Here is a 72,089-nt window from a genome sequence, read left to right on the forward strand (position 1 = left end):
TGAAATGTGAGACTCAAAGCGCATGCAAAACCACATCTTGAAAACAAGGATGCAACCGAGTATTAAAGATGTGGTTAGGAACGATTATGAATTTCCACAGGATTCACTGGGTTTGCAAATATAGTTATTTTTAAACCCTAAATATTCACAGAAGTGGAAACGAAACCACAGATTGTAATTCAATATAGTTTCATGCAGCAGAATGGCTTTACTGCATCTGAAATATGTCTGTGTGTCTTTCTCAGTGTTTGTTTTTGTGCATTGGATCAACATGTTTTCACATGAATTTAAATTAATGTGCAAATGCACAGAAAGAACAAAGTTGCTGAGGTTCAAAATAAATATGTGACCCTGGACGACAAAAATAGTCTTTGCAAATAACCAAAAATACATTGCATGGGTCAAAATGATCAAATTTTCTTTTATGCCAAAAATCATTAGGATAAATTCAGGGTAAAATTAGAGTACATTTTCTACCGTAAATATATCAAAAGTTAATTTTTGAGTATCAGTATGCATTGCTTTATTTGGACAACTTTAAAGGGAATTTTCTCAATATTTTATATTTTATTTAGTTTTGCACCCTCAGATTCCAGATTTTCAAATAGTTGTATCTCAGCCAAATATTGTCCTATCCTAACAAACCATACATCAATGGAAAGCTGATTTATTGAAATCTCAATTTAAAAACTTATGACTGGTTTTGTGTTCCAAGGTCAAAAATTTATGAATTCATCTTGGTTTAATGAAAACTGCACTGATGTGGGACCAAAATGTACTTTTCTGATGATGAACATTTGAACTGAAGCCAAAAAACAAGTCAGTATTTCATTTTAAACATTAGATCTGAGCTCAACGCTGCTCTCTGGAGGAATTGCATCTCCATGCTTTTTTTAGTGTCTTCATCTGATTTGGGTGAACATCATTTTAAATTCATTGCAAGTACTGTTTTTTTTTTCTTGTACAGTGGAAAAAAAGTTATTTGATGCACCTTTACCTTGCTGATGAAAATGGCATTTGTTTGTTAACACTATTTGTTTAAAGCATGTCTATGTTGCACTATATGGACTATGCACAGACATTTGTTAAAATACTGCTTTGTAGATGCATTTACAACTGCACAAAGCTTGTGGCTTTGGTTCTGTGTAAATCAGTAGCTGTGTTTTAATTGTCCTTTAAATTGCACAAATTGAAATAGAAACGCAAAAATATGCAAAAACTCCCATATATCGCAAAAAAAAAAGTTTACACTTGCATGAGGTGGTTTTTCAGGCAATTCAAAAAAGGAGTATTTCACAAGACAGCAATGGAAACTTTTTTTTTTTTTCACATTTACAGGTCACATTCGATTAAATATAGCCAAAATCCCACAAAAATCCATTGCCATGACTTATCGCAAGAGGAAAAAAATTACGTTTCAGTCGCATAACATCACTTATTGGAAATGCCGTCATTTTGCAATACTTTTTATTCGTCATTTATAAAATAGCGCCAAAGTTTTGCGCAAATCTGTAATGGGAACGCAGCTAGTGATGATGTTTAAAGGAATAGTTGACCCAAAAATGAAAATTTCCTGAAAATTTTCTTACCCTTCTCACAATCTTATAAATAAAGGTTCTTCACGATGCCATAGAAGAACCTTTTTTTTTTTTTTTTATAAATGGTTCCATAAAGAAGCTTTAACATCTGAAGAACCTTTCTGTTTCACAAAAAGAAGCTTCTTCAGGTTATAAAAAGGTTAGAAAGAGATGGTTCTTTAACGGAATGGTTCTTTGTGGAACCAAAAATGGCTCTTGAAGAACCTTTTAAAGAACCTTTATTATTAAGAGTGTAGATTATCCCAGATATATAGCTGAGTTTGTTTATTCATCAGATTTGTAGAAATGTGTCATTCCATCACTTGCTCACCACAGGAGTGAATGGGTGCCGTCAGAATGAGAGTCCAAACAGCTGATAAAAACATCACAGTAATCCACAAATAATCCTCGAATCCATCAGTTAACATCTTGAGAAGACAAAAGATGAAACAAATCCATCATTAAGACGTTTTTAACTAAAATACGAGTCTATAATTTATAATAGCACTTCCTTCAGTGAAAAAGTGTGTCTGGTCTGAATTTAGGAGAAAAATCTGCACAGATCGAGCTCAGTTTACAAGCCAAAACAGCTCTAAACAAATATGTGGCTAGATTTTAATGTGAGAGACAACAGGAGATGGACTTTTACACTGGATTATGAACTCGTATTTTAGTTAAAAATGTCTTATGATGGATTCGTTTCAGTTTTTGTCTTCTCAAGATGTTAACTGATGGACTGGGGTGGGTTATTGTGGATTATTGTGATGTTTTTATCAGCTGTTTGGACTCTCATTCTGACGGCACCCATTCACTGCAAATGATCCATTGGTGAGACAGTGATGGAATGACTAATTTTTACAAATCTGATGAAAAAACTAACCGGAATCAGGATATCCAAGATTAGGATGAGTTTGTTTCTTCATCAGATTTGGAGAAATGCGTCATTTCATCACTGTCTCACCAACGGATCCTCTGGAGTGAATGGGTGCCGTCAGAATGAGAGTCTAAACAGCTGATAAACATCACAATAATCCACAAGTAATCCACACCACTCCAGTCCATCAGTTAACATCTTGAGAAGACAAAAGCTGAAACAAATCCATCATTAAGTCATTCTTAACTTCAAGTCGTTAGCCTTCTGGTTTTGGCCTTGATCTGTGCAGATTTCTCTCCTGATTCAGACAAAACCACTTTTTCACTGGAGGAAGCGTTATTATGGATTATAGACTCGTATTTTAGTTTAAAACGTCTTGATGGATTTGTTTCAGCTTTTGTCTTCTCAAGATGTTAACTGATGGACTGGAGTGGTGTGGATTATTGTGATGTTTTTATCAGCTGTTTGGACTCTCATTCTGACGGCACCCATTCACTCCTTTGGTGAGCAGGTGATGGAATGACACATTTCTCCAAATCTGATGAAGAAACAAACTCAATTTAGCTTTTTGGGGGAACTATTCTTTTAAGTTACATGTTGACAATCTTGTTTTCCATGAAAGAATAATTTCAAGTGTGTAATGCATTGCTTTCTGATTATGATTCCTGTGCAAATACAGTGCATCTGAAATGACCAAAAAACACAGTAATTCACCTGTTTACTTAAAAAATCTGCTGCTTGTTAAATGGTCTGATATTCATAAAAGTATAAGAGGCTCTTAGTCTCGATTTCTTCATCTCTGTGTGTCTGTGTGAGTAAATGCACTTTTCAGTGACGGTCTGTGATCTCTTGACTTCATTCCAGTGGTTTAATCTGTGTGTGTCTCATCAGTGACTCAGTGTTTCTCCATCAGGTCAGAGTATTGATCATACTTGCAGATCGATGCAGATGCTGCTCGACTCTGGTGTCTCATCCTTCCTGTGTGCTGAACTCACGCGGCTCCGATCCTCCCAAAGCTGCCTCAGTGCGGTCAGGGGTCAAGAGGTCACATGAGTTACAGAAGTTTTTTGACAGTCACGTTCACAATAAACCAACTAAACTCGCTGGAGTCACTGATATCACGATTGTTAGTGCAGTGACGTCACATCTGGAGCTACAAAGGTACTTTTTAGTTTTTGTTTTGTTATTATAGCAGCAGTCATCTGTCTGTGGTTGGTGGTTAGTTTATTATATTACACAATGAGAGGAAAATACACAAGGCTGTTCAGATATAACCACATATAAACATTTGATTTAGAAATTCACGTATTGTTTCTCACACTTCTTTGTGGTTTGAGCTGTCTCTGAACTTTTGTTTCAGAATCACTGTCTGGATTACATTACGTACACTGATGCTCAAAAGTTTGGGATCAGTAAGATTTTTTAAGATTAAAAAAAAGTCGCTTATGCTCATCAAAAATTAAATATACAGGAAAAATGATAAAATATTATTGCAATTTAAAATAACAGGTTTTATTTTAAAATACTTTCAAATATAATTTATTTCTGTGATGTAAAGCTGAATTTAGCATCATAACTCCAGTATTCAGTGTCACATGATTTGCTGCATTCATTTGATCAAAAATACAGTAAAAATGTGAAATATGTTTACTATTTAAAAAAAACTGCTTTCTATTTGAAGATATTTTAAAATGTAATTTATTTCTGTCATCAAAGCTGAATTGTCAGCATCATTACTCCAGTCTTCAGCGTCACATGATCCTTCAGAAATCATTATAATATGCTGATTATTATGTTTATGATCAATGTTGGAAAGTTTAAGGCTGCTTAATATTTTTTTGGAACTTGTGATACTTTTTAGGATTCTTTGATGAATAAAAAGTTACCAACAACAGCATTTATTCAAAATATTTTCTAACAATATAAGTCTTTACTATCATTTTTAATTAATTTAACACATCCTTGCTGAATAGAATTATTAAAGAGAAGAAATGACTGACCCTAACTTTAAACTTTTTTTTATTTTAAATAAATGCTGTTCTCTTTAATGATTTATTGATAAAAGAATCCTGAAAAACAGGTTTGACAGGTATCACAGGTTCCAAAAAAGTCCAACATTGATAATAAATCAGCATATTAGAATGATTTCTGAAGGATCATGTGACGCTGAATACTAGAATAATGATGCTGAAAATTCAGCTTTGCATCAGAGAAATAAATTACGTTTTAAAGTATATTAAAATAGAAAACCACTATTTTAAATTGCATTAACATTTTGCAATATTACAGTTTTTTCCTGTATTTTTAATCAAATAAACACAGCCTTGATGAGCAGAAAAGTCCATTTGAAAAGCATTACAAATTACTGATCCCAAACTTTTGAGCGGCAGTGTATATTATTTTGATTTCCACACTGAAGCTTGAATGTTGAAAGCAAAATATTCCCACATTCAGATCAAAACAAAACTGTGTTTAAACCTTTTACTTATTAAATGTCATTTGAACACATACATAGACTACCGTTCAAAAGTTTTAAAATAAAGTCTCTTCTGCTCACCAAGGCTGCATTTATTTGATTAAAAATACAGTAAAAATGTGAAATATTATTACAATGTAAAATAGCTGTTTTCTATGCAAATATCTGTTTAAATGTAATTTATTTCTGTGATCAAACCTGAATTTTCAGCATCATTACTGCAGTCTTCAGTGTCACACGATCCTTCAGAAATCATTTTAATATGCTGATTTGCTGCATTTATTTGATCAAATATACAGTAAAATGTTAAATATTATTATAGTTTCAACTAGCTGTGTTCCATGTAAATATCTGTTAAACTTTAATTTATTTCTATGATGCAAAGCTGAATTTTCAGCATCATTACTCCAGTCTTTAGTGCTACATGATCCTTCAGAAATCAATCCAATATGCCGATTTGCTGCTTAAGAAACATTCTGATTATTATCAGTGTTGAAAACAGTTGTGCTGCTTCGTATTATTGTTGAAACCGTGATGCATTTTAATTTTCAGGATTCAAAGATGAAAACAAAGTTCAAAAGAACAGCATTTATTTGAAATAGAAATCATTGGTAACATTATGAATGTCTGTAATTTTTTAACAATTTAATGCATGCTTGTTGAATAAAAAAATTTGGAACAGTAATGTGCAACATAATTATGAATTCTCACAGTGCATGTGTGTTTATTATCATTTCAGACAGTGTTGAGTGCATCTCCTGACGCTGCTGTAATGGATGAACATCACTGACAAACATCATCAGCTGTAATGGACAAAAGCTCCTTCCATCAGAAACACCAGGAGTAATTCACCTCCTACCAGTCGATGTGAAATCAGCTGTCTGGTCTGGTCACGTCTTGCCACTATTTTATTCACATCATGGAAATCATCCATGTGAATATCATTCCTCTGGTTTTGATTGACAGCTGCATTAGTTGTGGTTTTTGTGGTTTTGTTTCCTCTTTCAGATTTATCGTCAAGAGTTTTGTCTGAAGAAGTAATTTTTCTCAGGTCAAATTGTGGTTCTGATTTGTTAAAACAAAGCTGACATCTCTCTCAGGCGGTGTAAGTGAGTGTTTGTAATGAGACGTGTTCTGTGTGTTTTCTTTGAAGAGCTGCTGCTGCTGTATAACGATGATTAATGAACTCATGTTGCCCTTCACATCTTACCCTCTGATCTGTCAATCATCAGACTCCTGTCTGTGGGGGCGGAGTCTCGGCTGGCCTGATCAAAGCTCATTGGATCGGAGGAGACGTGAGTGACAGATGAAGGGAGGAGCAAACGCAGGTATGAAGTCGGTTCACAGCTGGTATTTATTCACATCCTTCATCTGTGATGTGTTTACAAGTGACTTTAGCAAGAAAACATGTGAACAGTTGTGATTTACATGCATTTCTGCATTAGTCGGTCATAATTTAAGCTCCTGTCACAACAAAAAAAGTGTGCCTATACTTTTTCCTCATCTTGTGCATGTTTGCATTTTTATTTTATTATATTATATCATTTTTATTTGCCAGAAAACAAAACATACGTTACCCTGGACTACAAAACCAGTCATAAGGGTTGATTTTTTAAAAATTAACGTTTATACATTATCTGAAAGCTGAATAAATAAGTTTTCTGTTGATTTATGATTGTTAGGATAGGAAAATCTGAAATCTGAGGGTGCAAAAAATAATCAAAATATTGAGAAAATCGCCTTTAAAGTTGTCCAAATGAAGTTCTTAGCAATGCATGTTATTATGCAAAAAATAAGTTTTGATATATTTATGGCAAATTTAATATCTTCATGGAACACGATCTTATTGATATAATTGAAAATTTTATATATATATATATAAAGAGAGAGAGAGAGAGAAGGAATAACATGCACAATAATAAACATATGTTCACATGTAATAGAAAATAAATGAATGCATTCAAAATTTATGTGTGTGTATTAACATATTTATAAGTTTTAAAACAAATATTTAAAAATAAAAATGAAACAAAATAATGGGATTTTAGTTGAAAATGTATAAATACATTAAATATTAAAATCAATTATTAATACATTAAAGTCAAGTAGAGAGAGAGAGAGAGAGAGAGAGAAATAAATTGATGCATGTGTGTGTATTTTTACTTTTTTTTAATAACATTAAAAATTATGCCACTTTTAATAGAAAATATATATTATATATTAAATATATATCTATATTTGACCCTGGACCGCAAAACATAAGGGTCAATTTAATTGAAATTGGTACATGGTTTGTTAGGATTGGACAATATTTGGCTGAGATACAACTATTTAAAAATCTGGAATCCAAGGATGCAAAAATCATGCAAAATACTGAGAAGATCACCTTTACAGTTGTGCAAATGAAGTTCTTAGCAATGCATATTTCTAATTAAAAAATAAGGAAATGTACACCTTTACTTGATATGCTAGTCATTTTTGGCATAAAATCGATATTTTGGACCCATACAATGTAATTTTGGCCATTGCTACAAATATACCTGTGCTACTTAAGACTGGTTTTGTTGGGGAAAAAAAATCATATTGAAAAATAATCAGTGTGAGAAACGTAATCACAAAAATTAGCCTGGGGGAAATTAAATAAATAAATAAATAGAGTGTAAGAGATTCGTAATAATAATAACAAAAACATTACAAAATGTCTGCTAAAGAAAATCAGCATGTTCTTACCAGAGCCTTACCAGGTTTTTCCATCACTTATTTAATTAGTAGAATAAATCTGATTATGTGTAGATGTTTTATGAAGTGCTTTGAGTATTTGACAGTGTTTTTCCTCTTTTATCCAGAGCTGATGTTATCCTGGACCTACAAATGATGATTAATTCATAATTAAAAACACTGATGATCTGAAAATGTTTGAAGAAATGACGGTAAAGTACCAGCGCAGGTGAGAAAAACACTGAATGTCCTCTCACTGGTATTAATGCTTCACATTTTATTGCAACCAATATTATTTATTTATTAAATGTAATTTTGTGTTTTTAGTCCACAAAACCAGTCATAAGGGTCAGTTATTTTAATCTGAAAGCTAAATAAATACTTTTTAATTAAAAAAAAAATGATTTCCATTATTCTTTTGAGCTGTTTTTTAGTGAATCAAAAACATTCATTTGTAACCAGTGTAGTCTAATTCACAAATAAATGACTCGTATAAACTGGTTCTTTTTATTGAATTTAGTTAAACATGCAGCACGACCTGTGTTCTCTGATTGTGGAATGAATGATTCTTATGAGTTTGTTCTTTTTAGTTAATCAAAAACATAAAGCACAACCAGTGTTGTCTGATTCAGCTAATGATAATTCTTATATTTATTTTGACCTGATATAACCCATATGAACCATTGATCATTGTTTTTTTTTTTTTTTTTTTTTTCTTTCATTAATGTAATATTTGACCCTGGACCACAAAATCTGAAAGCTGAATAAATAAGATTACCATTGACGTATGGTTTGTTAGGATAGGACAATATTTGGCTGAGATATAACTGTTTGAAAATATGTAATCTGAGGGTGCAAAAAAAAAAAAAAAAAAAAATAAATAAAGAAGAAGAATCAAAATATTAAGAAAATCACCTTTAAAGTTGTCCAAATGAAGTTCTTAGCAATGCATATTACTAATAAAAAATTAAGTTTTGATATATTTACATTAAAATATCTTCATGGAACATGATCTTTACTTAATATCCTAATGATTTTTGGCATAAAAGAAAAATTGATAATTTTGACCCATGCAATGTATTTTTGGCTATTGCTACAAATATAAATAATAATAAATCTGTGCTACTTAAGACTGTTTTTGTGATCCAGGGTCACAAGTAAATAAATATGTTGCTTCTATTTGTTCATTTTATATTTTATCTTGTTTTAGTAAATACATTTCTTTCAAATTCACTGTCTTTCTTAATGATTATTCAATCTTTCACCAAAAAATATTAAATATGTTACAGAGTTCAGTAATGATTGTGACTGACCATCGGCATATGATTATGGTCATACTCATATACATCACATCACAGCTTTCACTTCCTGTTTTCGAGACCACACATAAACATAAACACACATGTGATTGACACAACATTTGGGTTTACCCACAATCCTCCTGTTGTTTGACAAAACAAGACTGATAAATCTTCCACTGCACCAGTTTATGCATGTAATGATGTGCATGTTTGCATTCGCTAAGGAACTAAACTGACTAAATGTAGATGTTATAGCGCCTCCTATTGATCACTGATGATACAGCAATGTGATTGAGCTGTTTTCCATTATGATATGTGACCCTGGACCAGAAAAAATTAGGACAATATTTGTCCGAGATGCAATTATTTGAAATCTGCAATCTGAGGGATCAAATCTAGAGGGCACTCCAATATGGACTCTATGTTATATGTTGTCTCAACCAACCATGTTTCACTCTTGTCTGTGTACCGACTCCAACTGTTACAATCTTTAGTTAATATCCTAATGATTTTTGGCATAAAAGAAAAATAGATCAGGACCCATGCAATGTATTTTTGGCTATTGCTACAAATATATCCGTACTAATTTATTTAACTTTATTGCATTTTCAGTAAAAAAAATTTTTACATCAAATTAAATGTAAAAATTAAGTTTGAAATTATGTTTTTATTTGTAGGTAATTGATTAATATGGTTAGTGGAAATTAATACATTCAGGTTCAGTGAGAAATTCAATTTAAGTTTAATTAAGTTAAGAATGCAGTTGAATTGATGAAATGTAATTAAGTTTAAAAAATTACTTAAATTGGTAAAAACCTAAAAATTTTAAGTTGATCCGACTTTTCGCTTATGCAGTTGAATTAAGTTAGTCTAATGTAAATATATTAAGACTGAATGAACTACAACTATGTAAGTGTGATTGACCTAGGAAAATTAAGTTGATAAAATGTAATAAATTAAGTTGAAAAACTGTAAAAAAAATTACTTAAATTGGTAAAAACCTAAAAATTTTAAGTTGATCCAACTGTTCGCTCATGCAGTTGACTTAAGTTAGTCTAATGTAAATATATTAAGATTCAATGAACTACAACTATGTAAGTGTGATTGACCTAGGAAAATTAAGTTGATAAAATGTAATAAATTAAGTTGAAAAAACTGTAAAAAAAATAAAATACTTAAATTGGTAAAAAACCTAAAAAATTTAAGTTGATCCAACTGTTCGCTTATGCAGTTGAATTAAGTTAGTCTAATGGAAATATATTAAGATTGAATGAACTACAATTATGTGACCTAGGAAAATTAGGTTGATAAAATGTAATAAATTAAGTTGATAAAACTGTAAAAAATTTTTTTACTTAAATTGGTAAAAGACATAATTTTAAGTTGATCCAACTGTTTGCTTATGCAGTTGAATTTAGTTAGTCTAATGTAAATAATTAGGATGGAATGAACTACAATTATGTAAGTGTGGTTGACCTAGGAAAATTAAGTTGATAAAATGTAATAAATCAAGTTGAAAAAAATGTAAAAAAAAAAAAAAAAATACTTAAATTGGAAAAAAAAAAAAAATTAAGTTGGTCCAACTGTTCGCTTATGCAGTTGAATTAAGTTAGTCTAATGTAAATATTAGAATTGAATGAACTACAATTATATAAGTGTGATTGACCTAAGAAATTAAGTTGATTAAAATGTAATAAATTAAGTTAAAAAAGGTAAAATTGAATTGAAGTTGATCCAACTGTTGACTTTTTACAGTGTGGTTTTGCGCTCCAGGGTCATATATTGTTAATATTTTCTAATATTAAATTTTTATTGTTTGACTATAAATCAGCTTCTAAAAGTAAGTCTCACAGATGCTCAGTATTTGGATTTAGAAATCCAAAATGAAGCGGAACATGTAACATTTTCAGATTTGCATCTGTTCACATTTATCCATCCGCTTTACAGATGATTTCAACTGATTCTCACCGGTTTGTGCTCATAAACGTGTCTCGTTAAAGACTGCGGCTTCATTTGTAGCTTGTGGTCCAATTTGTTTGCTACCCATCTGCATTCCTCCATTTCCATTAACTTGATGAACTCACACTGAGAGCCAGAGCGGGTTGTCAACAATAGTTTTTTTCTTTTAATAGTAAACAGAGAAAGTTACTGAACACACATTTCTGATCTGTGCTCAATTTAGTGGCGATACTTAATTTTTACGAACAAAAGCTTGTATGCAATGCAAGTCGCTTTGGATAAAAGCAGTTTATGTGTATCTGTGGGATTTTTTTTTTCATCAATGGTTGAGGAGTAATTCATGTCTAGAACACAGATATTTAGTATTTAGTGTTTGAGGGCTAATTAATACATGCACTAGAGAACAAAACACTGTTTAACACTATAAAACGAATTAATTCTCCCCTTTAGAATGCATTTAATTCTGGAAGATCACAGACTGTTGCCGATGAGTTCATTCTGTCCCGCTGTGACTTTAACACACATATCCAGTAACTTCTCTGTAAATTCTTCAGAAGTACATTTGTGGCCCTGTAAACCTTTTTATAGGTGTTTAATGAATTTTGTGTGAATTTTTGTGCTTAACTCCCTCCAGACTGAGACTCGACTCTCAACTGACTTTCAATGCAGATTTGTGCAAATACTAAATAGCATTTTATTTAGCATTTCACATTAAACGCATCATTAAATGAAACTAAATCAAATTGCAACATTTCATTTATGCAATAAATAACAACTATAACTACAGAAATAAAATAATAATGAGGGTTACATACATTAATCCAAAGCATATGATATTAGTTTATAGGATTTACACCATGAAAGAGTCTTACATGCAATAGAATTATTATAGTTTCTTAAATAGTTCACATACATATCAAAATCTTTCCTGAAAATAAAAAAGTAAGGAGTTTTCTTTTTGGAGGTTATACAGAAGTTTGGATCTAAGTATTTTTTAACATAATTAGAAAAGTCGACCCAAAACACTTATATACATATCTCCCCCCCCCCCCCCAAATTTTTTTTGATTATTTCTTCAGACCGAAGACAAAAAGAGCAATTGGAGGAAATACTATTATTAAATTTAGCAAGTTTGTAATTTATCGGATAGCAATTATAGATCATTTTAATAGAGGCTTCAACAACTTTATTAGATAAAGTCAAACTCTTCCCATTCTATGTTGTTCCAAAAACTCACACAAGCAGGTAAAGAAATCTGAGACCTATTAATGATTAAATGAATGTCTTTGTTTGACATTGTATTGAAAAGTCTTTGGTCAACAAATAAGTTATTGTTGTCAATAAATTGCAACAACATGCTGTGATTTTAGAAAAAAATATTTGCACAGGTTTTGTACAAGGTGCTTAAAGTGCTTGAAGTAAGCCTACTTGAATTTGACTTTTTAACTATTTAAGGCCTGGAAAACCCTTTATAAACAGCAATATTCCTGAAGAGGTACTTGAAAAGTACTTGAATTATTGAGCAGAGCTCATTTGCAATTAAAGGGCCCATGCCATAAAATGAGCTAATATTTAAAAGTATATAGAGTGTATATATATAAGTATATTAGAGACTTTTCATTAAGACCCTAAAGAATCATATGAACTTATGGAAAATGGGCATCCGATGACCCCTTTAATGCAAGATTCAACAATTCAGAAAACATAATACTTTTTTCGCTTATATCAGTGAATGTGATCAAATTAGTGAGCTAATCCAGTACTGACAGTGTCGTGTAAACATGGCTGAAGACGCGAAAAGAGACAAAATTTGAAATCCGAATCATTTAGGAGAGAGTCATTTACACTGGATCCGCACCAATTGATTCAAATTCGTGACTTAGAGCGTTCATTTTAAGTAAATCACTAGCAAAAACCAGATCAAATTAAAAGAGCCATTCATTTTTTAATTTTGACATCGCTTGTAATGAGTTTAAAAAGCACACAAGTGATGGGTGAAATGGAGCTTTTTGAAACTTTGAATCAGTTAAACATTGCGTCGCAAAATGATTCACTGTTTCGAATCGCTCCAATTGGACAGCGAATCATTTGATTCAGAACGGGAGTTCAAAGCGGGTATCACTTGATTTCGGAGCACGTTCGTGAATAATTTGATTCAGAATGGGACTCGCGTATCACGAATCGTTTAGATTTTTTATTTTTTTTATTTTTTTTTTTAATTAAAGCTTAACACTGACTTTATTTCCAGGCAGGTTCACTGCAAAAAAAGATTCTCTTCCTCATTGTTTTTGTCTTGTTTTCCAGTACAAATATCTAAACATCCTTAAATCAAGATACATTTACTTGACATTAAGTTACATTTTCTGAAAAAGGTATTAACATTTTTAGTTTTTGTCATCTGTGTAAATGTACAGTATTAACCCTTTTTCTTTTGTTTGTATGTTTTTTGTGTGTTTTGTTAACCTGGCAACACATCCTTTAATCCAAAAAAACAGCATGGTTACTATAACCACAAATTAACCATGGTTTTCACACACTAACCAAAGCTAAACCCTGGTATTTGTAGTAAAACTGTGGTTATACAAAAACATAGCTACTACACTTTTACTATAGTAAAACCACAGTTAATTTTTATAAGGAATTTGTACTTCTTTCTGTATTTTTGTCCTTCCATAGCAAACCATCATTTCAGATCAGGACTCCGCTCCCTTGCTCTGAAATCCCGATCTGAACTAAATGATTTGCGAATTGAACTCCTGTTCTGAATCAAATGATTTGCGATATGCAAAGTTCCAATCTAAATCAAATGATTCGCGACACGTGAAGATCCGATTTTAGTCAAATGATTTGTGAACTCGCTCTGAAATTCAGATCTACTCGTTTCGTGATACGCGAGTCCCATTCTGAATCAAATTATTCACAAACATGCTCCGAAATCAAGTGATACCCGCTTTGAACTCCCGTTCTGAATCAAATGATTCGCTGTCCAATTGGAGCGATTCGAAACAGTGAATCATTTTGCGACACAATGTTTAACTGATTCAAAGTTTCAAAAAGCTCCATTTCACCCATCACTTGTGTGCTTTTTAAACTCATTACAAACCATGTTGAAATTCGAAAATGAATGGCTCTTTTAATTTGATCTGTTTTTTGCTAGTGATCCGCTTCAAATGAACGCTCTATACGCTCTACACTGTATATACTGTGTGTATATATATATATATATATATATATATATAATTTTTTTTTTTTTTTTTTTTTTTTTTTTAAGTATGGGTTTTTTTATGGGTTTAAAGAAATAATAAAAAAAAACTCTTGGTCAAAATGGTCAACTGCAGTGAATTAGGCATCTTTCAGACAGTTTCCATCTCAGTTATCCAAAGATTATACAATATTATGTTAAAAAATATCAAACATTTTTAAATTGCTCTAATATGGATATATGCATTGTTCATTGATCTTTGAAATGATTCTCAATGCAAAAACTGATTTTTTTTACTCAGTTTTTTGTCTTGTTTTCCAGTACAAATATCTAAACACTCTTAAATCAAGATGCATTGACTTAAAATGACAAGATTTTAAGTCTTGTTTGCGACAAAAGAAAAAAAAATTGAGTTTGTGCTTAAAACACAAGCAAATATCTGCCAATGGGAAAAATAAAAATGAACTTTATTTAAAAGAACAACAAACAGATATTTGTTATTGATTTGAAAATTTATACTTAATATCTTCATTTTTGCATTTTGCTTCTCTTCTAAATTATTTAAGAATGTTAATAAAGGGGGGAAATACTGAGAAAATCAGTTTCTGTTGTGAAAATACATTCATATAACAAATTCTCATCTTCAAATGTGCTTTTCCAAAACTTCTTGACTCAATAACAAGAATATGCAACAATAGAGTTAAAAAAAATCATGTCTTATTTGTCATATGGATTATAAATAGAGCGTTTTCCAGTAATGATCATGTCAGTGTTGTTCGGGCTTGAGTGGGATTCTCATCTGTCATCATGCTGACAAACAGAAGAAACCCTTCAGACGGGGAACGTGGGAACAGTTCAGACCGGGTTTGTGTGGTTTGCAGTAATGAACCAAAGCTGCTGTTTCTACATCCATGACTCTCTGTGGCCGTTCAATAACATGGCTTCATGTATTTTACGAATAATGTTCTACCGGTGGGAACGAGTGAGTTTGGTGTGGGTGTTTTTTGAGGTTTGGTTTGGTTGGCATTGGCTGGTTTCTTTTAGAAATGTGTTTTCATTGAGCTAAAGCCAGACAGCCATCAGGAGATGTTTAAGCTCATTGTTCAGTAGGACAATAACATGCTTCTCTCTTAAACTCACATCTGACGACATTACAACTGTACTCACTTAAACATACAGAACAATATAACTTGTAAACAAGCCTTTTTAAAATGAAAATCTCTATTAAACTCAGTTACTAATAGAGACAGCATTTCTGAATTGGATCTCTGTGCATTTCTCTAAAAGGTTGATATTTTTACAATGTGCATATTCATCTAGACTACAAACTAATCATATCTTGATGTTTAATTAACTTGCTTGAAATTTAATTTAGAAAATGCTCCAAGGTTTTGATCAACCTCAGACTTTAGGAAACGTTGTGATATTAAATAGCTGATTTATTTACCAGCATTAACTACCATTAGTGCACAAAAATTGAGGGTTTTTTTTAGTCAAAAACAATTCATTTGTGACCCTGGACCACAAAAAAATACCAAAAATTCATTGTATAGGTCAAAATTAATATTTTTCTTTTATGCCAAAAATATTAGTATATTAATTAAAGATAATTTTGCATGAATATATTTTGTAAATTTCCTACCGTAAATATATATAAACTTATTTTTTTATTATTAATATGCATTGCTAAGAACTTCATTTGGACAACTTTAAAGGTGATTTTCTCAATATTTGGGTTTTTTGCACCCTCAGATTACAGATTTTCTAATAGTTGTGTCTCATAACAAACCATACATCAATGGAAATCTTATTTATGTAGCTTTCAGATTTTGTGAAAACCAATGATCAATGGGTCATATGGCTTATATCATGTCGAAATAACTATGAGCAAAACTAAATATTGTTTATTTGTTTGTTTGCTTAGTAATGCATTTAAATTTTAATCTTAGTATGGGCTGTTCTATTTTTTTATTTTATGTTTTTATTAAATTACTAATGCATTAGTGCATTTAATGTGACAATTTATTCATAGTCGACGGACTTTTTAATATTCTTAGTTAAATTTTGAATCGATTTCAGACCTAAACACTAAATAAACTTAGAGACGAATTAAATGTGAGCTACTGAATTATTAATGAAGGTTTGACAGCGTTAAGGTGTGAGAAAGAGGAGGAGCTTCATCTGTATTTTCTGTCTTGAAGTGAGGGATCGGTGCGCGTTCATTCAGGGAGCGCGTGCGCACGCACACATCTGAGAGTTCGCTGGATTTACTTTGTGAGATGACAGACTGAATTTGACATTTTTAAATTCGATTAAGTTTTGCACTCTTTTTAGAGATTCTTGTGAGTCCGGAGTGAAATGACGCGCCTCCTGCGCGCACCTTTTGGCGTTTTGTGCGTGTTTCTGTGGACGTGCGGCGTGAACGCGTCTGGAGACTCTTCAGAGTGAGTGTTTGTGCATCTGTCTGAATTTATTATGAGCATCTGCTGTTTTACTGCTAACACTTCACTTCAAATACAGTTCATTGTTTTAATAATGTTAAAAAAAATAGGACTTTTGATTAAGCCTAGTAAATTAAGAAATTAACTAAGATAAATAAATGCTGTATATTTATGCGTTGTTCATGTTAACGCATTAACAGATGTTAAATGAAACCTTATTTAAAAAGTGTTGCCGTTTTACTGATCCAAGTTGATTAAAGCGAAATGACTCGATGCTTAAGTTCAAGTTTTATTTCATTATTATGAGAGACAGTAATACTCGCAAAAATGCTTTGATGGATTTAATACTAACACTCTTGACACCTGTGAAAGTCTTTCTGTCATTAATGCCTAAAACAGCTCTTATGATTCTTTTCTAAATAATCAGATTTTTTTGTATCATTGTTATTTTTGTTGTATCGAGTAAATACAATGCTACATTTCACAAGTTCACTACAGATGTCAGTTTTGTAATCTATACTTAAAGGAATAGTTCACCCAAAAATGACAATGTGCTGAAAATGTACTCTTCCTCAGAACACCTAAGATGTAGATGAGTTTGTTTCTTCATCAGGTTTGTAGAAATGTGTCTCACCAATGGATCCTCTGCAGTGCATGGGTGCCGTCAGAATGAGAGTCCAAACAGCTGATAAAAACATCACATTAATCCACAAGTAATCCACACCACTCCAGTCCATCAGTTAACATCTTGAGAAGACAAAATCTGAAACAATCCATCATGAAGGCGTTTTTAACTAAAATACAAGTCCATAATCCATAATAACACTTCCTCCAATGAAAAAAGTCCATCTCCTGTCATCTCTCACATCAAAATCAATGTTTAGAGCTGTTTTGGCTTGCAAACGGTGCTTGATATGTGCAGATTTCTCTCCTGATTCAGACCAGACCACTTTTTCACTGGAGGAAGCGTTATTATGGATTATGGACTTGTATTTTAGTTAAAAACGTAGTGATGGATTTGTTTTCAACTTTTGTCTTCTCAAGATGTTAACTGATGGACTGGAGTGGTGTGGATTACTTGTGGATTATTGTGATGTTTATCAGCTGTTTGGACTCATTCTGACGGCACCCATTCACTGTAATGGATCCATTGGTGAGACAGTGATGGAATGATGCATTTCTCCAAATCTGATGAAGAAACTAACTCATCTACATCTTGTATGGCTGGAAGATAAGCACATTTTCAGCACATTTTAATTTTTGGGTCAATTTGACAAGTAACAAGTAAATTTGCTAAAAAGTGCTCACCCTCATGTCATCCAAGATTAGGATGAGTTTGTTTCTTCATCAGATTTGGAGAAATGCATCATTCCATCACTGTCTCACCAATGGATCCATTACAGTGAATGGGTGCCGTCAGAATGAGAGTCCAAACAGCTGATAAACATCACAATAATCCACACCACTCCAGTCCATCAGTTAACATCTTGAGAAGACAAAAGTGGAAACAATCCATCATGAAGGCATTTTTAACTAAAATACAAAAAGTCCATAATAACACTTCCTCCAATGAAAAAGTCCATCTCCTGTTGTCGCTCACATCAAAATCCAGCCACATATTTGTTTAGAGCTGTTTTGGCTTGTAAACGGTGCTTGATCTGTGCAGATTTCTCTCCTGATTCAGACCACTTTTTCACTGGAGGAAGCGTTATTATGGATTATGGACTTGTATTTTAGTTAAAAATGTCGTAATGATGGATTTGTTTTCAACTTTTGTCTTCTCAGTATGTTAACTGATGGACTGGAGTGGTGTGGATTACTTGTGGATTATTGTGATGTTTATCAGCTGTTTGGACTCATTCTGACGGCACCCATTCACTGTAATGGATCCATTGGTGAGACAGTGATGGAATGATGCATTTCTCCAAATCTGATGAAGAAACTAACTCATCTACATCTTGTATGGCTGGAAGATAAGCACATTTTCAGCACATTTTAATTTTTGGGTCAATTTGACAAGTAACAAGTAAATTTGCTAAAAAGTGCTCACCCTCATGTCATCCAAGATTAGGATGAGTTTGTTTCTTCATCAGATTTGGAGAAATGCATCATTCCATCACTGTCTCACCAATGGATCCATTACAGTGAATGGGTGCCGTCAGAATGAGAGTCCAAACAGCTGATAAAAACATCACAATAATCCACACCACTCCAGTCCATCAGTTAACATCTTGAGTAGACAAAAGTGGAAACAATCCATCATGAAGGCATTTTTAACTAAAATACAAAAAGTCCATAATAACACTTCCCCCAATGAAAAAGTCCATCTCCTGTTGTCGCTCACATCAAAATCCAGCCACATATTTGTTTAGAGCTGTTTTGGCTTGTAAACGGTGCTTGATCTGTGCAGATGTCTCTCCTGATTCAGACCAGACCACTTTTTCACTGGAGGAAGCGTTATTATGGATTATGGACTTGTATTTTAGTTAAAAATGTCGTAATGATGGATTTGTTTTCAACTTTTGTCTTCTCAAGATGTTAACTGATGGACTGGAGTGGTGTGGATTACTTGTGGATTATTTTATTATTTTATGTTTATCAGCTGTTTGGACTCTCATTCTGACGGCACCCATTCACTGCAATGGATGCACTGGTGAGACAGTGATGGAATGACACATTTCTACATCTTGAATGGCCTGAGAATGACCACATTTTCAACTAATTTTAATTTTTGGGTGAACCATTACCGTACTTTAAGGTATTTCTTCAGTACTTTCTGAGGATAACATCTCTGTCTGTGTCTTGCTCAGTGAGGACTGTCCAGAGAATAAGATCCTGACTGTGGAGTATCCGTGTATGAGAGCTGGAGGTCAGAGAGGTCACTGTCTCAGGTAGACATCTAAAAATTAAAATGTATTGTATTAACAACTTATTCATCTGTTAAAGCTGTTTTATGGTTGAATTGAGTTTCGTAATTGATCAACTTTGCAACAGTAACAATTTGAAACAATGTGTAATGTATAAAGTGCGATAGAAATACGTGTGACTTGACTTAAAGAAAGAAAATAGTGTTTGATGTTTGTAGTGAATGTGATTGGGAATCTCAGCGGTTTTCCAGTTCATGGAACCCTGACTTGAATTTGAACTTTCAGCGTGTGGTTAACAGTCCGTAACCAGTCCAAGCACTACTAGTGAGCGTGAGAGCGTTAGTCAGCCGTTTGTGACGTGAATACAGTAAGTGTGTTTGGCTTTATGGATGATCAGAGACTGGAGTGTCATGTGACCTTCATCATGTGAGCTCTCAGGCACAAAGAAATTAAAGGGACATTTCTGAGAGTCATATAACGTTTAGTACGTTTGTACTGAATTACAACGACTGCAGAATTTCTGAGTGTGAAACTTGGGATGTGGTCATTAAAACCGTCAGTAAATACATCAGTGCTTTTGCATTTGGTCTCATAACTTTTGGTGTTCCCTCCAAATGTTTTGAATACTTTTGCAAATAAGCAGAAAGTTTTTGTGTGGGGGAAATACAGCTGAAATGCAGTTGTTCCTCTCATATTGTCTCTTTAGGTTGTCCATAGTGCTGCAGAAAAAAAATATTGCCTTGTTTTCCAATGAAAATATTTAAAAATGCTTAAAAACAGGATAAATTAACTTGAGAATCAGCAATGCATATGATTTTGTGTTTTAAGGATTTTGAGATATTTTAATTGCAAAGCAAGCCAAGACAAAAACATTAAGAAACATTAAGAATTTAGACTTTTTTTGCAGTGAGATATACACTTCCACTCAAAATTTGGGATCCGCTTAAAAGTTTTTAATCATTTTTTTAAAGAATTCTTATTTGCTCGTCAAGGCTGCTTTTACTTGATCAAAAATGAAAAAAAAAAAAAGTAATATTGTGTAATATTATTACAGTTTAAAATAATGGGGGTTTATATTAATATATTTTAAGATACAATTTATTACAGTGATGCAACGCTGAATTTTTATTAGCCATTACTTTGATTTTTGGAGAATCATGTGACATGCTGATTAATTATTGTAATTATCAATGTAAAGAGTTTGCAGGAGGTAATTCAGGAAGCTGAAGTTTAAAAGTTTGAAGAGTAGCCGCCAAACCAGCGCTAGACATTTAGGCATGTCTTAGGTGTTGTTTTCAACTTATTAAGAAATAAAAAAAGTTAAAAACACAAGACAGAAACAGAGACCACTACATAAACTGGAACACAAAAAAATGATGTTCTGCTACTTAAGGCTCACACATTCTTTAGAAATTGTCAAAAAAAATCCAATCTGTCCTGTTTATATGCTACATTGCAAAAAATGCTTTTCTTACTTAGATTTTTTGTCTTGTTTCCAGCCAAAATATCGTCAAATTCTCAAATAATGAAGGATTTTCTGAACAAGCAAAAATTATTGTCTTGTTTTTGGAAAATAAGTCAAAATTAAGTACGTTTTTGCGTTTTTACGCTTCATTCCCGTTGGGGAATAGGGGTGTGTTAGATCTGTATAAACTGAGGCTGTAGGCTGCTAGCAGGAGATCTGACTGTAAGGAAATGCAGAAAGCGGCTGGTGATCACAGCTACTTTATAGGATCTGCTGGCTTTTAAAAGGTGTGACTGAACAACCAACGCTTTGACAAACTCTTCATGTCTGACTGAGATGCTCTGAATTCTTAGGATGAACGTCTGCACACTGATAGTATGATAAATATTGATACTAAATTTCCTCAGAAATCAATACAATTTTAATCTTGAGCTGCAAAAATTATGGAAAAAATAGTCACTCATAAAGTGTTTTTTCAGACTAGTGAAAAGAAAACACCCAAAGACACTGTTAAGTGTTTCTTTTATAGCACTTTATCTATTTGTGTCAATAGATTTCAATTACAATACATATTTTTAAAGGCAGTTTTCTCAAAATGAGTTTTTCTCCTACACTGAGTCATAAATCTCCACTTCAGTAGCACTTACACACACCACACTTTACATTTTTATTCCTGTCTATATCCTGAAGGTTTTTACAGAGGGATTTGTTCATATTTAATTTGCTTGATTTTATACATTTTAATCTGCAAAAAAATGTAAAAAAAAAAAATAATAATAAAATAATAATAATAAATAAATACATTGTTTTCTGTGTGAAAAACAACATTTGACTCTAATATGTCAAAAAAATTAAACGAGAATTTTGAAACAAACTTCCTCCAGTGTTTAGATTTTTGTACTAGAAATGTATGCAAATTAGCGCATATTTCATTAAATAATGGCTCATTTGCATATTTAAACCTAACATTTAAAACAAAAAATGTTTGCAATTATCAATGTAATCTATCAACTGGGTAAGTAAGGTCATAACTATTAGTTAATTTTTTTACTCTATTCACCTGCGGTGTCTCGCCTTAGTTTGTTTTTTCCCACTGGAAACAAGTACAATTATTTGAGAGTGGGGTATGTAAAATATTCTTAAAACCAGAGTATTTTACTTACCCCACTGGCAGATAATGTTACTCATTTTAAGCAAAATGCACTTAATTTAGTTTTTTCCACCCTGGAAACAAGGGTCATTTATTTAATTGAGATTCATACATCATCTGAAAGCTGAAAAAATAAGCTTTTGTTAGGATAGGACAATATTTGGCTGCTATACAACTATTTGAGAATCTGGAATCTGAGCGTGCAAAAAAAATCCAAATATTGAGAAAATCGCTTTTAAAGTTGTCCAAATGAAGTTCCTAGCAATGCATTACTAATTACTAATCAAAAATAGGTTTTGATATATTGACGGTAGAAAATGTACAAAATATCTTCATGGAACATGATCTTTACTTAATATCCTAATGATTTTTGGCAATTTTTACGAACAATACCTGTGCTACTTGTGACTGGTTTTGTGCTCCAGGGTCACAAATTGTGTAATTAATCTAGTAGTTTAATTTTCTGATAAAATTGCTATTTTTCATAGGTTTGCTTGTTTGTAGGGCCGCACAGTTTTGCCAAAAATTGGTGTAATTATATATCAATATGACAATAAAATAGTTCTAATTCTAAATTAAATATTTTTTTATTTAAAATATATATTATCTATTATATACCTATTAAATTCCATATTAATTATTTAAAAAATAAACAAAAAAGTAAGATAAAAAATGAGAATTTGAGAAAAAAAAATTTTATTTTACAGAACAGCTGTAAAATTACAAAATTAATGTCTGAATTTCTTCATTTCAAATGTTAAATCACTGAGCTTTTGTTCTGGTGGAGGAGCGCCAATATCTTCTGCTTCTACGTGTTTATATTTCTAATGTTAAAATAAAAGAACCAGATCATGAGCATGTAAATGATGCATGTGTTTTATATGTTGTTTCATGTATGTTTATTTACATAAATCACAGGTTTTGTGATTTGATAATTGCAGCAGGCCATATTGTGACTTCAATTTTATTTCTATTATTCAGAAATGTTATAATACAGCTCAGAAAGCTGGATTGAGATCTGATTGAGCCATGTGTGTTATTCTGTGCAAATGAAGAGCAGATTAGTGTGTGTGTGTGTGTGTGTGTGTGTGTGTGTTGAGAGAGGTCACACTCTTAGGAGCTGCAGAGGTCAGCAGGTCAAAGGTCATAGGAAGTGATCTGACATGTTCATGACACAAGCGTCCAGAAGTGTGTGTTTTATTACAGTGATTTGTGTTGGTCTGAAGTAGTAGAATGACTTTGTTGTTGTTGGGTTGTATGTGAACATGTACACTGTAGAATTAAACCATTGTATGAGTTGTGAATGGAGAGATGAAGTGTGGGAAAACAGAAATACAACAGAGGAGGAGGATGATGACAGGAGAGAAAGAATGATGGATGGAGTGAGGAAGAGAGGAAAGAGCGTCTCTAGAGTCTGACCGCTGGACGAGTGTTGAAAAAATAAACAATCAGACCACTGACACTCACTTTTCACTTTCACAACGCCATCATATGAAGTCTGTTTTAATGCAATCTGATTGTTTTAACTCCTCTTGGATTTCTTACTATTCCATTAATTCAGATGAAATGTTGTGAAGTAGTGAGGCCAGATTTAATTTGAGATTTTTTTAATCCAAAAATTAACATTATAAAACTTGTTTGAGCATTTTGATTTTATTTATTAATTTATATAAATTTTTAATGAATACATACATGGTTGACCTGTGAAACTCGTGATGCGATTGAACCCAAATGTGTTTTTTCAGACAGAATGTGGGACTAAAGACCTGGGCCAGTATTTACAAAACATTTTATCTTGGCCCTAAGAGTTCTCCTAAACAGCAGTCAGAGTTTTCTCTTAAAACCTATTAACAAAGCTGCTGAGACACTTTTACTAAGCAATAGAAAGAAGTCTTAAGCTAAGAGTCAGGGTGGAGTTGACCTCATTGCTATGGATGATGTCAGCATGCTCATTAACTATGCACACTGTGATTGGCTGATAGGGGAGGAGTCTCTGTGAGAGATTTAAATTTTGTAGAGCGTTGCCATATTCAAATAAATAAAAAAAAATGTTGCCACATTTAAATAAAGATTTTAAAATGCAGGCCAAGTGTCACTAATTAATCAAGTGTATGTTCAGCTGATTGTCAGCCTTTTACATGCGTGCTTCTCATAAACAATTAGCAGATATGCATATAAACAGCCTTTTAATTAACAGAATAGAATAATCGTGGCTGATAGTAAGACATGTAAACGTAAAAGAAAACCAAACTGGACACAAGAACAGCTGTGACTTCTAGCCCAACTTGTTAATAAAAACAAGGATAGGATCAAAGGAAAATTTGGAGTTGGGATAACTTCCAAAACCCAAAAAAATCGGCAAGTTTTGAGCTACTATTGGGCCTTAAGATATTTTGTGAATGCGGGCCTTGGTGGACAAACCATTATATTTGCAATTGCATTTAGTGCAGCTAGTAGTGCAGTTTTTTTATATCATATCATCATTTTGTATGATTTCAATTTTCTTTCAATAGTTTGTTCCCTTAGGCACTCTTGTTTGGTTTTTCATGATCATTTTCTATGCTTTCTCTGACCTTCAGAAATAATTGATGTGTGTCTGCAGGAGGAAATGCTGTGAAGGCTTCAGGTTTGTGATGGGTCAGTGTGTGCCAGAAAGTAGGTAAAACCTTCAGCTCATTTCTAATATTGTCAAACAACAAATCATTAAGCATCTCTAAATAGCTTTTTTATTTTTTGCATGATGAGCCTGTTTTAGATGCCTTAATATTTTTGAAAGAAATCTCTTTTGCTCATCGAGGCTGCATTTATTTGATCGAAAATACAGTAGAAATTATGAAATATTATTACAATTTAATATAGCCGTTTTCTTTGTGAATATCTGTTAAATTGTAATTTATTTCTGTGCTCAAGAATTTTCTGCATCATTACTCCAGTCTTCAGTGTCACATGATTTTTCAGAAATCCTTCTAATATGCTGATTTGCTGCTTAGAAGTTTTAGATATTATTATTTATTTTATTCAGCAAGGACACATTTAATTGATCAAAGACACACTGCAAAAAATGCTTTGCTTACGTAGATTTTTTTGTTTCCAGCCAAAGTATCTAAAAATTCTTAAATCAAGTAGGACCTTCTAGAAAGTAAAAATAATTAGTAACACTTTACAATAAGGTTCATTAGTTAAACATTAGTTAATGTAACATGAACTAACCATGAGCAATACATTTGTTATTTACTAATCTTCATTAACGTTAGTTAACGAAAATACATGTTAGTTCACACTGCATTAACTAATGTTAACAAGATTTTAATAACGTATTAGTAAAAGTTGAAATTAACATTAACAAAGATTAATAAATGCTCTATAAGTGCAGTTCATTATTAGTTCATGTTAGCTAATGTGGTTAACTAATGTTAACTAAAGAACCTTATTGTAAAGTGTTACCAAATAATGATATTTTTTGAAAAAATAAGTCAGCTTATTTTATTTTGCTTATTTTAAGCAAAAACTCACTTAATTTTGACTTGTTTTTTTCTACTTTTTAACATGTCTAGAAAATCCTTTTTGATTTAAGAATCTTTAAATATTTTGGCTGGAAACAAGAAAAGCATTTAATTAAACAAAAATAGTAACTGAGAAGCAAATCCGTATCAATCAATACAGAAGAGACCTCTTTCAAAAACATTAAAAGTTAATTATTTCAAACTTTTGACTGCTAGTGTCAAATACAACACTAGTGCACTCAAAAGTAATCATTTGCAAGTCAACATGTGCTCATCCTCATGTTATTCCAAATCTTTCTTTCCTTAATGAAAAGCAGCATGTTTTATTTATTTTTAAAGAATTATCTTATTTTAGAGAGTATTGAATTAAACTAAAAAAAATATATATATATATGCATGCATGTTTTTTCGGTCAGTATTTTTGGTCTATTATCTTGAAAAACAAGTATAAGCAACACATACGTGACCCTGAAGCACAAAACCAGTCCTAAGTAGCACGGGTATATTTCACTGCAAAAAATGATTTTCTTACTTAGTTTTTTTTTTTTTTTTGTCTTGTTTCCGGCCGAAATATAAAAAAAATCCGAAATCAAGGAGTAAAATTTATTTTATTGTTTTCAGAAAAAACAAGCTAAAATTAAGTGCTTTTGCTTAGAACAAGCAAAATAATCTGCCAATGGGGTAAGCAAAAGATTTCAAACCGCAAACATTTTTCGGTAACACTTTACAATAAGGTTCATTAGTTAACATTAGTTAACCACATTAGTTAACATGAACTAATAATGAACTGCACTTATACAGCATTTATTAATCTGTGTTAATGTTAATTTCAACATTTACTAATACATTGTTAAAATTTTGTTAACATTAGATAATGAACTAACATGAACAAACAATGAACAACTGTATTTCCATTAACTAATGTTAATAAAGATTAGTAAATACAGTAACAAATGTATTGCTCATGGTTAGTTCATGTTAGTTAATACATTAACTAATGTTTAAATAATGAACCTTATTGTAAAGTGTTACCCATTTTTCTTACCCCACTGACAGATTATTTTGTTTGTTTCAGGCAAAAAAAGCACCAAATTTTTTTACTCCTTGATTTAGGATTTTTAGATATTTTTGCTGGAAACAAGACAAAAAAATCAGTAAGAAAAGCATTTTTTTGCAGTGTTGTGGTGTGTGTTCAGGTCTGGACGTATGCGCCGGTTCTCCCTGTGAGCAGCAGTGCACTGATAACTTCGGCCGTGTTTTGTGCACGTGTTACGAGGGTTACCGCTTCGACCGAGAGCGACACCGGCAGCACCTGCACCCGTACTGCATCGGTTAGTATGTCTCACTATGTGGCAAACACCGACAATCATAACCTCTCAGTCTGACTGTCTAAATGTCTGTCTGTGATCCAGATGTGGACGAGTGTGAGGAATCAAACAGCACTGTTTGTGAACACGTGTGTGAAAACACTCCTGGAAGTTTCCGCTGCCGCTGTAATGCTGGATTCACACTGACCTCAGATCAGCGCTCCTGCGCTCCTGAACACAACCGTGAGTCTCTGTGTCTGATGGAGTTCACTCCCAAAACAGAAGTTTACAGATAATGTACTCACTCCCTTGTCATCCAAGATGTTCACGTCTGTCTTTCTTCAGTCGTGTAGAAATTGTTTTTTTTTTGAGGAAAACATTTCAGGATTTCTCTTCATATAGCGGACTTCTATGGTGCTCACAAGTTTGAAATTCCAAAATACAGTTTAAATGCAGCTTCAAAGGACTCTGAACGATCCCAGCCGAGGGAGAAGGCTCTTATCTAGCAACAATCGGTTATTTTCTATTCATATCCTTTTAACCTCAAATGCTCATCTTGTCTAGTTCTGTGTACTCTGGTTCAAGACAGTTAGGGTATGTTGAAAAACTCCCATCTCATTTTCTTCTCCAACTGCAAAATCGCCCTACATCGCTTTTTTACCTTTTTTGTAAAGGGCGTTTGATCATCTTTGCATGTTCACTTTGTAAATACTAGATTAGTACTTCTGCAGCGATGTAGGATAATTTTGAAGTTGGAGGAGAAAATGAGATGGGAGTTTTTTGACATACCCTAACTGTAGGGCTGCTTCATTATATATGGCCTGATCTATGGTATTTTTGAGCACTTCCTATGTTGATCTGCCTCCTTAGGATGAATCACTTGTTGTATTCCCAATTGTAAGTCGCTTTGGATAAAAGCGTCGGCTAAATGAATAAATGTAAATGTAACTGTAAAAAATCATAATCACTATTATTTTTGGTCAGTATTGTAATCACGATTATTTAACACAATAATGAGTGGGTCCGGAAATTTATATGATTGTTTAATTTAAGGATAGCAATACAATAAAAAAGTTTTTTTGGGGGGGGGTAATTGAATGTAATTAGTTGAATGTATAATAAAACACCACTGTAAGAATTAAACATGCTTTGTTTCTTATAAAAACTACAAAAGTCCCTCCGTCAAGAGCAGTGAGTGATTCTGTCTTTGTCTTTTGTTGTTTGATGAACATTAAGCACAGAGATGGCAGAAGGAATATTACTTGTGGCCGTTTTAAGAGCTGCATGGATCCAATATACTGTTACACGCGAATTTTCATTCTCAACTGTTTACGTTCATTTGAGACATAACTGATGAATGTTTACACGAATAATCACCAAACGCTGCATTTTGACATATTCTTATATGTATTTAACCTTTAGGTTGCATCTTAAGCTAAATGTTCACTTTACTTGTCCGTGTTCTGTTCTGTCTCTGAACGCAATACACTAAACACGACATCAAGTAAACAATGATTTTACTGATTTGCATGTGAAATTGGGCTTTTATAGAGGAGTGAAAGTGCACTAAGGGGGCGGAATCGGGAGTAATAATAGTTTTATCTCGATTATTGTATGGATATCTGCTTGCATAGGCTTTGGTTAAACTGCGTTGCTTTTAGAAGCGTTAATTCAGTTGTTGCATACAGTTTAATGTCTTTATTTTGGGATTATCAAAGTAAATTCTAACTTAAATTTGAGATTTTACTGGGGCACAGCCGATTTTTACTGGGCAGAGCTAGACAAGACGAGCATTTGAGATTAAAAAGTATACTAATTGTAATTTTTTTTTTTTTTTTTTTTTTTTTAAATAACTGATTGTTTCGCTAGATAAGACTGAGGACTTCTTCCTCAGCTGGGATTGTTTAAAGCCTATTGAAGCTGCATTTAAACTGCATTTTAGAAGTTCAAACTTATGGGCTTCATAGAAGTCCACTATATGAAGAGAAACCCTGAAATGTCCTGATTTCTTTGTGACTGAAGAAAGAAACGCATGAACATCTTGGATGACAAGGGAGTGAGTAAATTATCTGTCCATTTTTATTCTGGAAGTGGACTTCTCCTTTAAGGCCTCGCATGTATTTGATCCTGAATTCGGTGGATAATGAGCTGTGTTTGTTTGTGTGTGTCAGTGAGCTCCTCCAGTAAGTCTGAGACTCAGATGAGCTCTGGATCATGTTCTCTCAGCTGTCAGGACTTCATCAACATGAGGAGCAGCTTACAGCAGATCAGACTCCAGCTGGGACACACACAAACACAGGTAACACACACACACTACTCTGTATTCACTCTTAAAAATAAAGGTGCTTTAAAAGGTTCCATTTTTGGAAGAACCATTTTTGGTTCCACAAAGAACCATTCCATCAAAGGTTCTTTAAAGAGCCATCTCTAACCTTTTTATAATCTGAAGAATGTTCTTTCGCCACAAAGAACCTTTTGTGAAACAGAAAGGTTGTTCAGATGTTAAAGGTTCTTTATGGAACCATTTAGACAAAAAGGGTTCTTCTATGGCATCAACAAGCACCTTTATTTATAAGAGTGTAGCTATCTTTGTGAGGACATACATTGACACAGTGCCTCCCCAAACCCTTATCCTAAACCTAAAAATTACCCGATTATAACCTGGGCCCAGTTTTTCAAAAGTAATCCAGTGGGATTTTGGATCACGGATTGGATCGAATCTTGGAAATGGGTTTTTCAAAATTAAAAGAGGGATTTTGAATTAAGATCAGACCATGTAATTCAATCTTACATTTAATTTGGATCAAACCTGTCCATTGGGTTATTCAAAACTTTGAACTCAGATTGGGATCTATTTGATCCAAAAAAAAACAGGATTATCATGATTCCATCAGAAGGGTGGATTCAGTTGTGATTTTTGAACCAAATAAAATAAAGTGAATGATCACAAACTTAATGGTTACTGATGATATATAAATTCCTTCCTATTCGAAGCCTATATGAAGCATGTCACATCTAATGAAATATGGTAAAAAACAACAACAAATAATATCAAAACTATCAGATGTCAAAAAAATGGATGGAAAGTCAAAGATGGAAAGTGCTGATAGCTGTCCTGTAAATGATTTTCGACAGTATTGTTTTTGTTTTGTTGTTTAACATTAGAACAAACTAAAAAAATGTAAAATGTTTGTTTATTGCAGTGTTTCTGTTTCTTACAATTAAATCAAACAATGGATATTTGTGGCCACTGGTATTTTGCCTACCTTAAAAAAAAACTGTCATAAAAGTAAAATAGATCAGTTAATCCTGGATAGCAAAACACCCAGGCCAATTTGATCCAGATTAATTTTTTTGAAAAACTGGGCCCAGATCCTTAAAATCAAGTCTTGATACAGGCCTTTAAAGCGGTCTCAGAAAGTGAAAACCGGCTCAAAATATCCTCACTTTACTCTCTTTTTCCTCACTCTGATGGTCTAAAACTCAAACTGTTCCTCACAAAGATAGCTGTACAAGTGCACGAACACACTTATAAGCTCAAACACATCTCATCTGTATCATGTATGTTCAGGGTTTGTCTCCCAGTCTGGATAATAACAGCCACAAACTGACTCATGGGAGAACAGAGAAAAATCCTGAGAGTCAGACCAGCTCTGGACCACCAGGACCACCTGGACCTCCTGGTCTGCCAGGTAAACACACACACACCAGACTGTCTCTGGAATAACCACTTTCAGAGCTTGTAAATAATATAAACTCTTCAAACTGATTCACTTAATTGAATCGGACTCAACTGTATCTGCAGATCTTCTACTGTCCTCATTTTCTCATATTAGGAAGCATTGAAAAGAATTACATTTGAATCTGGAAAATGAACATCACTGCAGTATTGTGGATTTCACTACATTTGGTATCAGCAAGTCATTGTTAAAGGAGAAGTTCACTTCCAGAACAAAAATGTACAGATAGTTTACTCACCCCCTTGTCATCCAAGACGTCATGTCTTTCTTCAGTCGTAAAGAAATAGTTTTTTTGAGAAAAACTTTTAGGAATTATCTCCATATAGTGGACTTCGATGGTGTCTGCGAGTTTGAACTTCCAAAATGCAGTTTAAATGGCTCTAAACAATCCCAGCCGAGGAAGAAGGGTCTTATCTAGCGAAACAATCAGTTATTATCTTAAAAAAAAAATGCAAATGATATACATTTTTAATCGTCAAATGTGACCTTGGACCACAAAACCAGTCTTAAGTCGCTGGGGTATATTTGTAGCAATAGCCAAAAATACATTGTTTGGGTCAAAATTATTGATTTTTCTTTTATGCCAAAAATCATTAGTAAATTAAGTAAAGATCATGTTCCATGAAGATTTTTTGTAAAATTCATACTATAAATATATCAAAATGTAATTTTTGATTAGTAATATGCATTGTTAAGAACTTAATTTGGACAACTTTAAAGGTGATTTTCTCAGTATTTTGATTTTTTTGCACCCTCAGATTCCAGATTTTCAAATAGTTGTATCTCGGACAAATATTGTCCTATCCTAACAAACCATACATCAATAGAAAGCTTATTTATTGAGCTTTCATATGATGTATACATCTCAGTTTTGTAAAATTTTACCTTATGACTGGTTTTGTGGTCCAGGGTCACAAATGTTTATCTTTTCTAGTTCTGCGTCAACTCTGTGTACTCCAGTTCATGACAGTAAGGGTATGTCGAAAAACTCCCGTCTCATTTTCTCCTCCAGCTTCAATATCATCCTACATCGTTGCAGAAGTACAGACCCAGTGTTTACAAAGAGAACGTGCAAAGATCAAACGCACTTTACAAAAAAAAGGTAAAACAATAATGTAGGTCCATTTTAAAGTTGGAGGAGAAAATGAGATGGGAGTTTTTCGACATATGCGCATCGCAGAGCTAGACAAGATGAACATTTGAGGTTAAAAAGTATATAAATTGTTCATTTTTTTTGGAAAATAACTGATCGTTTCACTAGATAAGACCCTTATTCCTAAAAAAAAAAAAAAGCTGCATTTAAGCCGCATTTTGGAAGTTCAAACTGTTTAAGTCCACTATATGGAGAAAAGTCCTGAAATGTTCTTGAAAAAAAACATAATTTCTTAACAACTGCAGAAAGACAGATATAAACATCTTGGATGACAAAGGGGTGAGTAAATCTGTAAATTTTTGTTCTGGAAGTGAACTTCTCCTTTAAATCTCTGTTCTATTCATATTAAATCGATATTTCACACAACACTGTAAAAACACAGTGAACTAAGCCAGAAGAATGTCCAAACTTAAAAAAAGGAGTGTTTCAGGTGACCCGGGTGAGCGAGGGGAGAAGGGAGAGCAGGGGCCAGCAGGACCCCAGGGACCCAGAGGAGACATGGGTCCGATGGGGCCACAACCGGATCTTCAGCACATAAAGATGGGCAGACGAGGACCGGTGGTAAATCTGATTTACTGACCGCTGACACTGAGAAAACACTCAACAAATGTGACCCTGAACCACAAAGCCGGTTTTTGAAATTGAGATTTATACATGAAAAATAAATAAGCTTTCCATTGATGTATGGTTTGTTAGAATAGGACCAATATTTGGCAGAGAAAATCTGGAATCTGAGGGTGCAAAAAAATCTAAATATTGAGAAAATCACCTTTAATGCACATTACTAATCAAAAATAATGTTTTGATATATTTACGGTAGGAAAGAAAAGATCTTCATGGAACATGATCTTAATATCCTAATGATTTTTGGCATAAAAGAAAAATCGATCATTTTTGATAGTATATTTTTGGCTATTGCTACAAATATACCTGTGCTACTTACAACTGGTTTTGTGCTCCAGGGTCACAAATGATTCATATTCTCACTGTTTAACATTGGTTGAGAATAATTTCTAGCCGTTTTAATATTCATGTCTGATGTATTTGATTGTGTGATTCCTGTAGTTTGATAGAAAGTTTTCATCTGTTTGTACAGGGACCTCCAGGAGCGCCTGGTAAAGATGGACAGAAGGTACGTTTGTCTTGCTTTATGTGGCAGTTTTCTGTTATTTATGATTTTTATTAAACACTAAGTGCTGTGCTTGATGTAAACAGTATGAATCAGATAAATAGTGGTATATGAGGTTGTTATGTTTCTGTGCAGGGAGACAGAGGTTTTCCTGGACCCAAAGGATCTCCAGTAAGTTATCAATGAAATATTATTATTGTTTATTATTTAAAAAAAATTCTAATTCAAAAGTATTCAAACTTAAAAAAAAAAATGTATATGGGTCAAAGATGTTAAGATGTCCACATCAAAGGAAATTTACAAAAGTGAATTTATGTCCATAGAAAGATTAAATGTAAGTAAAGTGTCTACTTTTAAGGTTTCAAATAAGTGTTTTGAAAATAAAATGTCAAAATTTGGTTGAAATAATGTTACATTATCATTCAGTGTAACACAATATTTATGTCAAAATTCAAACAACATGCTTATTCTGACTTGTACATATTAAAATATATATTAAAAAAAAAAGAATAAGGGAGCATATTACATTTTTTTTACTGACATTTTTACTGACAAATGGGCAAAACCTATTTAAAAATGTGGAATTACAGCTAATTAGTATTTGGGGTGAAAATAATTTATCTTTTAATATGTCATAAATTGATTTTTGTTGAATGAATATGCCTGACAAGATTGTTACACTAAATGACATTTTAGTGGGTGTCTTCTGTAAATGAGAAAAAAATTTATGATATTTATTTTTTGCTCAGAAAAACAAAAACAAAAATGCAATTAAATTAAATACAAAACTTTTACATTTTTGGGAAAAACAACAATTTAAAGCAGTATTACACTTATTGTTTTTATGCTTTAACCGTTTTTTATCTTTGAAAACCCACATATACATTACCGCTCAAAAGTTTGGGTTCAGTAAGAGTTGTACAGTTTTTAAGGAAAGTCTCTTCTGCTCATCAGTGCTGCATTTATTTAATAAAAAATATAGAAAAAAACTGTAATATTGCGAAATGTTATTACAATATAAAATAATGGTTTCTTTTGTAATATACTTTAAAATTTAATTTATTCCTGTGATGCAAAGCTGAATTTTCATCAGCCATTACTTCAGTCTTAAGTGTCACACGATCCTTCAGAAATCATTCTAATATACTGATTTATTATTAGAAGGATCTATATTGGATCTATATTGGATTATATATTGCAACAGTTGCCCTGCAAAGTATTTATTTAGAAATTGTGATATTTTTTCAGGATTCTTTGATGAATAAAAAGCTCAAAAGAACAGCATTTATTCAAAATATAAATATTTTCTAACAATGTAAGTATTTGCTATCACTTTTTATCAATTTAACACACCTTTGGTGAATAAAAGTACTAATTTCTTTCAAAAAAAAAACGAATAAGAAGAAAAATTTACTGACCCCAAACTTTTAACCGGTAGTGTATATAATATTTTACTATTTTCATTTATTCATTTATTTATTATTTTTACACTATTTTATTGTGTGTCTTGGTCATTTTTATTATGTCTTTTTTTTTAAATACATCTGTATTGTTTTAATAATTTTGTAAAGTTATTCTGAATGAAAATGAGAAATGCTTTCTTTGCAACTAGTGAATAAAGTTAAAGAACATTTTTTATTTGTAATTTTATTACAGTTTCTTTTATTTCAAGTATTAGACTTTTATTTTATTATTATTTTTTTACATTAACAGTATTAGCCCTGCATAGATGATAATGCATATCTGATGCTGCATTTCCTTCACACGGAACCAAAAAATCAAACCTGATCTTTTTAACTTGCTGCTTCAGAAAATGCAAAGTGAAATAATGCTAATTAAATCTCTCTCTCTCTCGCTCTCTCTCTCTCTTCAGGGTCCTCCAGGGTCGTTTGACTTCCTGTTACTAATGATGGCTGATATCCGTCATGACATCATCGAGCTGCAGCAGCGAGTCTTTGGAAAGAGGCGTGGCCTTTCTGTGGACACACCCATTCTCTCCAGCGGAGAGGCGGAGCTTGAGGAGTGGGCGTCAGGAGAGGGAGAGCTGATGCCGAACACGTGAAGCTGCATTATGCCGCATTAACCCGAAAAAAACTGAAGCCCAGAAGAACCTGAGCAGGTAGAGTCCAGCAGCGGCTGCTTCAAAAGAGGAACACGTGCGTCATGATTTTTTCATCAGTTCATCAGTGCAATGACATGGTGAACGCTTGACCTGATGTCACTTGATCTGTGGGACGGAAAGACTGTGAGATGATGCTTGGAGAACAAACAAAGTATAGAGAATAACATACTGCATACTGAATACTCCTCTTTTAGCAGTGCACACTATGTATGGAACATCAGGATCACTGACGTTCACTGACTGTGTGCGATGCTGTATCCCACAATGCAAAGTGCTCAACTTGACCTTCTGTTATCTGTGTGACAAATGAACCAGAAGAAATAATAGCTGTGGTTTTAACATCTCTTTCCTGACTCATTGTTTCATCAGACTGACAAATCTTAAAGGAGTAGTTCACTTTCAGAACAAAAATGTACAGATAATGTACTCAGCCCCTTGTCATCCGAGATGTTCATTTCAGGATTTCTCTCCATATAATGGACTTCTATGGTGCTCACGAGTTTGAACTTCTAAAATGCAGTTTAAATGCAGCTTTAAAGGACTCTAAATGATCCCAGCCGAGGAAGAAGGGTCTTTTCTAGCGAAACGATTGGTTATTTTCTAAAAACATTTACAATTTATATACTTTTTAATCTCTACCCAGAGTACACACAGACGAGCATTTGAGGTCAAAAAGTATATAAATTGTAATTTTTGTAAATAACCGATTGTTTTGCTAGATAAGACCCTTCTTTCCTCAGCTGGGATGGTTTAGAGTCCTTTTTGGAAGTTCAAACTCGTGAGCACCATAGAAGTCCATTATATGGAGAGAAATCCTAAAATGTTTTCCTTAAAAAACCTAATTTCCTTACGACTGAAGAAAGAAAGACATGAACATCTTGGATGACAAGGGGCTGAGTACATTATCTGTACATTTTTGTTCTGAAAGTGAACTACTCCTTTAAGACAATTTTACTCAAAGCTTAATTAAAACGTAAAAAAATTAAATTAAACCTTTGGAAAACTATGGAAGCCTATTTCCACCATGGAATAAAAAATAAAAAAACATATTTGTGACTTTTTAACAGGGTTCATAAAATGTGCTTAAAGTGCTTGAAAGTACTTGAATTTGACTTGAAATTTAAGGTCAGGAAAATCTGGAAAATAGCAGTATTCCCGAAGAGGTACTTGGAAAGTGTTTAAATTGTTGAAAGACATTAAGTATTTTTTTTTTTCAATAAGCACATATCTTTTAATGCAAATTTCCACAATTCAAAAAACACATTCAGTTAATGTCATAAAACTAGCGAGCAAAGCCAGTAGTAATACTGACAGTGTCGTGTAAACATGGCTGAAGACGCGAAAAGAGGAACAGATGAACCGAGTCATTTGAGTGAATCATTCACGCTGCCGCTTCGATCATTCATTTCAAACGATTCACTAACAAAAACCAGCTCAAATTAAAAGAGCCATTCATTTTCGAATTTCTAAATCGCTGGTAATGGTTTTAAAGTCACTTTGAAACAGAGCTTTTTAAACTCATTTGATTCAGATCGGGCCGTCAAATCGTGAATCATTTGACTTGGATCGAAACTTTGTGTATCGTGAATCATTTGATTCAGATTGAGCCGTCAGTTCACAAATCAGTTGATTTACATCGGGAATTCAGAGCGGGCTCATGAATCGTTTCGAATTGAATGATTCGCGATTTGCGCTCTGAATTCTGATCTGAAATGATGGTTTGTGAATCACTTTATTATTGTATTTTTAATTTTTTTATTAAACAGTACAAAACATTAAACCATTAAGGCAGTACAGTTAAAGAAACAAAACAAAGAAAAAAGAATAAAGGCATACACAAATACAAATCCTTTTAAGAAAATTAACTCTGGTTTTCCTAGGCCTATCTTTGACAGAATTGCAACAGTTCAGTTGTGAGAAAAAAGTTAGAATTGTGAGGTAAAAAGTTGAAATAAAAGTTAATTTTTTTTATTCTTGACTGAAATGTGCTTAAACAGTACAGTTTGGAACACAGTCAGAACTGAAATTCACATTCACATGTAGAAATGAGTGGAAAGATAATGCAATTCAAATTAATTCAAATTTTACAATCTTTTTCAACCTTTTAGTTAAACTTGAAGTACTAAAATAACTAAAAATAAATGAATTAAAATTATTTACTAAAATTAGCAAAAATTCAACATATTAAAAAAAATGTAAGGGAAAATATAAAAATGTATAGCTTTTTGTTTTTAATTATTTCAATATTTTAAGTTTCATTTGTAAAACCCTGACTTGACAAATAAAAAACATAAATCATAAATAAGTCTGAAGATATTGAACTTTTCATTTGTAATGTATGAATCTCAATCTTTTCCTTTTCTTTTTATTTATTTATTTTATTTCTTTAAATTGACCCTGATGACTGGTTTTGTTAGTTTTGTCCAGGGTCACGTTTGAGTTTTTGAGTGAATGTAGTGCTGTGTTTGATCCTGCAGGTGGAGCCAAACTACAGCTAACAATCACTAGAGACTAACAATCAGTGTCGAAACTACACTATTGCATATTTTGGCTCATTGGGCTCTAATAACAATATCTCTAAACACATATTAGTCTAAAGCAAATTTAACAAAATGAGTGTGAAATTAATTTTCCATCAGGCTTTTTATTTTTTGCTTTTATGGGAGAGTAGAAAGTATTTTCTCATTAAAGGATCAAAGAATGTATAAAAATGTCAAGAACACAACAAAATTATATTCAAAATTAATGAAAAATCTAAAAAAAACTATTTTTGAATTTTATTCACATTTAATAAAATAACTAAAAAAAAAGCAATAAAGTCTGTATATTAAATATCTACCTTAAGGACAAAAAATGTATAAAAATGCAACAAAATTATATATTAAAAAAAATCAATCTAAAAATAAAAACTAGTTCAGAATTTTCACAATTAATACAATAACTAAAACTAAAAAAGTAATAAAAACTTTAAAATTAAAAATAAACACCTTATTAAGGATAAAAAAAAAAAACTAGTTTAGAATTTTCACAGTTAAAAAAGTAATAACTTTAAATTAAAAAATATCAAAGGATCAAAAAATGTAAAAAAAAAAAATTATGAAAACACAACATAATTATATAAAAAAATAAAACCAATCTACAAAAAAATAGTTTAGAATTTTCACAATTAATAAAATAGCTAAAACTAAAAAAGTAATAAAAACCTTCAATTTAAAAATAAACCCCTTATTAAGGATCAAAAAATTATAAAAAATTATGAGAAAAAAAAATAATAAAACTTAAAAATCTAAAAATAAAAACTAGTTTAGAATTTTCACAATTTAAAAAAGTAATAACTTTAAATTAAAAAATCAAACGATCAAAAAATTTATAAAAATGATGAAAACACAACGTAATTAATAAAAAAAAAATCAATCTACAAAAAAAAACTAGTTTAGAATTTTCACAATTAATAAAATAACTAAAAAAGTAATAAAAACCTTCAATTTAAAAATAAACCCCTCATTAAGGATAAAATAATATAGAAAACTGATTAAAAAAATATGTATTAAAAAATTTACACTAAAAATCTAAAAATAAAAACTAGTTTAGAATTTTCACAGTTGAAAAAAGTAATAACTTTAAATTAAAAAATATCAAAGGATCACAAAATGTATAAAAATGATGAAAACACAACGTAATTATATTCAAAAAATAAAATCAATCTACAAAAAAAACTAGTCAAAAAAATTATAAAAATGATGAAAAAATATATATTAAAAAATTAACACTAAAAATCTAAAAATAAAAACTAGTTTAGAATTTTCACAGTTAAAAAAGTAATAACTTTAAATTAAAAAATATCAAAGGATCACAAAATGTATAAAAATGATGAAAACACAACGTAATTATATTTAAAAAAAAATGAAAACAAAGATTCTAATAATAAAAACTAATTTTGCATTTTATTTGCAATTAATAAAATACCTAAAACTGTTATTGTATGTATGGGAGAGTAGAAAGTACTTTATCAATCTTGAGATTTAAACACACTCTTCTTCCAAACACAGAGTTTGAGTCTTTTTGATATTGTTGCTGTGATATCAAACACACAGATGTGTGTGTATTTAAGCAGATCTGATGTTCTTCATGTGTTTTGCTGTTAGATGTGAGCTTCTGTTCCTCTAGAGGCGCTGCTGAGGAGGTCAGTGGAGTTCCTGGATGTGGACCGACCGCATACTTCCACTGATGCTGAACTATTGTTCAGGTTTATGTAACTTTAACATGAAACCACAACACGAAACTTTAAGACATAAAGAGAATTCTTTATTGACAAGTCATCCTTTGTGAATTATTAAATAATGCACTGTGATATTTGTTCTTTATACCTGCAGAACTATTTGTTCATTTATATGACTGGGTTTGTCGGCCTTTTCTGAGCCAAGGACGTCGTTATTAAATAACTAGTCTACACTGACATGCTTTGCCAGGATTATTAGAGATAATTAAAATTAAAACCATAAAAATAATAAATAAACATTAATATAAACTGTTTAATGCATACCATATTAAGAATACAAAAACACAACAAAATTATTAAAATTAAAATCTAAAGATAAAAAATAGTTTTGAATTTTATTCACAATAGTAAAATGGCACAAAAAAGTAATAAAAACTGTATATTAAATATCTACCATATTAAGAATAAAAAAACGTATAAAAATGACAAAAACACAACAAAATTATTGAAATTAAAAAAAAAATCTAAAAATAAAAAATAGTTTATTCACAATAATAAAATGACTAAAACAAAAAAGTATTAGAAACTGTATATTAAATATCTACCTTATTAAGGATCAAAAAAGTTGTATAAAAATTACAAAAACACAACAAAATAATATTTTCATAATTTCATAATTAATAAAAATAACTAAAGCTAAAAAAAGTAATAAAACTATATTAAATATTCACCATATTAAGGATAAAAATATGTAAAAATGACAAAACAACAATTATATAAAAAATGAAAACAAAAAAATCTAAAAATAAAAACTATAACTTATTTACAATTAATAAAATAACTAAAGCTAAAAAGTAATAAAACTGTATATTAAATATCAACCTTATTAAGGGTCAAAACATTTATACAAATGACAAAAACACAACAAAATAAAAAAATGTAAACACTTTATATTAAATATCTACAAATGACAAAAACACAACATTATATATATATAAAAATCAAATTTAAAAATTTAAAAAATTAAAATTAATTTTATTCACAATTAATAATATAACTTAAGGTAAAAAACATAATGAAACTGTATATTAAATATTTACCATATTAAGGATATTTATTCACGATTAATAAAAGAATCCAAGCTAAGGATTAAGGATCAACAAATGTTGTATACAAATGGCAAAAACAACAAAATTATATATAAAAAAAGATAAAAACACAATCTAAAAATAACAATTTTGAATTTTCACACTAAATAAAATAACTAAAACTAAAAAAATAATAACTTTATATTAACTATTTACCATATTAAGGATAAAAAATGTATAAAAATTACAAAAAAAAAAATATATATATATATAAAAAAAAATGAAAACACAATGTAAAAATAAATACTAGTTTTGAATTTTATTCACAATTAATAAAAACAAACAAACAAAAAAATTGACCACAAACTAACCACACAGAGTAGTACATACTTGAGTGGATGGGAATGCAATTCAGTTTCTGTGTTTATCTGTCATTGTGTTTATAGTTGAGCCCAGAGGAAATCTGATTTGCTCTTTCAGCGCTCGGGGAATTTAACATCGCAGTTATTTTTAATTTAGCCATCAAATGTTCTAAAATTCTTCAAGAGGAATTAAAATAGACACAAATGAGTCAGCGGTCATCATCCAGCGAGAGTCTAGAGATAGAAAATCAATGTGAAGCAGCTGAGTTTTACATTGTTGAGATGTTTTTGAAGATTTTCTAATGATTCTGCTCACCAAGCCTGCATTTGTCAAATTAAAAATCTTATTAAATCAGTAAAATGTGAAATATTATTGCAATTTAAAACAAACTAACTAAAGCTGAAAAAAAAAAGTAATAAAACTTATTAAATATCTATTTTAAGGATCAAAAAATGTTGTATAAAATGGAAAAAACAATTATATAATGAAAATATTAAAAAAAAACTAGTTTTGAATGTAATTAACAATTAACTAAAAAAAGTAATAAACTCTATATTAAATATCTACCTTATTAAGGATAAAAATGACAAAATTATATATAAATTATATATAAAAAAACACAATCTAAAAATAAAAGCTAGTTTTGAATTTTTATAATTAATAAAATAACTAAAACTAAAAAAAGTAATAAAAGCTTTATAATAAAAATCTACCTTATTAAGAATTGAATTTTCACAATTAATAAAATAACTAAAGCTAAAAAAGTAATAAAACTGTATATTAAATATTTACCATATTAAGGATAAAAAATTTATAAAAATGACAAAAACACAATGAAATTATATATAAAAAAAATAAAAACAGAAAATTTAACTAGTTTTGAATTTTATTCACAATTAATAAAAGAACTCAAGCTAAAAAAAAGTATTAAAACTTTATATTAAATATCTACAATATTAAGGATCAAAAATGTATAAAAATGGCAAAAACACAACAACATTGTTAAAAAAAAGAAAATCTTTATTTACAATGAATAAAATAACTAAAACTACAAAAGTAATAAAAACTTTATATTATTAAGAATAAAAACATAATTATATTAAAAAATTTAAAAAAATTCTAAAAATAAAAAATAAAAACACAATTAATAAAATAACTAAAACTAAAAAAGTAATAAAAACTTTATAATAAATATCTGCCTTATTAAGGATCAAAAATGTATAAAAATGGCAAAAACACAACAACATTGTTAAAAAAAGAAAAGCTAAAAAACTAGTTTTGACTTTATTTACAATGAATAAAATAACTAAAACTAAAAAAGTAATACAAACTTTATATTATTAAGAATAAAAACATAATTATATTTTAAAAATGAAAAAAATATCTAAAGATAAAAACTAAAAACACAATGAATAAAATAACTAAAACTAAAAAAGTAATAAAAACTTTATAATAAATATCTGCCTTAATAAGGATAAAAAATGTATAAAACATGACAAAAAATTAAAAAAAATCTAAAAAAATCTGTTTTGAATTTTGTTCACAATTATTAAAAAAACTAAAGCTAAATAGTAATAAAAACTTCATATTAAATATCTACCTTATTAAGGATTTAAAAAAATTATAAAAATGACAAAATATTTATATATCAATATATATATCAATATATATTTATATATATTGATATATATATATATATATATATATATATATATATATATATATATATATATATATATATATTTTTTATATTTATATATATAAAATGAAAACAAAAAAAATCTAAAATTAGAAAATAGTTTTGAATTTTGTGGAATATTAAATGTAAAATAATGTGAAATATTATTACAACTTAAAACAAATGTTTTCTTTGTGAATATGTCTTAAAATGTAATTTATTTCTGTGTTAAAATCTGGATTTTCAGCATCATTACTCCAGTCTTCAGTGTCACATGATCCTTCACAAATCTGCTGCTCTTCTTCTGAGACTTATGCAAAATCTCATCCCAACAGCTGAGATGTAAGTGGATGTCTGCACTAACAAAATGTTTTAATGCAGAGATTGGAAAGCGTTGGGCCTCTCCTTTGTGTCCAGGATGTGTCCACACGTCTCCATAACATGTTTGCAGGTAACCAGCGTCTCTAAACGCGTCTGTGACCCGGCAGATCTCACGTGAGAATAAGCGACTGCAGCAAACACCTGCAGGAAGTGCATGCGAGCCGTGATTACAGGAGCTCCGCTTATCTGATCACAGATCTCAAACATCAGACCGCAGCTCCAGACGCACACACACCGCTGGATGAAGCTGCTTCACACGCTCGCTTCGCGATTCTGTCTCATTCCAGCACGCTTTTATGACTTTTAGATTTGTATTAGATGCACTAGTGTATCCAAAAGTTTCTTCTGCTCACCAAGGCTGCATTTATTTGATCAAAAATACTGTAAAAATTGTAAATATTGTTCTAATGTAAAATAGCTGTTTTCTATTTGAATATCTGTTAATGTGGAATTTATTTCTGTGATCAAAGCTGAATGTTTTAGCATCACTGCTCTGGTCTTCAGTCACATGATCTTTTGTAAATCATTCTAATAAGCTGATTTCCTCCTCAAGAAACATTTCTGATTATTATCAGTGTTAAAAACAATTGTGCTGCCTAATATTTGTGACCCTGGACCACAAAACCAGTCTTAAGTAGCACGGGTATATATGTAGCAATAGGCAAAAATACATTGTATAGGTTCAAAATTATCGATTTTATGCCAAAAATCATTAGGATATTAAGTAAAGATCATGTTCCATGAAGATATTTTGTAAATTTCCTACCATAAATATTTTGGTTATTAATGTGCATTGCTAAGAACTTCATTTGAACGACTTTAAAAGCAATTTTCTTAATAGTTTGATATGATTTTATTTGTCCTATCCCAACAAACCATACATCAAAAGAACACTTATTTATTCAGCTTTCAGATGATCCTTTCAAAAAAAAAAAAAGACCTGTTTAGTGGTCCAGGGTCACATTTTTGTGGAAACCGTGATACATTTTATTTTTCAGGATTGACAGATGAATAGAAAGTTTCGCAGAACAGAATTTATTTAAAAAATAAATATTTTGTGACATTATAAATGTCTTTAGTGTTACTTTTTATCAATTTAATGCATCTTTGATGAATAAAAGTATTAATTTCTTCAGCTTCTAAATGGTAGTGTATGTCCATATAATAATTTAGTTCATATTTGTAACTTTTCTTTTTTTATATAAATTTTTTTTTAATAATGGACTGAATTTTAAATTGTTTTTGTGGATGATAATTAGTTCTGCATTTTCCCTGCGTCTTCAGTAACGTTTTCCATCTGTCTTTTGCAGAATTCTTTTAACAATGACATCATCCTCCAGGAAGTGACATCGTTTTGGAGGGAAAACAGCAGTTCAGCCATCAGTAAGTGGTATATATATTCTGGTATGTTTTGTGGTGTTAGTTTGTTTTAAACTTTGATCTTGTTTGATCCGATTACACAAATCACTTCAAAAGATGCTTTAAGTATGAAAAAAAAGAAAAAAGTTGCAATTTTCCATGGTATTGCAAAATGTAAAGCCAGAATTGAGAGATGTAAAAATGGTGAGATGTAAAGTCAGAGTTGCAAGATGTAAAGTCAGAGTTGAGAGACGTAAAATTAGAACAGAGAGACGTAAAGTTAGAATTTAAAGACGTAAAATTAGAATTGCGAGACATAAAGTCAGAATTGCAAGACGTAAAGTCAAAATTGAGAGACGTAAAATTAGAATTGAGAGACCTAAAGTCAGAGGTGACAGATGTAAAGTCAGAATTGAGAGACATAAAGTCAGAATTGCGAGATGTAAAGTCAGAATTGCGAGATGTAAAGTCAGAATTGCAAGACGTAAAGTCAAAGGTGAGAGATGTAAAGTCAGAATTGCGAGATGTAAAGTCAGAATTGAGAGATGTAAAGTCAGAATTGAGGGATGTAAAGTCAGAATTGAGAGATGTAAAGTCAGAATTGAGAGATGTAAAGTCAGAATTGAGGGATGTAAAGTCAGAATTGCGAGATGTAAAGTCAGAATTGAGAGATGTAAAGTCAGAATTGAGGGATGTAAAGTCAGAATTGAGAGACGTAAAGTCAGAATTGCGAGATGTAAAGTCAGAATTGCGAGATGTAAAGTCAGAATTGCGAGATGTAAAGTCAGAATTGAGAGATGTAAAGTCAGAATTGCGAGATGTAAAGTCAGAATTGAGAGATGTAAAGTCAGAATTGAGAGATGTAAAGTCAGAATTGCGAGATGTAAAGTCAGAATTGAGAGATGTAAAGTCAGAATTGAGAGATGTAAAGTCAGAATTGAGAGATGTAAAGTCAGAATTGAGAGATGTAAAGTCAGAATTGCGAGATGTAAAGTCAGAATTGAGAGATGTAAAGTCAGAATTGAGAGATGTAAAGTCAGAATTGAGAGACGTAAAGTCAGAATTGCGAGATGTAAAGTCAGAATTGAGAGATGTAAAGTCAGAATTGAGAGACGTAAAGTCAGAATTGCGAGATGTAAAGTCAGAATTGCGAGATGTAAAGTCAGAATTGCGAGATGTAAAGTCAGAATTGCGAGATGTAAAGTCAGAATTGCGAGATGTAAAGTCAGAATTGCGAGATGTAAAGTCAGAATTGCGAGACATAAAGTCAGAATTGAGAGATGTAAAGTCAGAATTGAGAGATGTAAAGTCAGAATTGAGAGACATAAAGTCAGAATTGCAAGACGTAAAGTCAAAGGTGAGAGATGTAAAGTCAGAATTGAGAGACATAAAGTCAGAATTGCGAGACATAAAGTCAGAATTGAGAGATGTAAAGTCAGAATTGAGAGACATAAAGTCAGAATTGCGAGATGTAAAGTCAGTATTGCGAGATGTAAAGTCAGAATTGAGAGATGTAAAGTCAGAATTGCAAGACTTAAAGTCAAGAGTTGAGAGATGTAAAGTCAGAATTGCGAGATGTACAATCAATTGTGAGACATAAAGTCAGAATTGTGAGATGTCAAGACAGAATTGCGAGACATAAAGTCAGAATTGCGAGATGTAAAGTCAGAATTGCGAGACGTAAAGTCAGAATTGCGAGATGTAAAGTCAGAATTGCGAGACATAAAGTCAGAATTGTGAGATGTCAAGACAGAATTGAGAGACATAAAGTCAGAATTGCGAGATGTAAAGTCAGAATTGAGAGACATAAAGTCAGAATTGCGAGATGTAAAGTCAGAATTGAGAGACATAAAGTCAGAATTGCGAGATGTAAAGTCAGAATTGAGAGATGTAAAGTCAGAATTGCGAGATGTAAAGTCAGAATTGAGAGATGTAAAGTCAGAATTGCAAGACGTAAAGTCAAAGGTGAGAGATGTAAAGTCAGAATTGAGAGACATAAAGTCAGAATTGCGAGACATAAAGTCAGAATTGAGAGATGTAAAGTCAGAATTAAGAGACATAAAGTCAGAATTGCGAGACATAAAGTCAGAATTGCGAGACATAAAGTCAGAATTGCAAGACGTAAAGTCAAAGGTGAGAGATGTAAAGTCAGAATTGCGAGACATAAAGTCAGAATTGAGAGACATAAAGTCAGAATTGAGAGATGTAAAGTCAGAATTGCAAGACTTAAAGTCAAGAGTTGAGAGATGTAAAGTCAGAATTGAGAGACATAAAGTCAGAATTGCGAGACATAAAGTCAGAATTGAGAGATGTAAAGTCAGAATTAAGAGACATAAAGTCAGAATTGCGAGACATAAAGTCAGAATTGCGAGACATAAAGTCAGAATTGCAAGACGTAAAGTCAAAGGTGAGAGATGTAAAGTCAGAATTGAGAGACATAAAGTCAGAATTGAGAGATGTAAAGTCAGAATTGCAAGACTTAAAGTCAAGAGTTGAGAGATGTAAAGTCAGAATTGCAAGACGTAAAGTCAAAGGTGAGAGATGTAAAGTCAGAATTGAGAGACATAAAGTCAGAATTGCGAGACATAAAGTCAGAATTGAGAGATGTAAAGTCAGAATTGAGAGACATAAAGTCAGAATTGCGAGATGTAAAGTCAGTATTGCGAGATGTAAAGTCAGAATTGAGAGATGTAAAGTCAGAATTGCAAGACTTAAAGTCAAGAGTTGAGAGATGTAAAGTCAGAATTGCGAGATGTACAATCAATTGTGAGACATAAAGTCAGAATTGTGAGATGTCAAGACAGAATTGCGAGACATAAAGTCAGAATTGCGAGATGTAAAGTCAGAATTGCGAGACGTAAAGTCAGAATTGCGAGATGTAAAGTCAGAATTGCGAGACATAAAGTCAGAATTGTGAGATGTCAAGACAGAATTGAGAGACATAAAGTCAGAATTGCGAGATGTAAAGTCAGAATTGAGAGACATAAAGTCAGAATTGCGAGATGTAAAGTCAGAATTGAGAGACATAAAGTCAGAATTGCGAGATGTAAAGTCAGAATTGAGAGATGTAAAGTCAGAATTGCGAGATGTAAAGTCAGAATTGAGAGATGTAAAGTCAGAATTGCAAGACGTAAAGTCAAAGGTGAGAGATGTAAAGTCAGAATTGAGAGACATAAAGTCAGAATTGCGAGACATAAAGTCAGAATTGAGAGATGTAAAGTCAGAATTAAGAGACATAAAGTCAGAATTGCGAGACATAAAGTCAGAATTGCGAGACATAAAGTCAGAATTGCAAGACGTAAAGTCAAAGGTGAGAGATGTAAAGTCAGAATTGCGAGACATAAAGTCAGAATTGAGAGACATAAAGTCAGAATTGAGAGATGTAAAGTCAGAATTGCAAGACTTAAAGTCAAGAGTTGAGAGATGTAAAGTCAGAATTGAGAGACATAAAGTCAGAATTGCGAGACATAAAGTCAGAATTGAGAGATGTAAAGTCAGAATTAAGAGACATAAAGTCAGAATTGCGAGACATAAAGTCAGAATTGCGAGACATAAAGTCAGAATTGCAAGACGTAAAGTCAAAGGTGAGAGATGTAAAGTCAGAATTGAGAGACATAAAGTCAGAATTGAGAGATGTAAAGTCAGAATTGCAAGACTTAAAGTCAAGAGTTGAGAGATGTAAAGTCAGAATTGCAAGACTTAAAGTCAAGAGTTGAGAGATGTAAAGTCAGAATTGCAAGACTTAAAGTCAAGAGTTGAGAGATGTAAAGTCAGAATTGCAAGACTTAAAGTCAAGAGTTGAGAGATGTAAAGTCAGAATTGCGAGATGTACAATCAATTGTGAGACATAAAGTCAGAATTGCGAGATGTAAAGTCAGACTTGCGAGACATAAAGTCAGAATTGTGAGATGTCAAGACAGAATTGCGAGACGTAAAGTCAGATTTGCGAGACGTAAAGTCAAGAGTTGAGAGATGTAAAGTCAGAATTGCGAGACATAAAGTCAGAATTGTGAGATGTCAAGACAGAATTGCAAGACGTAAAGTCAGAGTTGTGAGACGTGAAGACAGAGTTGAGAGATGTAAAGTCAGATTTGCGAGACGTAAAGTCAAGAGTTGAGAGATGTAAAGTCAGAATTGCGAGATGTACAATCAATTGTGAGACATAAAGTCAGAGTTGAGAGATGTAAAGTCAGAATTGCAAGACGTAAAGTCAAAATGAATTTGTCAGTAAGTGGAACTGATAGATTGTGGTATGTTTTGTGGTGTTTGTTTTGAAACTTTCATCTTGTTTGATCAAATTACACAAATCACTTGATTTAAAAAGATTCTTCAAGTATAAAAATGGTCCTAAAATTAAGCAATGACTAACTGTAGCTCTACTGTGTAATTATTCTAATCATGTGTAATTAATCAATTTTCTGACAATTAATAGTTGATGTGTCTGAGCTTGTCCAACAAAATGACCACACAAATAATTTGTGCAATGGTGCTGTTAAGTATTGGTTTGTTTAAATCTGGACATTTAATTTGTGTGAGTGTGGGTGGGTGTGTGTGTGTGTGTGTGTGTGTGTGCATGTTGATGTGGGTGTGTGTGTGTGTGTGTGTGTGTGTGTGTTCAGTAGCACATAGTCTCAGAGTGACAGTGTAAATATTTAGCGGTTTCCAGGGCCAGAGTGCTTTGGTGAAACTGCAGGGTGTCGCAGGCTCACATGTGAACAGGAACACATGCGACACAGATCTGTGCAGCAGCTCTGTGTTTCATGCCAGCAAACACCTGACAGGTGCGGGCGTGGTCTGCTGCGACACACAGCCTTCACACGCTAACTCATTCTTAAATCTGGGCTGCCAGGCCTTGGGCCAAACACATCGCTGCGCTCATCCCAGCCTGTCTGTCTGTCTCTCTCTCTCTCTGTCTATCTCTCTGTCTCTCGGCCTGTTTTTTAGGCCTGTGCTCAACATGAACACAATCATCATTGAGGTTTGGCTGCCGCTGTCTGGTATGTGCACATTCAGCCAGGAGTTTGTTCCCAAGAGCTGATCAATAGGATCTGAATTCCCATCGTAACTCTTGTCAGACAATGTTTATGTGAATGTTTTCTTGTGCTGCTGTCAGCAGAGAAATTATTTTTGCAGTTGTTTACATTAAAAATCTGAAAAGTGTGTCACATGTTTCTACAAAATATTGTTGCTTACAAAAACATACTATGGTAAATAGACCCAAATTATTACTAATTTATTTTATTTTTTGAACATGGTTCCAAAGGGAGGTTTAACATTTTACCTAACCATTTTTTCATAGTGTGAACCTTTTGTGCACTGGAAAAGTTCATGCAACCATTTATTTTTTAAGAGTTTAATAGATCACAGTGCTGTTTTATGAAGACTGTTTATGAGATAAAGTTAATTACAGTTTCTTCATGTTTTGCACTGCAGATGAGTCATCAGCCCTTTCATAAATGACCTGCCGAAGGTTAGTGGAGTGTAAAGCAGTCTCGAGGCGTGATTGCAGCTCTGTCTAAACTCTCTTAGCCTCAGGCGCTCAAACACTACACCTTCACTTCCTCTCTCGTTTACAAGCTCTTCGCATGCACATCCATCGGCGAGGAGCGCAGAACCGGCCGGACGAGTCCACGGAGATGTCTACGGTGTAGCCTCAGGGTCCTGCTGCTGCTCTTGCGTGAGGACGAGCTCTTTATCTCTGAGACACTAATGACCCTCCATCTGCCCCCTGACAGTCGGCATCTTCACGAGCGGCGCTTCGCACGCGTTTAATGCGCCTCCTCGGGTGGTGTGTCCTCTAGAGGACAAGAGGTCAACTGCAGATCACACAGCAGTGTCTCATCATGCTCAGTTGTGTTAGGGATTTTCTATGGTTTTTTCTCCACAGAAAAAAAAGGTCACTGCCACTTTTTTAAAGAATTAGAAGGAATTAAAAATAAAAAGGTCATTGCTGACTTTGCATTTGCGAGATGTAAAGTCAGTTGCGTGACATAGTCAATTTTAAGGTGTAAAGTTAGAATTGCGAGACATAAACTCAATTGTGAGGCGTAAAGTCATATTTTACAACTTTATATGTTACAAATCTGACATTACACTTCACAATTGACTTTATGTCTCGCAGTTGATTTACTTCTCGCAAATCTGACTTTACATCTTTCAATTTGAACTTTACATAAAGTCATTTGTGAGAAGTAAAGTCATAATTGCAAGATGTAAAGTCAATTGTGAGACGTAAAGTCAATTGTGAGATGTAAAAATCATAATTGTGAGACGTAAAGTCAATTGCGAGACGTAAAGTCAGAATTGCAAAACGTGAAGTCAATTGCGAGACGTAAAGTCAATTGTGAGACGTAAAGTCAATTGTATGACAAAGTCAGAATTGTGAGATGTAGTCAATTGCGAGACGTAAAGTCAATTGTGAGACGTAAAGTCAATTGCGAGACGTAAAGTCAATTGTGAGACGTAAAGTCAGAATTGCAAAACGTGAAGTCAATTGCGAGACGTAAAGTCAATTGTGAGACGTAAAGTCAATTGTGAGACAAAGTCAGAATTGTGAGATGTAGTCAATTGTGAGATGTAAAGTCAATTGCGAGACGTAAAGTCAGAATTGCGAGACGTAAAGTCAATTGCGAGACGTAAAGTCAATTGTGAGACAAAGTCAGAATTGTGAGATGTAGTCAATTGCGAGACGTAAAATCAATTGTGAGACGTAAAGTCAATTGCGAGACGTAAAGTCAATTGCGAGACGTAAAGTCAATTGTGAGACGTAAAGTCAATTGCGAGACGTAAAGTCAATTGCGAGACGTAAAGTCAATTGTGAGATAAAGTCAGAATTGTGAGATGTAGTCAATTGCGAGACGTAAAAATCTTAATTGCGAGACGTAAAGTCAATTGTGAGATGTAAAAATCATAATTGCGAGATGTAAAGTCAATTGTGAGACGTAAAGTCAATTGTGAGACGTAAAATTCATAATTGCGAGACGTAAAGTCAATTGTGAGACGTAAAAATCATAATTGCGAAATGTAAAGTCAATTGCAAGACGTAAAGTCAGAATTGCAAAACGTGAAGTCAATTGGGAGACGTAAAGTTAATTGTGAGGTGTAAAGCCATATTTGCTAGACATAAAGTTGTAAAATATTCTGACTTTATGTCTCGCAATTCTTACTTTACGTCTCTCAAATCTAACTTTGTCTCAAAATAGCGAGTTTATATCTAAAAGTTGAATTATTGCATATAAGTAGCAATGTCAATTGCGAGGCTTGAAGTCATTTGTGAAATGTAAAGTCAATTGTGAGACGTAAAGTCAGAATTGTGAGATGTAAAGTCAGTTGTGAGGCCTAAAGTCTGAATTACAAGACGAAAAGTCTGATTTGCGAGACGTAAAGTCTGAATTGTGAGGCCTAAAGTCTAATTTGCAAGACAGAAAGTCTTAATTTGTTAGACATACAGTCTGAATTGTGAGGCGTAAAATCTGAATTGTGAGACGTAAAGTCTGAATTGAGAGGCATACAGTCTGAATTGTGAGGCCAAAAGTCTGAATTGTGAGACGTAAAGTCTGAATTGTGAGGCCTAAAGTCTGAATTGTGAGGCATACAGTCTGAATTGTGAGACGTAAAGTCTGAATTGAGAGGCATACAGTCTGAATTGTGAGGCCAAAAGTCTGAATTGTGAGACGTAAAGTCTGAATTGTGAGACGTAAAGTCTGAATTGTGAGGCATACAGTCTGAATTGTGAGACGTAAAGTCTGAATTGTGAGGCCTAAAGTCTAATTTGCAAGACATAAAGTCTTAATTTGTTAGACATACAGTCTGAATTGTGAGGCGTAAAATCTGAATTGTGAGGCATACAGTCTGAATTGTGAGACGTAAAGTCTGAATTGTGAGGCATACAGTCTGAATTGTGAGACGTAAAGTCTGAATTGTGAGGCCTAAAGTCTAATTTGCAAGACATAAAGTCTTAATTTGTTAGACATACAGTCTGAATTGTGAGGCGTAAAATCTGAATTGTGAGGCCAAAAGTCTGAATTGTGAGGCCTAAAGTCTGAATTGTGAGACGAAAAGCCAGAATTGCGAGATGTAATGTCAGAGTTGCAAGATATGAAGTTAGAATTGAGTGAGGTGAAAATAAGAATTGTAAGATGTGAAGCCAGAATTGTGACATGTTAAGTCAGAGTTGCAAGATGTAAAGTCAGTGACATGACAATGTTAAAATGTAAATTGTGAGACGTAAACTTGCATTGTGAGAAAAATTACTTTTTCCGAGCCTATATTTTTATTTTGTGATGGAAATAAGCTTCCATACATTCACACAGAATGTGTTTTACTTTTATAAACAAGAGACAGAGAGTAGTGGAATAGAAAAAATGCAATGTCTAGAGATGTTTTTTAAAAGATTAACTTATTTAAATTTTTTACAACATTATTTGTTACGTGTGCGATGCTGCAAAAGATGCTACCACTACGTCCGTCTAGCGCATGTTTGCATAGATTAACAATAAAAAAGTAGCACAATAGAATGCAAACAAGTGTTCTGCACAAAACGACTACTTGAGGTCAACGGATGCAGCACGTCGACTGGCATCAGATTCATTTCTGTGCGTTGCATAAGATGAGCCTGTAAGAACAGAGATGGAGAGATTTGTTTTATGAGCGACTGCAGGGCTCAAATTACCATCTTTCACTGTTCCTAAATGACAGAATGATGGTGTTTATATAAAGGTAGAAAGGGAAACGTTTTAATGACACGTCCTCTCGCAGCCGCTCTGTCGGTTTTCATTGCAGACGCATGTCGTGGCATGTAATATCGGTTGCACACACAACGTTGTGTTACGCAGCAGATGAATCCAAGTAGCTGTCATGAAGGAGGAAAGCGTTTGATTAATTCCAGCCAAACCACCGAGAGATGCAGAAATAACATGTCAAAGAATCAACAAGCTACATGAAGAGACCTGCGTCTGCTTTTGTTTATTAGTGGGCTTTTACGTGTGCGCGGAGGGGGTCTTTCTCTCATCCCAAACCGCGAGATGTTTGGCAGCGTGATGTGACCTTGCACGACAGGAGCTTTGCTTCGCTTGATTTTCCTCCAAAGGGCTCATAACCCATGCAATATCTTTTCCTTTGTGTAATCAAATCAAATCATTCTGTTTATGGTCACTTTAATCCGATGATATAAGCGTCCGTACGAACACCCTTTTCCCCCGCCGTCCGCGGCCCCGGGCTGTTTTTCGTCAAGTGTGGCACCGGGCTCGAGGCCTGGCGTAAAAACTCAGTCTATTCAGGGACACCAACAGAAGTTATGAAAGAGCTTCTAACAAAGCAAAAAGAGCCGTGACTGTCTGCCAGAAGATAATTATCCAGAATGAACCTGCCAAAACCTCACATAACATCACTGCCGTTTTCATAAACAGCTGCCCATTGACTCTTCCCCCCACATTACTAACAAGGTCTGTCAGTATACACTACTGTCTCAACAAAGCTGCATTTATATGATCAAAAATACTGTAAAAATTAAATATTATTATAATTTCAAATAGCTGTTTTCTATGTGAATATCTGTTCAAATGTAATTTATTTCTGTGATGCAAAGCTGAATTTTCAGCATCAGTACTCCAGTCTTCAGAGATTCACGTGATTCTTCAGAAATCATTCTAATGTAAAACTCTGCACTGTAAAAAAGAATTTGTTGAATCAACTTAAAATAATTTGTTACCTGGCTGCACAGAATTTTAAGTTCAGTCAACTCAAAAAAGTTTAGTCAACTTAAAATGTGAAGTTGTACTAAGTGACAACTTAGATATTTGAATTGATTCAACTTAGAAATGTTAAGGCAGCAGGGTAACAAATTATTTTAAATTTACTCAACAAATTGTGTTTTTTTTTTTACAGTGTGATTATTATCAATGTTGAAAACAGTTGTGATGTTCAGTATTTTTGTGGAAACCGTCATACATTTTGTTTTTCTTTTAGGATTCACAGATGAACAGAAAGCTCAAAAGAACAGCATTTGTAAGATTATAAATGTCTGTATTGTCACTTGTTATCAAATTAATATGAAAGCTTGTTTCCACTACAGGATACTTGCACAACTTTATCTCACAATTCACAATTTTTCTTGCAATTCAGAATTGTAAGATATTAACAAAAATTGTGAGAGATACGGATAAACCCAGAGTTGAGAGATATGAACTCGAAATTCTGACAAATAAAAACTTGGAAATCTCAAGAAAAAAGTCGCAAATATTAGTTTAGTTCTAGCAATTATAAATTTAATCTTACAATTCTTAGTTTATATCTCATAATTCTGAGAAAGAAATTGACCAAAACGTTCCAATTAACTTTTCACTTTTTATTTCGCTACAGAAAAAAGCTTCCCTAATTTAATGCATTCTTGTTTAATAAAAGTATTAATTTCTTGTAAATGACTGTAGTGTGTTAACAATCTTGAAAACAGTTGTGTCCATCATACTTTTTTTTTTTAGGATTCACAGATGAACAGAAATTTTAAAAGTACAGCATTTAAATTCAAATAGAAATCGTTTGTAAGATTATAAATGTCTTTATTGTCACTTGTTATCAATTAAATATAAAGACTTGTTTCCACTACAGGATAATTGCACATTTTTATCTCACAATTCACAATTTTTCTTGCAATTCAGAAAAAATATCCGAATTTAACTAAAAAATGCGATATGGATAAACCGAGAATTAAGAAACTCACAATTCTGAAAAATTAAAATAAATTGTGAGATAAAAACTCATAAACAAATATTAGTTTATATCTTGCAATTAGAAGTTTAATCTTGCAATTCTTAGTTTATATCTCATAATTCAGTTTTTTTTTCACAATTCCAATCGACCAAAAAGTGTTTGTTTTCCAGACATGAATGATTCTTCCAATCTTGTGTTGTTGTGGAGCACGATCTGCAAATTTGCAGATGAAGGTAAGAAGTAATAAGCTTTTCGATTTCGATTTCTTTCCCATCTCGTTATTAGACATCCATCAGTGTTATATCCTCTTGTGAAACCTTAACGTCTCTATGAGCTCCAGAAGGATGTCTAAACAGTATCCGCAGCTGATTCCGTCATTATTGTTTATAAAATGTCTCTCCTGTGTTTATATCAGCAGAAACATACGAGATTATACTAAATAAAGCCTGTATTTGTTGAAGCACATCAGATGTGACCTCTAAAGGGTCAGACGTCAAAATGGCTCCAGGCAGGGTTCGTGAATGAAGTCGGATGAGATTTGAACAGCTGTTATTGTGGAATTCAGGGTTAAAGATGAAGAAGCGGATATGTTTCCATATTTAGTGAGTTTTAAACTGACGGCAGCAAGATTTTATCTAGACGAGCTACTCGCCCGTATCAACATCGCTGGTATAAAGCCTCACAAGTCATTATCTGTGCAAATTCACATGCTATTTTGGTTCCCGTTTGCCGCGGCTGCAGGTATCTCTCGCACCCCTGTGCTTGGGAAACGATGGCTATCAGCAGCTGCTCTTGTGCACGTATGCTCCTCTGTCAGGATTTACAGACAGTTGAGGGAATTTTTTCGATTTCTTCATTGATCATCAGGGGAATTTCACTTTGGCTCCTGAGCAGCTCAGTATCGTTTTATTAACACTGACAGAAAACACGACAACTGCGGCGACGGAGCGCCGTTTCCTCCAAGCTGCATGAATTTCCTTAATGCCAACCTAAATGGTTATTTTAAATGGTTTAGTCATACATTGTAATTTGTTTTATTGACCAACCGTTGGAGCACAAAACCTGTCTTAAGTAGCACGAGTATATTTGTAGCAATAGCCAAAAATACACTGTATGGGTCAAAATTATCATTTTTTCTTTTGCACGTTGATAGCATGTTTCTAAAATGATTAACATGCTACTAGTGTGATTCTATTATGATGAACATGTTACTAGTATGTTGCTTGCATGATTCTAGCATGATTAGCATGTTGTTAGCATGATTAACATTACTAACATTTTGTAAGCATGATTAGCAAGTTACTAGCATGTTGTTATCATAATTTTAGCATGACTAGCGCATTTCTAGCATCATTCTAACATGATTAGCAAGTCACTAGTATGCTGTTAGCATGATTCTAACATTATTAGCATGCTGACAGCATGTTTTAACTTGATTAGCATGTTGTTAGCATGATTAACAAGTTGCTAGCATGTTGTTATAATTCTAGCATGATTAGCACATTACTTAAATGTTTCTAGCATGATTAACATGTTACTAGCATGTTGATAGCATGATTAGCATGATGATAGCATGTTTCTAACATGATTAGCATGTTATAAGTATGTTGTTAGCACAATTAGCATGTTGCTAGCATCATTCTAGCATGATTAGCAAGTTACTAGTATGTTGTTAGCAAATTGGTACCGTGTTGCTAGCATGGTTCTAGCATGATTAGCAAGTTAGTAGCATGTAGGTAGCATGTTTCTAGTATCATTAGCAAGGTTTTAGCAATTTATTATAATTTTAGCATGATTAGCACATTACTAGCATGGTTCTAGCATGATTAGCATGTTACTAGCATGTTGATAGCATGATTAGCATGGTGATAGCATGTTGTTAGCACGATTAGCAAGTTACTAGTATGTTGCTAGCATAATTTTAGCACAATTAACATTACTAGCATTTTGTAATCATGATTAGCAAAAGTTACTAACATGTTGTTAGCATGATTAGCATGTTGTTAGCATGATTATTAAGTTACTAACGTGTTGTTATAATTTTAGCATGATTAACACATTACTAACATGTTTCTAGCATGATTAGCATCTTAATAGCATGATTAGCAAGTTACTAGTATGTTGTTAGCAGAATTTGATCATGATTATCATTACTAGCGTTTTATAAGAATGAATAGCAAGTTACTAGCATGTTGTTAGCATGATTGGCATGTTGATAGCATAATTAACTAGTTACTAGCATGTTGCTAGCATCATTCTAGTTTGATTAGCAAGTTACTAGTATGTTGTTATCATAATTTTAGCATGATTAGCACATTACTAGCATGTTTTTAGCATGATTAGCATGTTACTAGCATGTTTAATAAATAAGCAATGATATGATTTTAAAACTCAGGTTTTTTGTTTAATTTTACATTTTTACAACAAATTCAAAAACAGAAAATTTAAAAACTTTCAGAAATTTTTCATTTTAATTCAACATTTTATTTTAAAATAATCAAATTATTACTTGAAATAAAAGTAAAAAATAAAGTAAAAATAAATAAATAAATGAAAGTAAACATATTTTAGCTAGCGGCCAAGGCAGCATTTCTCACTTTTTAGTTAAACTTGAAGTATTACAATAACTAAAACTCAATAAACTAAAACTAATGACTAAAATTAGTGAAAAATTATGCTGAAATAGCAAACCATAAAAATGTTATTTAAAACCTTTTTAGCATTTTTTTAAATTGTTTTTAATTATTTCATTATTTTAATTTTACTTTTTATATATAATTATCTCATAAACCCCCATTGGTAAAACCCTGACTTGACAAAAAAATAAAATAAAACATAAATCATAAATTGCACACAGGTCTGATGATACTGAATCTTGCATTTGTTTTCCAAGATGAAAATTAAATCCCGTGTGATATTTGTGTTCTGCTGGAGAAGAATCAGTGCAGGTTCAGACATGAACATTATCTCAATGTTTTCATTCATCTAAATGTGTCATTTCTGAGATCTGTGCAGATCTTCATCTTTCAAAGTAACTGAGCCGTTCACATTTAAAACACTGCCACAGTTTCACGTACAGATTTCCCTCGGCGGATAACAGCTGGTTAGTGTGGGTCAGTTTGCCCCCGCTGGTGGAGTTTATAACTACATCAACTGACTGAAAACAGCAGCTTTATACATTCACAGCTGTTCAAAAATATCAGTGTATTCTGATTGGAATTCATTATTGCTAATATTGCATTATATTCTTGTTGACCAGTGTTAATTTTGACAGCAAATTTTGATTTAGGTTTAGTTAGTCTTAAAATGCCATTTAGTTTTAGTCATATTTTAGTCATCTGAATTATTTTTAGTCTTAGTCTAGTTTTAGTCGACTAAATATCATACGATTTTAGTCGACCAAATCTACAATAGATTTAGTCGGCTAAAATCGAATGGGTTTAGAAACAGTGTAAAATGCATGCGTAAAAATGCGTGTAAAATCTCATTCAGGTGTGTCCAAACTTTTGGTCTGTACTGTAGATATGAATTCAACTGAAAAAACTTGTGAAAAAATATCTTTCAGGTGGTCAAATAGCAAATAGTGGAGCTCTGCAGCCACCTACTGGTAAAAGTTATTTGTAGTTGTTTTCTTTTTACTTTTAAAACTGGATTTTCCAAAAGATGGGCAAAAATCTTACACTTAACCATGTGAAATTATCCATGTTATCCCCATGAATTAAAGTTAGAAATGTGGATTTTTTTATAAAGTGAATTTTACATAAAAAAGAAGTTTTTGTATAAAAACCCATTTAAACAATATTTATTTATTAATTTATATATATTTAAAAAATATCACTAACCCACTGAAAACTGCACAAATGTAGAGTAAAAACTTTAATAAACAGAAAAATATACAGTACAGACCAAAAGTTTGGACACACCTTCTCATTCATTTGAATTAGCATGTTCATGTTCACATGATTAGCAATGCTGTTAGCATGACTAAGCATAATTAGCAAATTACTACCATGTTGCTAGCATGATTCTAACATGTTGATAGCATGATTAGCAAGTTATTAGCATATTAGTAGCAAGTTACTATTATGTTGCTAGCATGGTTCTAGCATGATTAGCTAGTTACTACCATGTTGATAGCATGATTAGCAAGTTACTAGCATGTTGGTAGCATGTTTCTAGCATGATAAGCATGTTATTAACATGTTGTTAACCTGATTAGAACATTGCTAACATGTTGTTAGCATGATTAATATGTTGCTTGCATATTTCTTGCATGAGTAGCATGTTTCTAACATGTTAGTAGCATGATAAGCATGGGCAAATTCCAAATGGAAGTGCGCATCCCTACGCCCTACTCCCTCCGAAGGGCAGATCCCTTTGAAGTGAGTTCTTTTAAGGGAGTAGGGCATTTCTGTCTCTTTTAACCGTTTGGAACTCCCTTGGCGAAGGGAATGACTGACGAAATGTTACCTTGACAACGCTGCGCAAACGTGATCACTAACGGAAATCACTTCCGTGAAGTGACCATGGAATGTTCCCTTCGCTAACGGCCTTCTGTAAGGGCCCTTCGTGAAGGGATTAAGTTGCTCACTTTCGTTTGGAACGTCCCTACAAATGGCGTTCCCTTCTAGAAGTGCCCTTGAAGGGCGCAAAATAGCCGTTTGGAATTCGCCCCATGTTTCTAGCATGATTAGCATTTTGCTAACATGTTTCTTTCATGATTAGCCTGTTTCTAGCATGTTGCTAGCATGTTTCTTGCATGATTAGCATGTTTCTAGCATGATTAGAATGTTACTAGCATGTTGCTAGCATGTTTCTTGCATGATTAACATGTTTCTAGCATGATTAGAATGTTACTAGCATGTTGTTAGCCTGATTAGAATGTTACTAGCATGTTGTTAGCATTATTAGCATTTTGCTAGCATGTTTCTTGCATGTTTAGCATGTTTCTAGCATGATTAGAATGTTACTAGCATGTTGTTAGCCTGATTAGAATGTTACTAGCATGTTGTTAGCATGATTAGCATTTTGCTAGCATGTTTCTTTCATGATTAACATGTTTCTAGCATGTTGCTAGCATGTTTCTTGCATGATTAGCATGTTTCTAATATGATTAGCATGTTGTTAGCCTGATTAGAATGTTACTAGCATGTTGTTAGCATTATTGGCATTTTGATAGCATGTTTCTTTCATGATTAGCATGTTTCTAGCATGTTGCTAGCATGTTTCTTGCATGATTAGCATGTTTCTAGCATGATTAGAATGTTACTAGCATGTTGTTAGCATGATTAGCATTTTGCTAGCATGTTTCTTTCATGATTAGCATGTTTCTAGCATGTTGCTAACATGTTTTTTGCATGATTAGCATGTTTCTAGCATGATTAGAATGTTACTAGCATGTTGTTAGCATGATTAGCATTTTGCTAGCATGTTTCTTTCCTGATTAGCATGTTTCTAGCATGTTGCTAGCATGTTTCTTGCATGATTAGCATGTTTCTAGCATGATTAGAATGTTACTAGCATGTTGTTAACATGATTAGCATTTTGCTAGCATGTTTCTTTCATGATTAGCATGTTTCTAGCATGTTGCTAGCATGTTTCTTGCATGATTAGCATGTTTCTAGCATGATTAGAATGTTACTAGCATGTTGTTAGCATGATTAGCATTTTGCTAGCATGTTTCTTTCATGATTAGCATGTTTCTAGCATGTTGCTAGCATGTTTTTTTGCATGATTAGCATGTTTCTAGCATGATTAGAATGTTACTAGCATGTTGTTAGCATGATTAGCATTTTGTTAGCATGCTTCTTTCCTGATTAGCATGTTTCTAGCATGTTGCTAGCATGTTTCTTGCATGATTAGCATGTTTCTAGCATGATTAGAATGTTACTAGCATGTTGTTAGCCTGATTAGAATGTTACTAGCATGTTGTTAGCATGATTAGCATTTTGCTAGCATGTTTCTTTCCTGATTAGCATGTTTCTAGCATGTTGCTAGCATGTTTCTTGCATGATTAGCATTTTTCTAGCATGATTAGAATGTTACTAGCATGTTGTTAGCATGATTAGCATTTTGCTAGCATGTTTCTTTCATGATTAGCATGTTTCTAGCCTTTTGGTAGCATGTTTTTTGCATGACTAGCATGTTTCTAACATGATTAGAATGTTACTAGCATGTTGTTAGCATAATTAGCATTTTGCTAGCATGTTTCTTTCCTGATTAGCATGTTTCTAGCATGTTGCTAGCATGTTTCTTGTATGATTAGCATGTTTCTAGCATGATTAGAATGTTACTAGCATGTTGTTAGCATGATTAGCATTTTGCTAGCATGTTTCTTTCATGATTAGCATGTTTCTAGCATGTTGCTAGCATGTTTTTTGCATGACTAGCATGTTTCTAACATGATTAGAATGTTACTAGCATGTTGTTAGCATAATTAGCATTTTGCTAGCATGTTTCTTTCCTGATTAACATGATTCTAGCATGTTGCTAGCATGTTTCTTTCATGATTAGCATGTTTCTAGCATGATTAGAATGTTACTAGCATGTTGTTAGCATGTTAGCAAATGAGTTTGAATGGATTAGAAATAGTTGAAGGTAAGTTTGTTCGAGTCTCAAGGGATTGTGGGAGTTTTGTCAGTGTGAGTTTGAATAGTGTTGATCATTTGAACATTCCCTCAATGTAAATCTATGGGATTTTTCCCAGTTTTAATCCTCAGCTGTGTGTGAGTGTGTCTATTGTTTCCTAACCATCATTTTCTTTATACTAAAGTTGTTCTTTTTTTTTCAATATTGTCAATTGTTCTTTCATTGGAACCTCAAGACGAGTTTGACAGCTCCTGAGGACGAAAAAAAAAGTCCCGTATCGTTTTAAACAATCGCATGTTCTGTACGAGAACAATCCACATGTGATGTGAAAGAGAGAGAGAGAGAGAGACAGAGAGAGCTGTCAGTCACTGGAGCTTTGTCATTCACAAAAACCAGAGAGAGTGAGAGCGAGCGAGGTTGTGCTACAGTGGGAGTGTCAGCTTTAGTCAGTGGAGTCTTTGAAGTCCTGATAAATCTCACGACACATTCTTCACCCGAACGGGAGCAAAGTACAGCAGCGGCAGACATAGAACAGCATGTCCTCTTTTCCCACCTTGATTCGTCTGTATTCTCTACAGTTCTCTGAAAATGTGACGTCAGTCCCGTGTGTGTGTGTGTGTGTGTGTGTGTGTGTGTGTGTGTGTGTGTGTGTGTGTGTGTGTGTGTGTGTGTGTCTGTGGTGTAATCACACACTTGTTCAGTGGGAACATGAGATCATGATTTAGGTTTGTTTGTGAGGCTGTTCATAAAATCTGTCATCATTTATTCAGTCGACTGTCATTAAACACACAAAGAGATGTTTATTTTCAGAGAATAATGACTTGAAATACATTCACTCTGTTCCTCGTGCAAAGCATCACGTTTCTTCAGAAGACTTACAGTAACTAGTTCACTGATGCACTGATGTTGTTTTGGTCTTGTTTCACAGTATAAACCAAAGATAACAAAGATTACTAGCATCTGCCAAATGTCTTTAGAACTGAGTTTCAGTCGATTAACAGTGAGATATGCATTTGTTCAAGTCAGAGTTATTATAGTGAACTAAAATCATAGTTATTTGCTAATCATGGCAGAAACATGCTAACAACATGCTAATAATACTAGAAACATGTTAGAAACTTGCTAATCATGTTAGAATGCTAGAAACATGTAAGCAACTTGTTTGTCAGGTTAGAAACATGTTAGAAACATGCCAGCAAAAAGCTAATCATGCTTGAAACCTGCTACTGACATGCTAGTAACTTGCTAATCATTTTAAAAACGTGGTAATATGCTAATCATGCTAGAAACACATTAGCAAGTTGCTAATGACATGCTAATAATGCAAGTAACATGTTAATCATGAAAGAAACAGGCTAGCAACTTGCTAATCATGTTAGAAACTTGCTAATCATGCTAAAACATGCTAATAACATGCTAATCATGCTAGAAACATGTAAGCAACTTGCTAGTCAGGCTAGAAACATGTTACAAACATGTTAATCATGCTAAAAACATTCTAGCAAATTCCTAATCATGCTAGAAACTTGCTAATCATACTAAAACATGTTAGAAACGTGCTAGCGATTTGTTAATAAAACTAGAAACATGCTAGCAACTAGCTAATCATGCTAGAAACATGCTAATAACTTGTTAATCATGCTAGAAACATGTTAGAAACTTGCTAATCATGTTAGAATGCTAGAAACATGTAAGCAACTTGTTTGTCAGGTTAGAAACATGTTAGAAACATGCCAGCAAAAAGCTAATCATGCTTGAAACCTGCTACTGACATGCTAGTAACTTGCTAATCATTTTAAAAACGTGGTAATATGCTAATCATGCTAGAAACACATTAGCAAGTTGCTAATGACATGCTAATAATGCAAGTAACATGTTAATCATGAAAGAAACAGGCTAGCAACTTGCTAATCATGCTAGAAACTTGCTAATCATGCTAAAACATGCTAATAACATGCTAATCATGCTAGAAACGTGTAAGCAACTTGCTAGTCAGGCTAGAAACATGTTACAAACATGTTAATCATGCTAAAAACATTCTAGCAAATTCCTAATCATGCTAGAAACTTGCTAATCATACTAAAACATGTTAGAAACGTGCTAGCGATTTGTTAATAAAGCTAGAAACATGCTAGCAACTAGCTAATCATGCTAGAAACATGCTAATAACTTGTTAATCATGCTAGAAACATGTTAGAAACTTGCTAATCATGTTAGAATGCTAGAAACATGCCAGCAAAAAGCTAATCATGCTTGAAACCTGCTACTGACATGCTAGTAACTTGCTAATCATTTTAAAAACGTGGTAATATGCTAATCATGCTAGAAACACATTAGCAAGTTGCTAATGACATGCTAATAATGCAAGTAACATGTTAATCATGAAAGAAACAGGCTAGCAACTTGCTAATCATGTTAGAAACTTGCTAATCATGCTAAAACATGCTAATAACATGCTAATCATGCTAGAAACGTGTAGCAACTTGCTAGTCAGGCTAGAAACATGTTACAAACATGTTAATCATGCTAAAAACATTCTAGCAAATTCCTAATCATGCTAGAAACTTGCTAATCATACTAAAACATGTTAGAAACGTGCTAGCGATTTGTTAATAAAACTAGAAACATGCTAGCAACTAGCTAATCATGCTAGAAACATGCTAATAACTTGTTAATCATGCTAGAAACATGTTAGCAACTTGCTAATCATGTTAGAATGCTAGAAACATGTAAGCAACTTGTTTGTCAGGTTAGAAACATGTTAGAAACATGCCAGCAAAAAGCTAATCATGCTCGAAACCTGCTACTGACATGCTAGTAACTTGCTAATCATTTTAAAAACGTGGTAATATGCTAATCATGCTAGAAACACATTAGCAAGTTGCTAATGACATGCTTATAATGCAAGTAACATGTTAATCATGAAAGAAACAGGCTAGCAACTTGCTAATCATGCTAGAAACTTGCTAATCATGCTAAAACATGCTAATAACATGCCAATCATGCTAGAAACGTGTAGCAACTTGCTAGTCAGGCTAGAAACATGTTACAAACATGTTAATCATGCTAAAAACATTCTAGCAAATTCCTAATCATACTAAAACGTGTTAGAAACGTGCTAGCGATTTGTTAATAAAGTTAGAAACATGCTAGCAACTAGCTAATCATGCTAGAAACATGCTAATAACTTGTTAATCATGCTAGAAACATGCTAGTAACTTATCGGTCATGCTAATGACGTAAATAATGTGCTAATCATTGTAGAAACATGCTAGCAACTTGCTAATAATGTTAGAAACATGTAAGCAGCTTATTGGTTAGGCAAAAAACATGTTACCAACTTGTTAATCGTGCTAGAAACGTGCTAGCAACTTGCTAATAAAGCTAGAAATAGCACATGTTTTTACAATGTGCTAATCATTGTAAAAACATGTTTGCAACTTGCTAATCATGTTAGAATGCTAGAAACATGTAAGCAAGAAAAATGTTAGAAACATACTAGCAAATTGTTAATCATACTAAAAACTTGTTAAGCAAATTAGAAACATGTTAGAAACGGGTTAGCATTGTGCCAATAAAGCTAAAAACATGCTAATAACATGCTAATAACTTGCTAATCGTGCTAGAAACATGTTAGTAACTTATCAATCATGCCAATAACATGTAAATAATGTGCTAATCATTGTGGAAACATGTTGGTAACTTGCTAATAATGCTAGAAACATGCTAGCAACTTGCTAATCATGTTAGAATGCTAGAAACATGTTAGCAACTTGCTAATCATGCTAGAAACATGCTAATAGCATGCTAAAAACTTGTTAATCATGCTAGAAACATGTTAGCAACTTGCTAATGACATGCTAATAATGTAAGTAACATGTTAAAGTGCCCCTATTATGCCTTTTCAAATATGATATTTCATGTAGTGTGTCATGTAGCTGTATGTGAACATAAACTATCTGCAAAGTTGTGACGCCGACAGTGCACTATAAATAAAGTTTTTGTCTATCAAAAAAAAGAGTCGGCTCACATTCGCCTAAACGAGTCGTCAGCAATTCGAATCTTTTTTCTGTAACGGCCACACGTCACGAGCTACACATTTGCGTTATGTCCGCCCACATTCAATTTCGCGAACAACTTGCCCGCCCACAAACAGTAGGCCTACCATTTTCACGTGGATTACATCATGTCAAGAAGACGCCCTGCGCTGTGACAGCCTGTGAGAGTGAATTTGTTTTATATGCCCTTCCAAAAGATGAAACTATCAGTGGTTAACATTAATTTTTTCAACACCTCAGCAGTCCAATGCCAATCTTGTGTTGTGTTCGCGTCATTTTACTGATGACTGCTTTTCTAATCTTGGGGAGTAACGTTACAACGCGAGATTCACCAAACGCTTGGTTTTAAAAAATGGATCAGTGCCCAGTTTATTTGGACCGGCTTGCTCCTCTGAACTTCTACCTGTAAGTATGATTAATAATTGTATTTTCTAGCGATCGTTCAAAATACGTCTTTGTGTACGTTATGGTGTGTAACAACCCCGCACATGTCTTGGTAACCGGCTAACTTGCGTTTCTGTAGTTCTGTTGTTCAGCTGTGAGTGCAATGTAGTCTAAAAAGTCTTGTGATTGATGCAGCTTGACTGTCTGTCTGCCTTATTAGTTTAAGTAATGATAATGATAAACGATGGCTTAACGCAGTGTTATGGATTGTACAGTGTTGAAGTTCACAACGTAGAGGTGTGCCCGGTTCGCTTACAAAAGCAAATTGCAAACACTGTCCACAGTTAACATATGACACCCACTGAGAAACGTCCTGCTCCGGTCGTGCTTGCAAAACAGTTTCTTGTCGATGTGACACTTCAACCGTTTCATCGTCAGACTCCGGCTCGAATTGATAGGGTAAAATCGAGGCTATCTTTTCTATGCATTAACAGGTCTCCGCAGCTGTCATTCAGTTATGGCAATGGGCGTTTCGTTTTGCGCTGTAGCGGTAGACCAATCCAAAAGGACTGCACCATCTGACCAATCACAGCAGTGAGTGCTCACTGAAAGGAGGGGTTTAGAGAGACTGATTCTTCGAACTGCTTCACACGAGTCGTTTACGAATCATTTAGAAACGGGGTAAAAATAAATCTAATTTTGGAGAAAACTAAAGTGTTTTTTGAACTTGCATACATGTAAACCTGTTTTAAGAGACTATTACAACAATATTAACTACCTTTAAAATGGCATAATAGGGGCACTTTAATCATGCTATAAACATGCTAATGACATGCTAGTAACTTGCTAATCATGCTAGAAACATGTTACTAACTTATCAGTCATGCTAATGACATGTAAATAATGTGCTAATCATTGCAGAAACATGTTAGTAACTTGCTAATCATGCTAGAAACATACTAAACATGCTAGAAAAATGTTAGAATCATGTTAACTACATTCTAATCATGCTAGCAACAACTTTAAACTTTCCAGCTAGGCTTTCTCAAGCCAACCTAAAGTGCAGGGCTGCCCAACCCTGCTCCTGGAGATCTACCATCGTACAAAGTTCAGCTCCAGCCCTAAATAAACACACCTGAACCAGCTAATTAACCAGCTAGGTAGCACTTGATCATTACAGACAGACACCCCTGCTAAAGTGTGTCTTGGCAAACTTTTTTATCTAGTTGTAATTATGTAATTGCTACTTTTTATATCACAATTATGTTTGTTTTTTTCAATTGCATTATCTCATTTCTTTCTAAATACTAAAGTAAGAAAGTACTAAAGTAACTAATACTAAATAAACTAAAAACCAATGAATAAAAAAAGTATATAAATATAAGAAAAACACTACAAAATATATTTGACTTTTTTCTTGTAATTGAGAATTTATATCTCACAATTGTGACTTTTTTATAATCTAGTAGAATTTATATCTAGAAATTCAGGTTTTTAGGATATTTAATTATTTATTTTAATATTTCAGTTTTCGCCTTTTTTATATATAATTTTTTATGAATTGCAAATTTATATTTCTGCAACACTTAAAATAAAATAATAATAATAATAATAATTAATTATAATAATTACTTGCAAATAGCATTTTGCAAATGTATATAAAAATATTTTTTTAAATATAAAAAAACAAAAACACTTTAATACTATGTGAAAGGCAATACTGCCAACTAAAACCAAAATCATAAAAAGAACACCATAAAAAAAAAATTGTTAAATAACAAACTTTTTATCTCATTTACTTTTTCATTTCTCATTTTGTTAGTTTAACCTGAAGTACTAAAATAACTAAAACTAAAAAAACTAAAACCAATTAATATATATATATATATATATATATAAGAAAAACACTACGAAAATGTTGAAATTGAGAATGTAAATATCACAATGTTGACTGTTTGTATAATCTAGTAGAATTTCCATCTAGAAATTCAGTTTTTTGTTTGTTTTGTTGTTTTTAGGATGTTTAATGATTTATTTTAAGATTGCAGTTTTCGCCATGGAATAGAAAATAAAATATGTAATTGTGACTTTTTTAGATCACAATTTGTATTTTTTTATATAGTTTTTTGTGAATTGCAAACTTATATTTCTGCAACATTTGTAATTTTTGTTTAGTTGAACTTGAAATAAAATAATAATTAATAATTATAATTAATAATAATAATTACTTGCAAATAACAATTTGCAAATATATATACAAATAGTTTTTAAATATAAAAAAAAAACACTTTAATACTATGTGAAAGGCTGAATTGTCAACTAAATGTTACTTGGAAAACTTTTTAAAACTTATTTTTATCTAATTTATTATTGCATATCTCATTTTGTTAGTTTAACCTGAAGTACTAAAATAACTAAAACTAAACAAACTAAAACCAATTAATAAAAATATATATATATAAATATAAGAAAAAATCTAAATATTAGTAAAAAAAATGTTGCATCCTTTTTCAGTTCTCTTATTAAAATCTGTGGGATAGTTATATGCAGAATAAAGAATGATATGCAGAAACAGTTGTTTTGGTATTAAACACACCAAGCTTTAAAATCAAGCCAATATGGTGCTTTCTTTATGTTGTTGTTAATGGCTCTCAGATGCAGACAGTGTTTGCATGCAAGCTTAAACAAGCTCTTGAGTCAGTAGCATGTTGGTGTGCCTGTGTGCGTGCGAGTGTGTGTATATGCGTGACGTGCAGTGAGGAGCAGCTTCTCATTATTGCTTCATTTTACATTCTGAACATGTGAATGTTTATCAGTGCAGTCTGTCCCTGAATAAACAGCCGAGCGCCGCCCGCTTCAGTCCCCATGTGCGCTATATAGGCCACGCAGCTCGCGTTTATTGTGTATTGTGATGCATTCCTGTGCATTTAGTCATTTGGCTTTCTTTACGTTAGCTGATAGAGAAACAAGTCCAGCCAATAAAGTTTAACAAGAGGAAGCGAATTTCTTACCACACCTAGACGGCAACAATACAACCCAGTTCATCGCTGCGATTTGTGTTGAATATCAGAGACCCACAATAAATATTAAAGCTTTAAACAGATGGGTTTAGTAATTCAGCAGATGCGTCTGATTATTTAGTAAATTCTCCTCAACAACACACATAATCTGAGAAATCATTCAGCGAGTTTTAATGGTTACGGGGTTGGTAAAGTCATAAGTTGCAATTTACTTTTTGTTCTCAGAACTTCAAGTTTACATCTTGCAATTCTGCATTTATATCTACAAAGTCAGAATTGTGAGATAAAAAGGCACAATTACCTTTTTTACTTTTTGTTTCACCAGTTTTATTTCACTGTCTGCATCTGAGAGCCATGAAACACCAAAATAAAGCACCATATTAGCTTGATTCTAAAGCTTGTGTGTTTAATACCAAAACAACTGTTTCTGCATATCTAACTATGCCACATTTTAATAAGATAACTGAAAAATTATGCAATTTTTAAAAAAAAAAATTTAAAAAGTTATTTTAAGAAATAAGCTTGTTTCTGCCAAAGAAAAAAAAAAAGAATAATATACGACTTTTTATTTCACAATTAGGACATTTCACCAAACTTTATTCCTCACAATTCTGAGAAAAAGTCAGAATTGCAAGATATAAACTTGCAATATTAAATTTAAATTATTAAATTTGAAAAATTAAATATTTCAAATATTAAAATATTTTTTGTATCACTGAATCAACCTAAAAGCTCTAATTTATACCACCACAACTATTTAAAATGAGTTAAATTAGGTAGAAATATGTCTTTAAAATAAGTTGCAGGTTACCGCTTTTTGCAGTGTTTACAACAATTTATTTATTTATTTATTTTTAAATACAATAAAAATAATGGTGTCCAATGTTGTTTGGACCTTAGTGTCTTCAAAATTGTGACGTTGGTCTTACAATTCTGATGTAGTTTTTTGCAATTTTGAGAAAATGTAAAAAGATAAAACAGAATTTTTACTTGCAGTTGAGAGTTTATATCTCACAATTGTGACTTTTCCTATAATCTAGTAGTGTTTATATTTAGTAATTCTGTTTTGTTGTTTTTTTAGAATTGTTTGGTTTTGTTTCTGACATGGAATAGAAAATAAAATATGTAATTGCAACTTTTTATTTCACAATTCAGATTTTTTTTTTTTTTTTTTTTTTTTTTTTGGAATTGTGAATTTATATTTCTGGGAAAAAACAGAATTGTTAGAGATAAATTTAAAACTGAGAAAAATCTGAATTGTGAAATAAGTCACAATTACCCTATTTTACTTTTTATGTTTTTTTTTTGTTTTGTTCTTTTTAGATTATTTTTTTTTCGCCATAGAAAATAAAATATGTAATTGTGACTTTTTATATCACAATTCAGTTTTTTTTTTGTAATTGTGAAAAAAGTCAGAATAGTAAGATATAAATTTAGAATTTAGAAAAGTCTGAATTGTGAAATAAAATGATAGAAGCATTAAAATCCCTGTGAGCATTAGTCATATTTTAGTAGTTAATCATCTCTTCATCTCTCTGCTTCTCGTCTATAGTTAAGCATCATTAAAAATAATTTCCTCCATCAGGCAGAGTTACGCACATGCAATAATAAATCACAGCGTCTCTACAGAGCGATATTGATGAAGAGCTCAGACAGGTTTTGATCTGGTGCTTCTGAAGACCAAAGGCTCTCGACAGCCCGAGGCTGAACAGTAGCGCATGGGCATCATTTTCTGAATCGTATGTTTATAATTAAAGAGGAGCTTTATTGGCAGTTGGTTGTTGCTCTATTTCTTGTTGGAAGCGAGTCAAAGTAGAATCAGCAGTTAGAGTTTGAATGACGGGCCGATGGAGCTGACGGCACATTTCTATCACACGCCTTGACGAGGCACTGACAGACGACACCACAATAAAACACACACACACACACACACACACACACACACACACACACACACACACACACACACACACGCATACATCTGCTGCAGGACCTCAGATGCCCTCCACACCCGCACACCACCCCTTGTGTCCGACTTTAATCAAACGCAACAAGTGAAATTTTATGGCCCTTGGCATCGCTTTTAATTGACGTTTAGGATCTAGAATCTTTGTGCAAATACAAGACAAGGAAGAAGAACGATTGTGAGAAAGAGTGCTGCGTCTGTGGCTCTGTGCCACCTCAGAGAGAGAGAGAGAGACAGGTGGAACAACACTCGCCCGCGGTGACAGCAGTTTATACAGAACACATACTAGCCTGTGTTTATGTGGGAAAAAATCACTTCTTTGCGTCTCTCTTTGTTTATTTACTTTCATTCCTGTCTACTCTTTCATTAATTATACTCACTGGTTGCTAGGGTATTCTGTGTGGTTGCTAGGGCTTTGTGGGTGGTTACTAGGAAATTCTTGGCGGACTGTGGTGTTCTGGGTAATTGCTAGGGTATTTTTGGTGGTTTCAGTGGTGTTCAGTGTTATGGGTGGTTGCTGTGGTCTTCTGAGTAGTTTTTAGGGTGTTTTAAGTGATTGCTAGGGTATTCTAAGGGGTTTTGTGGGTGGTTGCTATGGTATTCTGGGTGGTTACTATGGTGTTTTCAGTAGTTACTAGGGTATTTTGGTTTGTTTCTGTGGTGTTTGGTGTTTTTGGTAGTTACTAGGGTATTCTGGGTGGTTACCATGGTGTTTTTGGTAGTTGCTAGGGTATTTTGGTTTGTTTCTGTGGTGTTTGGTGTTTTTGGTAGTTACTAGGGTATTCTGGGTGGTTACCATGGTGTTTTTGGTAGTTGCTAGGGTATTTTGGGTGGTTTCGGTGGTGTTCAGTGTTGTGGCTGGTTGCTGTGGTCTTCTGAGTGGTTTCTAGGGTGTTATAAGTGATTGCTATGATATATAAGTATAAGTGGTTTTGTGGTGTTGGTGGTTTCTAGGGTATTGTGGGTGGTTGCTAAGGTCTTCTTGATGGGTTATATGGTCGTCTGAATGGTTTCTAAGGTGCTATAACTGGTTGCTATGGTATTCTATGTGGTTTTGTGGTATTGTGGGTGGTTGCTAGGGTATTCTGGGTGGTTACTTAGGTGTTCTGGGTAGTTGCTAGGGTATTTTGGGTGGTTTCTCTGGTGTTCGATGTTGTGGGTTGTTGCTAGAGTGTTGTTGGTGCTTGCTACTGCATTCTGTGTGGTTTTTATGGTCTTCTTGGTGGTTTCAAGTATGTTATAAGTGGTTGCTAAGGGTATTCTATGTGGTTTTGTGAAGTTCTAGGTGGTTGCT

General features: G+C 32.8%; 1 protein-coding gene across 1 annotated transcript; it reads left to right on the top strand.

Moving 5' to 3' along the window:
- The first annotated feature begins 16,373 nt into the window (after positions 1 to 16,373).
- On the top strand, positions 16,374 to 35,323 carry LOC141346130 (collagen and calcium-binding EGF domain-containing protein 1-like). The gene is made up of 11 exons (XM_073851044.1): positions 16,374 to 16,551; positions 19,359 to 19,439; positions 24,633 to 24,685; positions 26,730 to 26,864; positions 26,946 to 27,083; positions 29,012 to 29,139; positions 30,412 to 30,532; positions 32,164 to 32,294; positions 32,830 to 32,865; positions 32,998 to 33,033; positions 34,736 to 35,323. The coding sequence occupies exons 1-11, from the start codon at positions 16,466 to 16,468 to the stop codon at positions 34,922 to 34,924; spliced, it is 1,134 nt and encodes a 377-aa protein (XP_073707145.1). The 5' UTR covers positions 16,374 to 16,465; the 3' UTR covers positions 34,925 to 35,323.
- Positions 35,324 to 72,089: the final 36,766 nt, after the last annotated feature.

This window comes from Garra rufa, chromosome 11 (genome assembly GCF_049309525.1).
Source record: "Garra rufa chromosome 11, GarRuf1.0, whole genome shotgun sequence".
In the NCBI taxonomy this organism is placed as follows: Eukaryota; Metazoa; Chordata; class Actinopteri; order Cypriniformes; family Cyprinidae; genus Garra; species Garra rufa.

Coding starts and splice junctions, on each gene's coding strand:
- LOC141346130 (XM_073851044.1), top strand. CDS start 16,466: ATGACGCGCCTCCTGCGCGCACCTTTTGGCGTTTTGTGCGTGTTTCTG. Junction 32,295..32,829: donor TGGGCAGACGAGGACCGGTG/GTAAATCTGATT, acceptor CTGTTTGTACAG/GGACCTCCAGGAGCGCCTGG. Junction 32,866..32,997: donor CTGGTAAAGATGGACAGAAG/GTACGTTTGTCT, acceptor GTTTCTGTGCAG/GGAGACAGAGGTTTTCCTGG.